Raw genomic sequence first — 59,719 nt, 5'->3', positions numbered from 1 at the left:
GGGAAAAGAGAGAAAAATAGATGGAGCACATAGATTGACTTGCATGTCAGCTGAAAAAGTCAGGGCTCACCTTCCTACAAGCTTGGTCTCTGTGAATTTGTATAACTAGATAGCTGAGAAACACGTAGAGCTTATTCTAAATTAGATCCACAGTCGTGCAAATGACCAATTCTGTGAGTCTCAAAGTGGACACAAAAACTGGGGGATAAACATGGCTAGAAATGCAAGACTGAACATGGGCCTACAAAAGCAGGTGTGATTCCAAAAAACCTGAAGTGCTTTCATTGTTTCACCAGAAAAGGCTGGTGTAATAGATACATTATTGCACCCTAGGAGGGTATTGCCTGAGAATTAATTAACAAACATTTGTACAAAATGTCCACTATACGTTTGCTATATAAGTGGTAAAACAAGCAAGCAATTCAAGTGTAAGGGACTGTTAAGATAATTTCAAATTTGTCAAAAGTTGTTAGAAGCATGGGTCTCTCCAAAAGTAATAACTCCTATTTATTTCCATGGAAACTACAACAGATGAAAAAAACAGAAGTTTTGGATAGAGCTAATTCTCAGGTACAATAAAGTACTTTTCAACATAGTTGAATGCATTTTCACCAGCAATGAACAAGAAGCTGCATTCTGGGCTTGTGAAGTTTCTGCACCAGTGGAAGACTGAGCAGATGGAAGTCAGAAGGTGTCAAATCCACACTGCATGTTTGGCGTGGTTGGACAGTTCAGCCAAAACTGGCAGTGTACTCCATGGTCTTCAAACTGTTATGGGGCCTGGTGTTATCGTGTTACAAGAGGAAAGTTGCCTTCTTCTCTGGCCTGACTTTGAAAGCTCTAACCTTCAGCTTAGTCAGTGTAATGATTTAGTGGTCAAAGTTGATAGTATGTCAGAGTTTCAGGGAGTCCAGATGAATCACCCATTTCCTATCCAAAAAAATATGGTATGTCATTTTACCTGCTGAGGGCTGCATCTTGAACTTTTTCTTCTGTTTCTAATTCACGTCACCACTCCATGGACTGCTGATTTGACTCTAGCTCATAGTTGTGACACCACAGTCTTGTCACCTATAATTATGTGATTCATCTTCAGCTTCATATTGGTTCAATAGGTCCTGAAAAACTTGCATACAGTGTTCTTTCTCTTCCTGTGTGAGCTTTCATGAGACCAACCTGGTGCAGCTTTGAGATATTCTAATGTTGCTACCATCATTTACACCTCACTAAAGCAGATATTCAGCTCTGCACATAGTTGCCTGGTCATAATCTGCTGATTTACATGGATGATCTTCATTTCACAGTGTGACAGCTATGTATGGCTCTCCAGAAGCTTGTCTTTAATATTGGTTGGTATCCATATATGTTCAGCAAATGATGAATGTCAGTTTTTTCCATGTTGAGGAATTCAGTTCCATATCTTGGATTCATACACACTTCCATGTCAGATGTCATTTTGTCAGACTGCTCCCCTACTGCCATTTATCTCACAGCAACAAAATGTAATGGAATACTGGTGGGAAGGGCCGACATCTACTGCTGTACCACCAATATGATGTTGTGATAAAACAAGAGGCATTACATTTGGAACAGCCCTCGTAATTAACATTAGCCATCTAACTGAAACATTTGACTTGACTCTGAGATTACCCCAAGCTAGATTTAAATGTTGACATAATCATCTAAACGGACCAAATTTTACAAAAGTTTGGATATTTAAGTGTGTATTTATGTTACTCTATTTCACACAGAAAATGCAACAGCTCTCAACCCAAAAAAGAGTTAAGTGTAAGTTACAGCTTGTTGCTATGTAATTGTTTTAGAGGTATTAAGCTGAGGAAGAATGTTGTCTTCTGTTTTTATGGGAATGCATACATTTAATACAGAAAAAGTTTTTAAAGATTTCTTGACAGGCTAATAAATCATGAATGCATGCATTGCGCCCAGTCAGGATACTGTTGCACAAAACATGATGAAACAAGGATACAGAAATGTTTTTCGTATGGTCCGTAGCTGGTGGGAAACATCAGCACCAACATAAAAAGAAAAAGAAAAAAAAATGAAGCAGAAAAAAGAAAGTGTTTTTCCCCAATAATCAACCAGAACAAAAGTAGTGGGGGTATCCCCAGACGAGTAATCTCTTCTGTATTTCTGCTGCTGGAAGCAAAGGTACTGCTGTATCAACTAGGGTGTGTAGGTGGAATGCATCAAAGGGAAATGCTGACTGCAGCCTGGTGCATGAAGGGTTGCAGAAGCAATGCCCTAAGCGTTATACAGATTAAGGCAGTGTGCAGCCTATAACCAATTTTGTGCAGGGAGGAATAGGGAAAATAACTGTAATATTTTTTTCCAAATGATTGTTTACGCAGACAGCTTAACCCTCAAAGCACAAAGAGCCTTGGCACTGATCTTGCAGTTGACTGCATAGAACACCCCCTCAGCCCCTCCTCAGGACCCAAGAGGCCGTACCTCTTGTCTCTCCTTGCCAACTGTAAACAGCAGTGAGTCACTTCTGGGTTTCCCTGGTTTATTCAGGTCTTACTCATTTTATTATGCCAAAATTGCATCTGCCATGACTGTCTCTTCTTCGCACATGCACAATCTCTCCACAACTGACATTTGATGCTAGTTCCTGGCTTTGCATCAAACTTATCTATGGAAGAATACTTTTCAACGCTGTTGCTGATTCCTCCAGTGATATTTTTTCATTGAAATATTGCCTGTTTCTCTTGCAGTGTATATCTTTCTGTGAGTACCTTGGGATGCAGCTCAAAAAACTGCTACCTTTACTGCCTCAAATCTTCCAGATCTTCCTCCAAGGTTTTATTTTTATTTTTCCTTCCCGTGGTTCTCAGAAGTTGACTGTTATACCTCTGAGATTTTACCTTTATACAGTGAGTTTAAGGTGATGCTATATCAAAGTAACGCTCTATTCATGCTATATCAATGCATTTCGTGTTGAAGAAAATGATAGCAAGAAGGCAAGGTAGTTACAGGGTCTAATTTTGAACCTATGCACCTTGTACTGTGGTTTTCTGCCACTCTGGTGGTGATCTCACTGCAGCTTTTCCCCATCCTTCTTCTCCATCATGACCCTGGGACCCTGGGACCACTGCTTTTTCCTCATCATCATTGCAGTGAGTTGTGCCACTGTCTCATCCCTTGCCTTTCCCTCACCATACTAATAGAGCATATAACTTCCATTCCTACATAAGCCTTTAGTAATAACATGCCTCACCAGCTGGAAAACTGTGTTTTTCATTTAAGTTTCCTGTGTTCAGCAGTTTCCTCCCTCAAATAACTAAGCTCATTTGCTGATAGTTTCTTCCTGTCCATCAGGAAAGATTATGTTTTGTTTAATTCCTTCTTTCATGGAGAAAGTCACTTTGTTCTCCTCCCTTTCTTTACCAGGAAATACCAATTCCTGTTTAAATTAAAAATAAATAAGCAGGAGATTTCCCTCTTCTTTTGTAATTACTTGTTGGATCTGAAATGTTATCAGTCTAGAGCAAGAACAAACTTACTGTACTTATCTGAAAATTCCATTGACTTCAGGTTTCTTCTTTTTTTTAAATATATATGAAGGTCACTAGTGAGGAAAGGCTTCCAGGATGAGTTTTTAAAGTTTGAGGCTTTACCGTTTAGTAAACAGTGAGTTAATAGACTATAGTGCTAAACAGTAGGAAGAATGTGTATTTTCTTCCTATTTTGAAGTTTTCCTACACTTTCCACCAAAGGGCCATTCCGTGGTGCTGAAGGGCAACACTCCTAAAACTGATGAAAGGAGATGTTATAGAAATAAATAGTGCATCACTGGAACTCAGCAACAAAATAGTGGAGTGTTTGGAAAGACTTGAAGAAGAGAAGAAGTGATATATGAATTCAAAATATGTACTCCATGCTCCAGTGTACAATCTACGTAAATTACACTGCTGTTGTTCAGGTTTCTTCTTCTTCTTCTGAAGCAGCTGGTACTCTGCCAGACGCAAGCCAGTAAATAAGATGATTTATGACAGTTTTGTGTCTTCTGTTAATACAATAATTAGGAGAAAAAAAAATATTTTAAGAGCAGTGCTGAAATTTAATCCCTCAACAATAGTCTTTGGAAATTAAGGTTTGGACAGAACAAGCAAGCAAGAACCAGCCTCCATTTCTCTGAGGGAATTTTTAAAATTTCTAACCTCTAGTATGTTTGGCTTCAGTTTATCTTTCTGTTCCTTCTGTTTAAGATTCTGGAAGAGGGCTTATGAGATCTACTTAGGTACCATAAGCATAACTGTTTGAAAATGAAGTCCCAATCATGTAAGAAAAGTATTGTATCAGTAGTAACGAATGCAATGAATGCAATGTAAATGCTGGCATACCTGGATGCCCTGTCCTTGGAGACATTCAAGGTCAGGCTGGACCAGGCTCTAAGCAACCTGATCTAACTGTAGACGTTCATTGCAGGAGAGTTGGACTAGATGATCTTTAGGGGTCCCTTCCAACTCAAATGATTCTATGATTCTATTACTTCAGAGTACATCTAACCTGATATTGTATTGAATATTGGCTTGATGCCTCTGAAGAACTAATTGCAAGTGCAGTAAAATAAATATAACTCAAGAAATACATGTTTCTAGGTGGAAAAGCAGTGGAATTTGCCTTAGGAAAACCAGTTATTTCTGTGACTATCATCATAACAGTTACCATCTGAGTGATGTTGTTTGGAAATCACTTTATGTTTCACTGCTGTTGCTGACAGATTTTGCTCGGGCTGTTGTGTAATTTTTGTTTTCTTAGAGACTTTCACATAGAGTTATGTTGTGAGATAGTTGTGGCCTGAAGGTTGACTGGTGCTTTGCTTGTGACTTTACCATATATGTGCACACCTAGTTTTGTTCTGGAAATTATTCTGAAAATTTAAATGTAAGGAATACATGGAGATTTGCATCATCAGCTTTCTTTCTACAATAACTTTTTCTTGATGAGACTTCAAGCAACTGTGTTTCCCACATTACATATGAGAACTGTGGTGAAAGAGGCTCTGTCTTAGTAGTTGAGCCTCAATTCCCTGAGTAATCAATTTTCCTGATTTTCCTAAGACTTGTGTTGCTCTTCCTGTAAAGCATCCAGCTGAAGCAGGAAAGGGAAGGGATATCTGTCAAAGTCTTTTGGTGATTGCACAGAGCTCATCACTGGAAAACCCATGATCAAGGCATTCTTGGTAATTTTGTTCGTACTTGTTCACTGGTCTTGTAACTTTGAAAAAACATTTATTCTTTTTGATCCTTTCTCATTATCATTGATTTTTTTTTTTTCCAATTTACTCTCTCCAGTACTGTACAGTACTGCCCAGTGGTTTATCCACTGTTTTGAATTTCAAACCATGTTTTAGAACATGGTGAATAAATAATCAATACATGCAGATTAAATTAAAACACCAAAAAACTGAGAAAGATGAAGGACGAAAAAAGGCCCAAAGCTACTTTATTTCATGATAATCTTCCATGTAGAGCAGTAGAGACGAGAAAACCTTCCTCAAAATATTTATTTAAAAAATGGATGAAAATATTCATGGTAGAAACAGAAAACCGAAAGGATTCCAAAGTTTTAAAAATTCCTGTGTGTAGCATTGATTGAGCACACTCATGCAAACACTGAACTGAGAGTCACGGTAAGTTTTTTTATGGGTCAAATCATTTGCTGCTTTCTCATGAAAACATTAGGATTACTTGGACTTATTTTCTTACATCCAGAAAATATATTTCCAAAAAAGATATGTACAGATCATAGAATCAGAATGGCTTAGGTTGAAAGCAACCTTAAAGATTATCCATTTCCACCTCTCCCACTTTCCATCTCTTTTTTCCCTTTCTTAAAAATTGGAGTGATGTTTCCCTTTTTCCAGTTACCTTCACCTGACACCCATGACTTTTAGAAAATCATGGAGAGTGACTTGTCAACTACATCAGCCAGTTCCTACAGAATCCTTTTAGGATCCTTACAGTCTTCAAATAAATCTTCTTTATTCTTAAATTAATATAGATTGTGCCAGCTGTAATTAATGTAGCATTCCTGTCAACATAGAACAGGAGATTAGAGTAAACGGAAATCTTTCAGAAAGGAATTGCATCTGTTTTTGAATCTTACATTATCTTTCCTGGACGTGTCAGCAAGATCTGTATCCTTACATAGCCTGGCAATTATTTCTTTTTTTTTTCTTTTTTGGTCTAATCCCAGGACACCTTCTATCACCTTTTATCAGTGAAAACACCTTTCACATGATAGCTAACCAGAAAAAAATATGCCATGTAAAAATAAAATCCAAGCGGTGAATAGAGGGAACAGCTGTTAGTCTTTTCAGTTGGGAAGTTTTATTTGGAGGCAGCATTCATTTGTGTTGATGGTTGAGATGGGATATGAAAATGCATTATCATACTGCAAGACATGATGCTATTAGAAAATGTTCATTATTTGTCTGGAAGAAGAACAAAACTTGGAAGGAGTAAAAGCATTAAAATGTTAAAAATGAGCTATACAGATTCTATCTAAAAAATGTTGATAGTAATTGTGTGTGAGAAATCAAATCTCTCTCTGCTAACCTATTTAGTATATAAGCTCTAGTAGAAACATGGTTGGGAACCTCTAGCAATAAAAAGTTAGATTTCACTCAATGGAAAAAAAATACCAGTTGTTCCCCAAGTCTGAATCTTGGGTCGTTATGGTTTTATGAAGTGCTCATGAATTTAAAATAAGCTCTTCACAGAGATTTGAAAATGTATTTTTTCGACAGGTAAGGAAAAAGATGCTCTAGAAACATTAGGAATAATTCCACGTGGAATTAAAACTTCTTTTAGTGGCTACTTGGGCAACATCTTCATCCTTTCTGTGTTTACTTCACAGCACATAAAAACACCACAGATGTTTTAGAGCTCTCAAAATTTTTTTCCAGCTTTAGGAAGATTCTCTTCCAAAAGCCTTTGTAGAAGAAAACTGTAAAGTCTGTGGAAAAACAACCCATGGCTTTGCAAAGATTTCCAGAACCACTGGGTGGCTGCTCTGTAGGCCAAAGCCTGAGGCTGTTAGCTACACGAAGATCTTTTCAGCTCTTTCAGTGGCGTAGGACAAAGAAGACACAAATATAAATGAAACTGTCCTATTGTCTTGTTGCTCACAGCTTTTGTCTTATTTATCCCAATTAGAAAATTGCCAGAAGTCCCTGTATTATTCATTACTTCTTTTTCTTACTGTTTTGCCCATCATATTTGATAGAACAAATTGCTGATTTAAGCCATGAATATTACTGTAACATGCTTGATATTTTTCATTATTTGGATTGCAACTTATTACATCACTATTTATAGACATATACTGCTTTGTATAACTAATTTCATCATATGTGACCATAATACAAACAGAAAAGAACTGAAGGCAACCACATGCTGTATTCAAAACTGACTGCATCTTCTCAGCAGAGGGGATTTGTTTGGGTTCTTTCTGTTTCAAATGCTTGTAATTTCAAGGTTTATTCACAATGGTTCTTCACCCCATCATGCCTACTTCTTATGCAGACAGTGCATAACTCCACGTTCCTAATCCAGAAAACAAAAGCACTGGGGATTTGTAAGTAATGCTGACTCAGTAAGAATGATACCTTCTAACTCAAGAAAGCAATTGCTTTGATATATTCTGAATCACAGCTGCTCACTTTAGTGGTGAAAGTCCATTTTTCACTGCTTTTTACTCCTGTTAAACCTGCTGAAGCAACACAGCATGGTGAAAGTAAGGAGACACATCTGTTCCATTTAGCACATTGTCAACTGAATTGTTTCCTATGGTAAGTTCCCACCAAAAACAATGGGTGTCCTGGAGGCGTCATAGAGGCATAATATGAAGTTTGTGGGATTGCTCCGATGTTGCACCAAGGACCTGAGGCAGTCGGTACAAAATTTATTAATGAGGGTGTCTCAGTAACAGAGTCAGAGACAGAGGCACATGGAAAGTCTATTTCCTCTTAGCAAATGGAGAATGCTTTTTCCAGAGTCATAGAATAGTATGACAGTTGTGCTCAAGAAACATTCAGATGTTGTACTGAGGGACTTGGCTTAGCGGGGAAATATTGGTGTTAGGGTGACAGTTGGACTGGATGATCTTGAAGGTCTTTTCCAACCTATGGAATTCTATGATCCTATGATTCTATGACAACACTGCACAATATCATTTTGCGTGATCACTTCTCTATTTTTATCTATCTTTGGAGGACCATAGTTTCTTCCTTTTTACAAACAAAATATCTCAGTGGTTTGCTCCAATTTTCAAATGATATTATGTTATGAAGCCTACTCTTAAAGGTTTGCATTGTAATACATGCAAGATGTTTTAGCTAGATAAGTAAATCGGTGGTAATAACCATCAATAGCGCATAACAGAATCAGGAATGATGAATATTAGTAGCAAGATTCATACATGATTTTGCTTATGTGCCTAGTAGTTATGCCAGATTGAATCTTCCTTAGAATAAGTAATTACATTTGTAAGGTAAGCAACATTTTAAAGTCTATTGTTTAAATTGGTGTCTGTAGGCTAGGCTAAAAGGCAACTCCGTTAAACTAATTGCTGCTATGACTCAGATGTTTTAAGAGATATGCAATTAGGTTTGGTTTTCTTTCAACCCCCTTTTCAGCTCTGACTTTCTTTGTAAGAGAGTGCAAAGAAGGGGAAAGAATGTTTTTTCTTCTGAGTAGTGCCATCAAGAGAATAAGAGCCTGGTGGTGTCCTCACCCTCATGGGTACCTGAACTCCACTACACTGTTCTCTCACTTCCCTTTCTCAAGGGAAGAGGGGGAGAAAATGCAGAATAAATTGATGGGAAAAACAGCTAGAGGGTTAGCTAAGGTCAGGGAGATTGCTCACTGATTACTGTCATTGGCAAAACAGACTCGTTGTAGGAAGATTAATGTAATATATTGCCTCTTACTAACAGACTAGAGAAGTGAGAACTAATAGAGAAAACTACCTTCTCCCCACTCACCCCTTCCTACCATCTTCCCCTGAGCACTGCAGGGAATGGAGAATAGAGGCTGTAATCAGTCCATAGCACCTTATCTCTGCTGCTTCTCCATTGTCACTCTGCCCCTGGTCTCTGCTGTTATTTTTCATTTTTAAGAATCCTAAATTCTTAAAATAATTTTAAAAATCCACTAGAATTTTGCCTCCCTTGCCCCAAGCTTTTTAAAAATCTTTCTATTCAGCCTGAAGCAGAGCTCAGAACAGTGAAATCACCTCCATAAACTAATTCCTTTTCTCTTGTATTTCTCTCTGGTTTATAATTGTTATTCAACGGTGCAAATTTAACTTGAAATCTGAAACTTTGAGTTTTCAGTTGTCTTCGCAGTACTGTTGAAAGAGATTTGTTGAGTTAGAACTTCGCAGTCCTTTGATGACAAAAGACAATTCACTGACCTGGGCTGGGCACATTCAGCAGTGGCGTCAGTAGCAGCATTTCCTACCCACCAACTCTAAGTTGTCTAAGTAGTCTAAGTTGAGCTAAGAGCAGATAGATTAAAGAAAAGTAGTAATTTCATCACATTACCCAAATCATACTTTATGTGTGGAAGTATAGAAATGTAGACGGAATTTCTGATTTTATTTGAAAACTTGACAAGATGCTTTCAGTGCATGATTCAAAATGCGTTTAGACTTTCTTGAATTCTTCCAACCATCTTCAACTAAATCAAGAAGCCTAAGTTAAGGTCACGGACTTATGCTGTATGCTCTTTGGAAGGTGAGACTCAACTATAAACGATGGATTACACTAGAGCAGAAAGTAGATAATAGCATGTTTTTTAACATGCACTTTTCAATTAAACCACTAAAGGTAGGTTGAATTAGTTAGGCCTTTTATCAAATCTCAGGATAAACAAAACCTTTCCTTGTATAAACAAAGATCTGGAAGTTTATCACTCTGCTTGTCAGGGAGGGGAGTTTCTTAACTCCCACAGTTAGGGCATTCAAACTGGATTCAGGCACCTGGTGCTGGCAGCTGATGTTTACTTGTCATTTATGTATGTATGTTTTTGTGGAAAGATGGAGCATCAGTCTGCATTACGTACCATGTGGCAAAAAAAGGAACTTATAAATAGTAGCTGAGTAAGAATCTTGTAAAATGATACCTCTAGGAAAGAGGAGTTACAGAATGTCTATTTTTTTCTTATGTCTGTGATGTTTTGCTGCTACTATGGATGAAATATGAAATGTACTTTGCTTATTAGACAAACTGATGAAAAAGTCCAGGTTCATTTTGTGCAAATAATTCTCTGTGTCTTTTGTGAGAAATCGTTATCCTTGCATCTTTTCATTTTGCAAGTGATTTAACGTGATACAGCCTTCAAAAGTGAACAGGAGATGGTACTTTTCTGCAAATTAACTTCTTAAAGGATAACTATTTTTTCAGGTACTTCGTTCTCCTAAATAAAATAGTAAAATGGAACAACTGCCAATTGAGTTCCTGATTAAGAGTCAGCTATTTTTCCTCATTTGTGCTGTGTCTGGATATGAAATTTTGACACTAAAGAGACTTGGCACCTATTCTACTACAACAATTACTGTTCTTAATGTTGCTTTATTTTGTTTATATTGCTGAATTACTGCTATGCTTTAGGATTTTTTATTCTCATCTGTTTAGATAGAAAAAGCAGGCATACTCTTTAAGTTATTTGATCTTTCAGCTTAAGTCATGCTGGCTTTAATTGAGAATCATCACTTTAGGTATCTTAACTAATGCAACTCTTAACTGCTTGTCATTAATACAGCCATTATAAGATTTTAGAACTGTTCCTTAAACTTGCATATATGAGAATACACCTGAATACAAAAAATAAACTTTGGGAACTTCGACTTAGTTTGTAACTAGAATATCAGTCATTTACTAAACTATGTACTGAAGAACAGGTGCATACGAATGTTAATAACAGAGGAAGACAAGGAACAAACTTTTCAGCTTGTAGAAGCATAGAAAAATGTTAAATATATTTGGGTTTCCTAGTAGTTATCATCTTTAGTGGAAACTGCGTATCATAAAATCATAGAGAGATTTGATTTAGAAGGGATATTAAAGAGCTCCTAGTTCCAGCCCCCCTGCCACTCTTAGGGTTGCAACCTAATAGATCAGATTGCTCAAAGTCTCATCCAACCTGGCCTATTGTTCTAGAGATAGGACATCCACAGCTTCTCTCGGCAGTCTGTGCCAGTGCCTCACCACTCTCTGAGTAAAGAATTTCTTCCTTACAACACATTCAAATTTACCTTATTTTTGTTTAAATCCATCACCCCCTGACTTATCACCACGCTCCCTGATAAAGAGTCTCTCCACAGCTCTCTGATCACCCTCATGGCCTCCTCTGAACCCACTCCAACAGCTCCATTCCCTACTTGGGCTGAACGCAGCCCTGAAGGTAGAAGGTCATGATGGCAGTGCAGATGGGGAGAATCACCTCCTTTCTCCAGCATATGGTTGGCTTTATGGCCTGGAAGCTTGCACGTTTCTGGTTTATATTCTGTTTTTCATCCAGCAACATCCTCAAGTCCTTCTCTGTGTGGCTCCTCTCCATCCATTTATCCCTCCACCGCTACTGACATTTGGGGTTGTCCCAGGCTGTGTGCAGCACACTGCACTTAGCCTTGATGAATTTCACAAGGCTGAAGCTCACAAGTTATAGGAGTTATGTGTGTGCTAAGCCATCAGTATAATTTCTTCTTCTGTGGAGTTACAGCTACTTTAATATGGGACCTGTTATGATCATGGAGATGAGTTCTGTAGTGTACAGAGGAAACACAGAAGTAAGAAAAGAAGCAGCAGCGAGTTTCTGGAGGATAAGAGAAGATGACACAATCTACCTGCAGGCCTGGCTGCTCTACATCTCTGCCTTTGAGGGTGGTGAATATAGAAGGATGGTTCACTCACACCACCACTTGAGTGGTATATGTACAGCTGGGCTGTTTTTGAAGCAGTTCCTAAATGGCTGTAGTTTTCATCCAAATATTTAAGGAAAATGACTTTCAGTTTCATTTGCAGGCTGTAAGCTGCCATAGGCTTGTAGTCATTGGGAAAGAAACCCCCCACTCTGTGTAGTAGGGTTGGGTGAGATGGCATCTGTCTTGTAAATCAGAACTTTTGAGTTTGCTCAGGTTTTATTTGCAGAGCAAAGCATCCTTGAAATAGAATATAATTTTTCTAAGTGATTTTAGTGTGCTAGATATGAGTCTTAAAGAAAGATAAAGCAGGTTGTATTCCAGATCTGCACTTTTGTCATCACATCTGAAACACTTAGCTCACATGTGTAATTGAAATAGTCATCATTATCAAATATCATCTCCATGGGAAAAATAAGCTGATTGTTTCCCTTCCATGGACACCGAATCCATTAAATGAAATAAAGCAAAGTAAGTGAAGTTATATCTGACTTATGAATGATGTCACCCAGTTGTTCTTGTCCTGTGTAAAATATATTTTTATACAAAAAATGGTGTCATGTATTGTGAAAGTCGTATCTTACTGTTGGGTCCATAGCATGCATTTCAGAAAGTAGATGGAATAGAAGTGCAATTTTCCTCTCCTTCTTGTTGTCAAGTTGGGAATCACATTGTGGTCCCACTCTTGAAATAACTGCATATGTGCCACAAGTTCTCCTTGTTACCACCTACACTGAGGCTGGTGCTGCAGGGTTAAACCTTATCAATGGTTTGCCTCCACTAACTTGAGTAACTGCATCCAAAACATGGGGACAGCTCTTCTGCTTTGATTCTGTTTTTCACTTTGTACTTACCAAGCAAGCAGGGAAAAGAGGTGTGCTCTTTAGCAGTCATTCAGGGAAAGCTACTGTCTTCCTACAGCAATTACGGGTTAGTTCAAATGTTTTAAGTTCCAGTAGTGGGTTGTAGGAATTTTGTTATTAACACTGCAATTCCCAAATATCACAGATTCAACAGTCTAACAGAGCTCCATATGATGTCATCCTCAGTGACTCTGGAGGTGGAATTTAATTGCTGAAAAGTCTCTGCTCTGCCAACAAAGGAGTCAAGGCTGTATACCCACAGCTCTCAAACAGGAAAACTGAGTTCCTGTAATAGTCTTTTTTTTTTTCTTTCTTTCTTTTTTTAATTCAAAAAAGTTAAGCAGTTCCTTTTGGTTGGGTAAAATGCAAAGAAGGTTTTGAATTTTGTGGTATTATAATCACGTTAATAATAGAGAATATCTCAAGGTTTTACATACTGAGGTAAAAGAAATAACCTGACTGCCGCAGTCCATAGTACTCTTCCTTATTTGCAAATATATATATTTTTTCTTTCCTCCTCTTATGGTCTTTTGCGCTCTTTCTTTTTCTCCGGGTCTCTAATCAGATTTCCTTTTAGCTGGGAGTGTAATGCTTTTTGTAAAATGAGGGAAGGTGAATGGCTGAAATTAATGGCTTTCATATACACGGACAGAGACAGGTTGAAGGAATATGAATTTACTTCCAGATATGCGTTGTTTGGCAGCCTGGAGATGACATTAGAGATGGTGGGATGCAATCTTTATAGTATAATATTGCTTAGGGGTACTGCTTAGTGTATTGGGAACTGTGATGTGCAATGCAGCAGATACCACTTCTAGCTTTACTCTAGCAGGAGCTGAGAAAAGGAGTCAGTGTTTAAGCCAGATCCCCAATGTGTATCAATGTTAGAAGTGAAAATTTACTCAGTCATTTTTGTCCATCTGCCTCATTATTTAATGAGAAGATGCAGTCCAAACAAGACTTGCATATCAAGACGGATTTTTACAATGGAATTTTGTGAATGTATTATCTCTCACCTTTAGCATTGTGGTGAGATAAGCCCAGCTATCTGACAATTTGTTTAAGCCTGTTCCTCAGTTTCTTATCCCATTCATGAAAAGGATGAAGATGCTCATGCAATTTTTCTGCAGATTTCATATTTCTCTTTTTTCCCTTCCCAAGTCTCCATTAGTAGTGTCCTGGCTGCACAAGTAATTGTAGGAACTGGCTCCTTTCAACCTTACACACTGGACATTGACTGCACAACTTTTCAGACCTTTTTCTGATTCTCCTTATATTCTCTTGATATTAAATTATATCAGGCCACCAAGGGGCTGTTGGTGGATGAAAATATTGAACTAAAGCCCAGCTCATGAGGCACGTTGTCAACCCTGTCCTGGAGAGAGAAATTGCTCATTTCAAGGCAACTGCATTTGGGAAGAACATTTCATACTTTCTTTCTATGGGATGGCAGAGGCTGTGATTAAATGGTAATAGTACAAAGTCGGGAGTTCGTGAGGAAGGTCATGACCAGGATGTTTGTGTGTGAACTGATGAGAAGTGAAAGACAGGAGGGACAGACTGCCTCTGTGATCTCTCTGCTTCAGAGCCTTCTGGCTTTTAGCCTCACAAATGAAAGAGCCCAGGGGTGAATTCCAAAATCTCTGCCATTCCAATCCCTACCAAATTTTTGTAGAGTGACGTGGCATGGAGCTGCCATCATTAATTTATTGAGTGTCACCAAAGCAGGGAAGCATGAACAGCAGGAGTGCTGAGCTGCTGAGGAAACAGAGTGCAGCTGTGGGAAATAAGGTACTGATGCACTGTGCTGTAAGGTGAAATATCTGCTTTTTCTGGCAAGAGACCGATCATTATCTTTGGCAGCTATGAAATCACTGACCAAATTTTCTGTTGCACTGAACCTTACATAGATGTTTACCAGTAATGAATGGATGTTGAACCTTGCTGTTGGATTCCACTTGGCCCTTGGTCTACCCAGGTATAAATAATTACACCTGAGGTAAGGAACAGAATTAGGACCGACACTTCTTTTTTTAATGCAAGAATAATAACCTGCTCAAGACATGCTATGACTCATTCTCAATGAAATCACTGGTGCTGGCTACCTAGTAATCTGGAGCTAAATTTGATTTTTCACTTGCACTTAGGAAATGTGGCAAAATTGTTAGTGATTAAATGAAATCAAAAGGCATAATGAAAACCTTATCATAAACCTTCGTCGTCTTCTGTTTTGCCTTGTTTTAGGCTTGCTCTTTTCAAGAAGAATAAAGTGACAGGCCAGATTTAGTTAGATAGCTAAATAGTTAAAAATAAGGCTGCATGGTTTCCAGGACAAAAGCATCAATCTCAGCCTTTTACTAGTTTATCTAGTAGGTTTTAGATGTCTTCATGTCAACTAATAGAAAGGTCATCTTCATAAGTTCTGACTTACTCCCCAAGCTATTATCAGGCAGACATCCACTTTAGCATGTCTTTTTCTCTTATGCTTTTGATGGGCTTATTTTCCATTTTATAAATACAGGTTGCAATTGCTGATAGTGCCACATTTAGTAAAACATAATCATCCTCAGTCTTTCATTCTACAAAGCATGGGGAGAGCTTTTGCTGAATGCACTTCAGCCTGAAGTTCAGGGATACCATGGATTTGGTTTTTGAGTGTTTTACTGAAAGGTGCCTTGATCGTATCAAACTTTATCATTCTTTGTGAGCAGAGATTTCTGAGTGAGTGCTAATGGCATTTTTATCATGTGTCAATCCATGTTGTCAAATGCTCCTAAGAAACTTACCATGACTAAACTATTGTTGAAGACTAATTTTAACCTTTAGTATTTAGATTGCGAATGATGTAATATTACTCTTTCATGCATTGCTGCATACTATGTGACAAATGTATATCTCTTGCCACCTGTTTCTGTTGTATTAGCATCACCCACATTTAAACATCTATCAATCATCAATCTCTCTCTTTTTTTTAGCATTCCCATTTTAGCAGAACATTTGCAGAAGAACTTACTGCAAGAGAGAGCAATTCTACTTGATTCTGTTTCCATCGGATACAACTATGTTATTTACACTGTAGCTCAGACAGACTGTCGTGTGTTGACTGATATTCAAGTTATTTAGATGATCTGGAAATCTGGTGCATTCATATCTCACTCATATTTTACAATCTACTGTCTTGGTGATGTCACAGTTTGGCGTTTTGATGGTTGCTTTTTATTTTTTTGCTGAGTTCTTGTAAATACTGAGAGTGAAAAAAAAAAATCACTTTGCATTCTCTCTTGCAGTGATCCTCTAATTCTGCCCTCTATTGACATATTCCTGCTTATTGTCTCCCATTATATCTCTTGATCAGGAAACTGGTGTTCCTCTTGTGCAGTCTCATTGTGATGTCTTCATAATGTAAGTATTTGTACTCCAATTAGTCTCTTCTCCATGCATTCTCATCTGCCACTTTTCACAGGTCATCACTTTGTTCCAAGCCATTCGTATCTGCAGTCTTTCAGTGGGAAGGAGAGGGGCATGACAGTGTATGTTTTTGTCTTCTTTTCTATTTCTGTGGTCATAGCTTTTGTGACTGGTTGATTATTTATGTACTGTGTTCATCACTGATTTTTGAGATTGTAACAACTTGAAAAAAATAGATAGCTTATACCTTGTGTTTTCTTGAACAGGATGCAAGTAGAAAGTACAACATCGTTGCACAATTTGGTGATCTTTACTCCAGAAGATTTGAGGTGCCAGTGTGTCTATTCACTTAGGTCTTTGTTCATTTGGAGACAGAGAAGACTGATAGTACAGTTTTGCCTCTTCACTTAGGTAGTGCCATTAGGCTGCTTACTACTGAATATGTCTCAGAGGTTTTATATGGGCAGCTTTGAAGCCTGTGGACTTAAAATCTGGTTACTGGAAGTTGCAGCTGAATTTTTGGTTCAGTAGGTATCTCTTTCATCTAAAGCATACTCAGTTTGAAAGTCATCATACAATTACCTCTTTCATACTCTTTTTTTCCTTAATTACTTCTCTGTAGTAATGGGAGCTATTGGGATTGCAATACCTTGTTCTGAAAGTATTTGCATTAGTGAATTTTGGTCTAAATAACACTCATAATGAGACAAATATTCATAAGGCTATTAAATCAATGAGTTCAGCTTCTTAGACATCTTAATTTTATATTTAATGTGTAGGAAATGATAGAGATGAAAAGTCCGTGCTCATTTTGTATGCACTTACTGACACTGCAAGCCATTTCTGATTGTTGCTGTTATTCACACAGAAATAAGTATGCTTACACAGAAGTACAGGAAATAGGGAGTAGGAAGACCATTAGAAGAGATGTTCGGAATGCAATTTTGCTCTCAGTTACATCCTTGGGAGCTCATCAAAATTACTGAATTACCACTGGTTTGGTAATGAAATTTTGGAAAATGAAAGCAAAGCTTGAGCCACTGTCATGCCTTTGAATTTATTCTCATCTTTCTTGAGTAAGGAGAGAAGACAGCAAACTGAGCACCTTGCATGTGGGACAGCTACTGGCATCTTGTCCTCTTCCTCACAGTAAATCTGCCTCGATGTTCTTCTGAAGTGACTTCACTGTAGACATGCCCAAGATTTCTTTACAGAAGTCCCACAGGATTCAGTAAGATCTTGTTGTTACCTGTGCCTCTCATGCCATACAGAAGGCTTTCACCCTCTCAGCTCTGTCTTTCACAAAGTACTTGGATCGATTTGCTTGCAGCTCCTTTTGCTTCTGAATTCAGGAAGAGAGAGCACGTTCCCTATGGTGCCTGCAAACATATGCCTCTGTGATAAATTGCAAATGTTAGGGGAAATTATGAGGAACTAGAGCAAATCTGAAGAGATGCCCTCCTGCAGTCAGGAGAGGGACAAAGAGATGCTATTCCTCCTTACAGTTATCTGGTAAGAATAAATGGAGGCACTACTTAATGAAATCAAATTAGTGAAATGATGAAGCAGTAATAATGATAGTCTGGCATCACTTTGCAGTTTTACTTATTACAGTGCAATATCTCTGTTTGATAACTGATCACAGTGATGCAGAATCATGAAAAAATGCTGCGATGCAATAAAAGGACATTTGACGTAATTAGATGAACTAGGTTTATTTCTGAGCATAAAACTGCACATGTAACTCTCTCAATACATTCAAAACCTATTGACATCGGCTACAGTATGTTTATTTCAGGAATTTACCAATAGAACTCAGTGGAGCAATGTAAATTAGTAATGTCACTGGAAGATTCTTTCCTGTATAGACTTTAATTTCAACATGACTTCTCTTTATCTTTGAGAGCAAATATATCTACACAGTATTTTGACAGTATAAAATTCACAGCATCCACAGTAGCAATAGCACAGAAGCAATAGTGGCTTGCACTCCAGATATAGTTGAAAACATATTTATCATGACCATTAGGGTGAAAAAATGTACAAGTTAGAACACTTGTGCCCTTTTCCCTTGAATCTGTCTGTGTACTTTGATGCCATTTCATAAAATGTTTTAGAAAATGTAAAGCTGTTTATATGAGATCAGAAGAGTATTACAGTGGAAATCTGTAACAGGAATAAAATTCAGGCACTGAACAGCAAAATATAAAAAGTAACCAGGAAGATGAATGTTCTTTTCAGTCTATACAGTGTATTCAATAAATGCTTACTGGTTTGGCCTCAAGTTTCTCGACCTGCCTAAAAGACTGTGCTAAGTATCTGCTTACACTAGCACAAGCAAGTCAAGCACAAGTCAAGGAACACACCAACACATTGGCTTGTAGCTCCAAGTCCCCATGAAGTATACCTTCACATTCTTCATCTAAACCAGATATCTCTATTGCTAGTTTGTTGATTGCTTTGGGAGTCATAGGTACACAGAATGGTAGGGCTTGGAAGAGACCTCTGGGGATCATCCAACCAACCAGTCATCCATCCAACCAGACCAACCCCCTGATAAAGTAGGTTTTCTACAGCAGGTTGCACAGGAAAGTGTCCAAGTGGGTCTTGAATATCTGCAGAGGAATCAAAGTAGAGCATGAATAATTGCAGCAAAGCTTGACCCTGAATGATGAGTGCATTCAAAACTTGGGGGATAAAAGAAAGGAGAAAAGGAAATACAGGTTTCAAAGATAAAGAAATCAATACGATAGCTTTCACTTGCCCAGAGTCACAGAGCAAGCAACGGCTTAAACCAAGAATAGAAATGTGGGGTTCATGACTCCAATGTTGAGTTTAAATTATGCTTAAATAACATGAGCTCATGGGAGTCGTTAATCACTTGCTTTTCTTTCTCCTGCTTTAGGGTTCTAGAATATTTTGAAAATAAAATAAAAATGATACTCAGCAGGATTATGAATTAAGTGGCAATTGCATGGCAATTAAAGAACTGCAAATAAGATTTTGCATTGCAGCACTGCTTAATGAACTGCAAAACCCTGGGAAAATACAGACGGATTGGTGAAAGAATCTGGTCTTAATTTTGGACATAGTAGTAAGGAAAGCATATATGAAATGGCTTTTTCTAAGCCATGCTGGTGACAACTATTGCTGAAGAAGTAATTTTGGTGAGTGATGATTTTGTTATGATGTCAGGGTTTGGTTCAATTTTGAAAACTCAGTGTGACCGCAGCTCAGATGATCTGCTGAGGCTGCCATATACTTTTGTCTCATGCAGGCATTTTCTTTATGCTCTTTTTCCTCTTTGAGTCTCCTTTGTGTAAGGATGGTTGATTTTCTGTCTCAGGAAATGGATACAGTCACTGGCGAGGCTCCTTTTCATTATAACTTATGTGAAAATGAGTTTACACTGGGTGTAATCACTGATGAATATGCATGTAATCTAGTATCTTTAAGGAATTGTTATCCTATTTATTTGTGCCTTAGAGCTTGTGATCCTCTTTCCTGTTGATAATGCTTCTTAGCATATTCCTTGTTATGGAGAAATGGAGATACTCTGGGTTCATGCTGACTTTGGTCATATGGGATACTGCACAGAAATTGGATGCGTTTTCATCTCTTTTGAGAGCTGAGGCCAATAAGATGTCTGATGTTCCTGGGAAACTGATATGATCAAATATTTCATGGTGTTGGGGAAGAAAATAGGCAGCATATCATGAGTTTTTATCTCTGTTAGAAGGACAGACTCATTCAGATTTCAAGGGAATGTCACCTTCAGCAGGCACTTCCCTCGTCACTCAACGCACACCCCAAAAGCAGGAGTCCGGCTGTTCTCCAATTCAAGAATTAACCTTTTGTGCAGGGGGAATTAAGCAATGAGTGCTGAAAGAACTTGCATCAAATCATATCTCACTCAGGCTGGTTGTGCTAAATACACTAAAGAGTCTCTGTGCCCCTTGTGTCTGATTGCTCTCTAAGTGGTAATGAAGCTAATTGCAGTCTCTGGCTGTATCCTCCGGAAATTTCTCCATCCTCGGGTGCAAACACTGGCACTAAGACATGCAAGCCAGAGCAGGGGTTTAAATTCTCATCTTATAGACCTGAACATGATGGCAAAATATCTTATACTTCTATACAACTTTACACATAATGAGGCAAAATGTGTAGTAACATTTCTGGAGTTAAAACAGACACAAACACATTCCTCAAAGGACTTTAAGTGTATCTTGGTTGTTATCCTTGTTCGTCTTGTTCTTAGTATTTTCTCTGTGTCTTTTTTTCCTATCATCATCTTCTTAGAGTGCTCAGAATAATGACTCTGATATGGACAAATGCAAATAGATTGAAACACTTTCTTTGTTTTTCCCTGATACTACTGTAAGCTCAGGTACAGAAACACAGTTCAGACCATCACAGAATCACAGAATCACAGAATGGCCAGGGTTGGAAAGGTCCTCAAGGGTCATGAAGCTCCAACCCCTCTGCCACATGCAGGGCCACAAAACCTCCACATTCAATACTAGACCAGGCTGCCCAGGGCCCCATCCAATCTGGCCTTGAACACCTCCAGGGACAGGGCATCCACAGCCTCTCTGGGCAGCTGTTCCAGCACCTCACCACTCTCTCTGTAAAGAACTACCTCCTGACATCCAACCTAAATCTTCCCTCCCTCAACTTCAAACCATTTCCCCTTGATCAGCAGTTATCAACCTTTTCAAAGAGTTGATTCCCCTCCTGTTTGTAGGCTCCCTTTATGTACTGAAAGGCTGCAATGAGGTCATCCCGCAGCTTTCTTTTCTCCAGGCTGAACAAGCCCAACTCCCTCAGCCTGTCTTCATCGGGGAAGTGCTCCAGTCCCTGATCATCTTTATGGCCCTCCTCTGGACCCTTTCCAACAGCTCCACATCCTTCTTGCACTGGGGGCTCCAGAGCTGAACTCCAGATGGGGCCTGACAAGAGCAGAGTAGACGGGGACAACCACCTCCCTGCCCCAGCTGGCCACCCTCTTCTGATGGAGCCCAGGATACCATTTGCTTTTCAAGCCTCAAGAGCACACTGCTGGCTCATGTTAAACTTTTCATCCATCAAGACCCCCAGGTCCATCTCTGCAGGATTGCTCTCAAGGGCCGCTCCTTCCAGTCTGTATGGATGCCTGGGATTCCTCCGGCCCAACTGGAAAACTCTGCACTTTGCCTTGTTGAACCTCATCAGGTTCACCCATGCCCACCTTTCAAGCCTGTTGAGGTCCCTCTGAATGGCATCTCTTCCTTCCGCCATATCAACTGCACCACTCAGCTTGGTGTCGTCATCAAACTTGCTGAGGGTGCACTCAATTCTGTCATCCAAAATGGTTATTCTTAGCTGACCTCTACAATGCAATATCTTGAGAAGGAAAAATTGGGATGTTACCCAGGTTGTATTCTCGTGGTACTGTTGTTTGCATGTAGGCACTCTTTGTGCATCATAGCAGCTGTTTTGTTTGTTGTGTGATGTACCACTGGTGGGCAAAGGTGACTTTTGGGAAAAAAACAACAACACAGTTATCCTTCAGTTTGTCTTTCTAGTGGCAGCTGTGCACAAAATTTATTACGGGAGTATTTCTTAAAGCCAATAAAACAAGGCAGTGGAAAGTTCCTTTCTGTGACTGTCAATCACTTTCAAATCAGTCAGTGTTTTGTGTAGGCACTTAATCAATGACCATTTGGAGATGAGTTAGTCCAATGTGTTTATTCCGCAGGCTTTGTTCAACTTCCAGACAGAGGGTATTCCTTTAGGGCTCAGGAGCACTGGGGAGGTGACATGGGGCATTGTGCCAGCACTGCAGGGAGTCTGTCAGGAAGGGGTATGTACATCCAGCTCCAGCCTTACTTCAGTAAATTCGATTTCTTTGGTAAACAGACAAAAAAGGCTTTTTCTGCTTATGCTTGTTGTTTTGGACTTTGATTAAAACTGGAGTTTTTACTGTGCCATAAATACACTCTGCATAATGATTTTTATTATTTTTTTTAGACCTCTAAAAGGAATTACAGCAATTTCTTTTTGGGGGAAAAAAAAAGAAAACGCTTTATCGAATCAGTAAAAATGGGAATTATCAATCATGCTTTTAAGCCTCAGTGTTTTTGAGGTCTATGGAAAAGTTATTGCCCTCATGTTAACACTTACATATACTCATTGGTCATCTTTTTTTTCAAGGATTATTTTTACTTCATAGTTATCTGTTTAAGTGATCTAGCACGGTTGATGATTGAGATGCATACTTTATAAGAGTGAACTAATTTTCTTTCCTCACATTTACAAACTGACCTGTCTTAGTCTCCTGAGATTTTTTTTTTTTGTGTGTGTGTGTGTTATTAGTAGCTTCATTGATTTTGCTAGTTTTCTTTTGTTAGTGATGAAATGTTGTAAGAATTAACATTTGATTTAACTCTAAATATGTCTTTAAGGCATGGAAATGAGGAGAAGTCCAGTCAGCTGCATGAACTTCTGTTCATGGAGTGAGACCATACTGAATCTTCCATCTCTGTACTTCTGCTTGAGAGATAATCAGATAAATCATTACAACTCCCCACTTTGCAGTAAGATATGAAAAATGGGGAAGCAATGATTTCATCTCTAATAGTTTTATCCTAGTATAGGATGAAACTGGATTCCCCAAAGTAAGGTATAAAACTGTAGAAGACCAAGCAGTATTTTCCATTCCTAGCTCTTTGCTCAACTTCTTTTATTCATCCATTAAGCTCTCGACAAGATGTCTGAGTAAGTCTGTCCCAGAGTAATTTAGTAGCTACAAATGCACCTCAGTTTCCAAATGTACTAGGAGAGCAGTAGTTTTAAATGTAAGAACATGCTCCTCAGGAGTAAAGGATTGGAATTGAAGTTCATTGAAAGATACTCTGGCTGTCTTTATGTGCTCTGCAATGCTCATCACCTTATTATTCAAGAGTACTAAGAACTGAAACTTGGGTGCTGACCAGATAGGAAGAGCTCCTATCGGTTCCATTACAAAATCATTTTACTTGATGTAAAATCTATAGAATTGGAGCTGCCAAATATTGATCTCAGTTACTCTTCTATTTGCAAGAGTTTCGTTTTTTTCACCTATTACAGTTAAACTTTTTTAAGCAGATGTAATATTTGAAACAAAATTTGAACTGAATGCTAAGTGAGGTTGTTTTTTCTGTTTTTTGTTTTTTTTTTTTTCCTCTGCAGTAATTGGACAAGGAAATGAATAATTAGGTGAACTGATCACAGATCCAGGAGTTTCTTGAGCCTCTGTTGTCAAACATTTGCCTTGGGAAATCATTTAATTTTGCTGTTTACAGTGGAAAGCTGTACTTGCTAATTTCTCAGGAGTATAACATAACCAATGTTAGCAAACGAATGGGAAGATATATCCTACTTTGTTTACTTATGCATCCTATGATCACAGAATCACAGAATCACAAGAGTTGGAAGAGACCTCCAGAAATCATCAAGTCCAACCCCCCTACCAAAGCAGATTCCCTACACCAGGTTGCACAAGTAGGTGTCCAGGCGGGTCTTGAATATCTCCACAGAAGGAGACTCTACAGCCTTCCTGGGCAGCCTGCTCCAGTGTTTCATCAACCTCACCATAAAGTTCTTTTGCACATTTGTGCAGAACTTCCTATGCTCCAGTTTCTGTCCGTTCCCCCTTGTCCTGTCTCCACACACTGCTGAAAACAGTCTGGCCTCGCCACTCTGCCCCCCACACCTTATGTATTTATAGACCTGGATCAGGTCCCCTCTCAGTCTTCTTTGCTCAAGGCTAAACAGACCCAGTTCACTTAGCCTTTCTTCATAGGGGAGATGCTCCAGGCCCTTCACCATCTTTGTGGCCCTCCGCTGGACTCTTTCCAAGAGATCCCTGTCTTTTTGTACTGGGGAGCCCAGAACTGGACACAGTACTCCAGATGAGGCCTTACCAGGGCAGAGTGGAGGGGGAGGATCACCTCCCTCGACCTACTGGACACACTCTTTTTAATGCCAGAATGCCATTGGCCTTTTTGGCCACGAGGGCACACTGCTGGCTCATGGCCAACCTGTCGTCCACCAGAACACCCAGGACCCTCTCTGCAGAGCTCCTCTCCAGCAGCTCATCCCCCAACCTGTACTGCTGTATGCAATTATTCCTCCCTAGATGCAAGACTCTACACTTGCTTTTGTTAAATCTCATCTGGTTTCTTACTGCCCAGCTCTCCAGCCTGTCCAGATCTTGCTGAATGGCAGCACAGATTTCAGGCGTGTCAGCCAATCCTCCCAACTTCGTATCATCAGCAAACTTGCTGAGGGTGGCCACTATCCCCTCATCAAGGTCATTGATGAAGATGTTGAACAAGACTGGACCCAACACAGACCCCTGGGGGACACCACTGGTTACAGGTCTCCAACCAGACTCTGCACCACCAACGACGACCCTCTATGCTCTGCCAGTCAGCCAGTTCTCAACCCACCTCACTGTCCACTCATCTATTCCACACTTCTTCAGCTTTGTTATAAGGATGTCGTGGGAGACAATATCAAACGCCTTGCTGAAATCAAGGTAGACTACATCCACTGCTCTCCCCCTATCCACCCAGCCAGTGACAGCATCATAGAAGGCCACCAGGTGAACCCATGCTGACTACTCCTGATAACTTCCTTTTCTCCCAGTTGTCTGGAGATGGCATCAAGCACAAGCTGTTCCATCAACTTTCCAGGGACAGAGGTGAGGCTGACAGGCCTATAATTACCTGGATCTTCCTTGCTCTTTTTGAAGACTGACGTTGGCTATCCTCTAGTCTTCAGGCACCTCTCCCATTTATTACATCCTCTTGTAGATTCAGGGTTTCATAGCCATCCTTGAGGTTCTTTATTTCTTGCCAAAATCTTCCTTACACAGACAATGTTGTGGGTTTTTTTTGTTTTGTTTTGTTTTGTTTTCAGATTTGGAAATATACTCCACATTTCTTCTTCTTGATGTTATGTACTGACTGAATTCTTCCTTCTTGATAGCTAAGCAAGTAGCTCTTAGGTATTTTTTTTTTGACTTGGGATTTAGTTTTGCTTGCAACAGGAGAATCCTGTTCACATCCCTGAAAACACCTGAGGTCCCTGGTCTCCACTGCTAATACTTATCTGTTAGTCATTCCTGTTCTGTCCTCCCTTACTCTGTTCTTTTCCCTTGTTTCTATGAAACAGAGAGCAAGTTCTTTCCTGTTTCAATGGCCCAGTAACCCTGTGTGCATACAGATCTTCCTTTATATTCTTATATTCTGTCATTGTCATCTCCTGAACAAAAGCTTCAATCAGTGTGGTAGTAGTGATATTAGCATAAGACCTGCTTAACTTTCTATGAATAGCTTTGGCATAGTCACTGACAAACAATGTGACCAACGTTCTTCAGTACACTTGTGAACTCATGTGAAGTAACATCTAATCCAACATCTGGGGTTTCTTTTGACTATGTATATGTCAGTGTCTAATTTTTTTGCAAAATTCAGATTTATTCCTCTTTTCCTTTGCCTAATAAAGTATGATCAATTCTTTTATTAGTGGGTTTCCTTCATTTTGCCATACAAAGTTTCTATGAACCTACTCTATGTTAGCTGTCATGAAACAAGGCAAAATTTATAGTCATAGTTTACCTGACACTTCTCTTTGAGTACTGTTCTCACTTGTGGCTTTTTAAATTTCCATGCTAGAGTTCTCCACTGTGTTGCCATGGACCCTCAGTCACTCCAGACAATGAGGTTGTGTTCTGCCATTGCTAGGCTGCAGCTACATGCCAACTAGGGAGTCATGGGTACCTTCTTACCTGCGTTATTCTTTTCCTTCTTTTCATGTTACTGGGAGAAGTACTGAATCTGGTAGCTGAGAGGGATGAGATAAGGTCTTTTAGGGTTTCTGATGCCTCTCTTATTGGAAATGCCAACTGTTCTTTAGAGTAATTTTTTTTTTTCTCAAGCACTGCTTGAAATTTTTCTTCATATCTTTCTTCCTTCAGCACAAACAGGTAACTGGCCTTACAAACTACTTTTCCTGGCCTTGAAGACCATTTACAAAGCAGAGTTTAAACAAAGCAGGCATTGTAGGGTAAATTAAGCCTGGATAGCAAATTATGCAAATTCCTATACCTCTGCTTGTGAACTAGGGAGAATAATTTGAGTGCAGACTTCTTTCTGATATATTCAGCTATTTTACCATGCATCAATTTCAAAGAGACGTTCTGGTATTCTGCCTGGCTGATTTACAGATAAAATTCTTGTCTCTTCTTCGAAACAGAAACTGTGATACCTAGTGGCTAAGATTGCCCTCGGTGTTATTAAAAATCTTCAGGATAGATTACTCTCACAGTAATATCAGTAACATTTGGCCACAATTTTTCAACTTCACTGGACTCTCAGAATAATAAAAGAATGAAAAAATAAACGTGCACATTATTAAACGTGGTTCATTTGTTATAATATGCTTTTAAAGAAAGTCTATTAACAGATTTTTCTCTCTATGTGACATATGAATACACTCGTTAATTATTATCCTAAATGGACAATGAAATCTGTGCAGCCACTCGTGAAAATCCTAGAAAGATGAATTATTTGAAACAGACATTTGCCTATCTTTTGTCAGCAGTGGCTCAACAGATGCACAGATGGTCTACACAGGAGTGATAAATCTGATCCTTCCTAGAAGCACTAGAGTCACTGAGCACCCATGAAGCTCAGTGGAAGAAACTTCCAAACAGAAAATACAGTGCACTGGGTGCTTCTGTTTATGCATGGTAGTCTGTGACATATCCAGTGGATTATCAGTTCTCTCTATCAGGATTTTTACATGCAAATAGCAATTTGGTTTCCCAGCACACTTTACCCTAGCTGGGCATTTGCTCTTACCATCTTTTCATTTATAGCAGTATAATTGGTAAGCATGTGTGTTTGCAGCTACACTGTGGCCATTGTGAAAGAGAGAAAGGAAATGAATACTTAGCGCAGATTAGAAGGTTAGAAAAAAATCTCAATAACTTATTTCCTGAAAGTATTCTGTGAATATTCTCTCTTTCATATGCGTTTCAGTAGCAGCTGAAATAGGAAAAGGATCCAGAGTTCACAAGGATACCCAAGGGGCCAAGATGGATGTCTCAGATGATGGTCGTCCATGCCCTGGAACAAGACTAGATGCAGGGGGAAAATGTGTTTCAGCAAGTGTCTTTTAACATAGCTCTTCAAATGGTGACTCATTTTTGTTTCACACACCAAAAAATTGTCCTTTTAAAGTTGCTTCTTCTTCCCTGATACCATTTTTTAAGAACAAGGGGACTATCAGGAAGAGGCTTTTATATTCAATCTGTTTTCGCCAGCTCTGGTCTTTGAGTCAGGCTAGCTACTAAAAAGCAAAATTTCAGCAGCTTTAATACTATGAAACCTCTTAGATTTTCTCCCTAAATGAAGGAAGAATGAAGAAAACTCCACAATACTGTTTCAAATCTGGCAATAATACAAAGTTTTCCTTAAAATGTCTATGCAATTTATTGGGTTGTTTACTCACTATCATCTATTCTGCTGGCAGAACAACATGAAAACCTGCACTGTTAAAAGCCTCCATTGAGCACCTCTGGAAACACAGTTCTTACTGTTCCCTTAACACTTTGCTTCACATGAACAGCTCAGCAATGATGGTTTCTCATGCTTGGCATCCTGATCTTGCTGCCAATGTAGAACTCATTGGCCCACATGGATGCTGGTGGGCTTGGGATGGCACAGGGCTGCAGCTGGATAACTTAGCACCTCAGTTTGTGCTGGAGGTTTGGAAGTCATCGCTTTCAAAGAAGTAACCTTCTGTGAGGAAACTGGGTCTGGAGCACTGCGGGGTTTCTGGTCCAGCCTCTGCATCTGTTGCCTGATTACCCTGGGTAGGAAGGAGAGAAACAGAAAACGGATTAGCATATTTTAGGAGAATCAATCCTTTTATGGATTGTCTATAAGAGATGCTTTTCAGCACATAATTTGCCTGAATTAGAATTAAGATTTAAATTTAGATTTAAATCCTTTTTTTTTAAGACACTTTTAAGCCTGAGTAGGCTTAAACGCAGACATTTTGTAAAGCCCCGTCTGAGTACTGTGTCCAGACCTGGGTAAAGGTCTTAGTACAGAAAAGATAGAGGGCTGTTGGAGTGAAGCCAGAGGAACACAAAGATGATCAGAGGGCTGAAACACCTTCCCCTTGAAGAAAAGCTGAGGGAGCTGACTTGTGCAGTTTGTAGAAGAGAAGGATCTGGGGAGACGTCACTGCAGCCTTCCAGTACTTGGAGGGAGATTGTAAGCAGAAAGAGAAGCCACTTTTTACATTGTCTAATAGCAATAGAATATGAGGCTGGATTGTTGACCCTTAAAAGTCCTCAGTCTGTGCCAAGGCCCATCTGTCTCACTGTTCTGTAAGGAGAAGCAAAACCTCTATGTGAAGGGGAAGAAATAAGTTTAAAGCCTCTCTCCCTTATTAAGTTCCGTGCCAAGAGAAGGACAAAATCTCAGGCAGTTCGCACACAGCCCCAGTTGCTTCTTTCCAAGTTGTGATGAGAATCAGGCAGAAAGACTGTCCTGAGCTATTAACTCCCCCCCCCACCAACAGGCTGCAACACCAATACCACCTGCATAGCCCTGAGTATTTCAATGAGCTGTGTCAGAGCTGCAGGGATTGGTAGGAGAAACCTTAAAGAGGGAGTTTATATCCTTTTTTCTCCTCTCCATGGCTGTTGCTGGACCTGATGTCAGATGAGGATTTCTAGAGGATGCACCGGTGCTTAGCTGGACACAGCATTTTACATTGCACCTTGTCTGTGAGTAAAAAATTTAGGTAGCTGCTGAATATACTCACTGCTGGTTAAACCTCACCAAACATTAAGCTTATTCATATTTAATATTTACATGCAAATTATAGTCAGCCAATTAGTTTTCTCTGCATCTTCAGCACTGTTTCCCAAGAGAATGATTCTTAAGTACCTTAATTTGTCTTCCTGACGAAGGTGAAAGTGTTAAAAGGAGCGTTAATTTGTTTTTTATTTGTCCTTTAAGGTTTTATTTTTAGGAATCACTTGAAAGATGATCAAATTAAATGTGCTTACTTTCCTTGTGTTTGCTGCAAAAGGCAACTAAAGTATTGGTACTGAAGCAAAGAGAAAGGTTGCTAGTGTAGGTAGGTGGTCTCATTCTATTGGAATACTTACAACACCCCCACAAACCAGTTTGCTCATTCTGTACCTTTGAATTAGCTACATTCTGTGTCAATACATTGGATTAATGTATGCAATCATCTGCTACCCATATTGATACAAAAGTCAGCTACTTACCAGTGACTAATGCAATTTTTTGCTTATACTCAAAAGTCTGGCTTTTGATTTCTAAGATTATGATGGTCATTTTCTCCCTCATTAGCTTTGGAGCAGAGAAAAAGCAGGAGAGCATTGGACAAAGCGCGTAGCAAAATGAACCTGTTATTAGAGCATTATAGCTAGAACTATTGATTCCAACCTTGAAATCAGATAGATGATTCATAAAAGCAACAACCCAGGGACCGTGTCTGTTTTAAAATATTTCTTACCTCTAGTACAAAAAGGTGTTTGATACAAACCACATTTAGATATCTAAGTTTGCTTCTGGTTTCTCAAATATCTGACACAGTGGAAAAATGAGTAACATTCTGTTTTCCAGCACTTGATTGCCATTAACACCACAAAGCAGGTCATGCTCTCCATGTAGTGTAATGTGGTTAATTCACTGCTGAGTGCTGCTGAAAGCAGGAAAAAACTACTTTGTTCCAGCCAAATGTGTTGAGCTTACAGCACATATATTCATTACCAAATTCAAACAGTACTTTCATGACTTTACATTAAAACATTGCACTGGCACCTTTTGAATCAGCCTCATTATCATTAAGGTACCTCTGCTCTTGGCTTTGTTTTGTTGCCACCTGATCTTCACTTGGCCTGTTAAGCATCTATCAGCATTTCAAAGCTACAGTACCACTTCTTTATAAGGACAGTAAATGCATTGGTTAAGCGGGTGTCACTTTTATCTCTTGTTTTTTGAGCAAGTGTTTCAAATATACAATGCAAGTTCTACAGGTGAAGTGCAGAGATTTCTCTACAGACTGTCTCTATACATTAAAAGGTACAAAAGGTAAAATATCTCCTTGTAAATCATAGAATCATAGAATCACTAAGGTTGGAGAAGGTCACCAAGGTTATCTAATCCTATCGTCAACCCACCCCCACCATTCCCACTAACCATGTCCCTCAGTGCCACCTTTCCTCATTTCTGGAACTCCACCAGGGATGGCAACTCCACTACTTCACTGGGACTGGGCAGAGGTGATGGAGATAAGTTATGGACAGATGACCTCTCCCAAATAAAGGCAGAGCAACATCTACATACTGATAATCTCTATGGTTCAGGAGGAAAGACCCATCACTAATATCCCATGTTTAATAGAAGTAAGTAAATTAATGTCAAGACAGGATGAAAATAATTCATTTTTACATACTAAGCCATTTCCCAGCATTTTTTGATATTTCAAGTCATTCTAAGGCTGGTAGCTTATTTTCTATTATCACCTATAATTTCTCCCTTGTCTTTAAGGCATGCTGTTACTTTTTAGTGTTACAATTGGACTTGCTCGAAATGTTGTCAGTCCCGGTTTGCATTCAGCCTGACATCTCAAATGCAATGAGGTTAGTGGTTTCATTGTAGCCCCAAGTGCACAGTAGTATGCTGAATAAACTGGCACATATAATTCTGCTAAATTTGGACTGTAAGGGGGCCCTAGCACTGAGTTACTATGGAAACAGAATTCTTCTTTTCTTTAGAAAGAAATTCCCTCCAGGTTCAGTAGTGTGAAAAATTTCCCAATATTAGAGCTTTGTGATGTTTCCCTCCATTATCCTTTTGTGTCCACATCTTCTTAATAAGAGTTTAAAGGTGATTTTTGACTTGTCCACTCAATTTAATCACTGAGTTTTCATAGCATTTTATCAAGAGGAAAAAGCAGTGTTCTTCCCCAAAGCTGTTTGGATACTTGTATGCATTACTGCTGATGATTTATAGACTGTACACTGTCACAGTTCTGAGCACAACACATCTGAGACAGCATTTGCTCTTCAGTAAATTATGAAGACATTGGAGACGTTGCTCTATCTAGCAGGCCATCTCATAAAGATAAAGGCTGAAATCCTGGCTCTACTGATGACATTTGCCATTTCACCCACCTCAGAATGAAGGATTTTATGACATGATACAGATTAAAGATGGGAAACCTGAGTGCTTGGATAGAGTGACAGTAAATACAGAGAATCATCTTATGCATATTGGATAAAGACCTGAAGAGGACAGTACTTTCTTGTGAGATTATATTTACAAGAAATACTTTATAAGAAGAAAGTTAAGGGGCACAGCGGGAAAACTGCATAGCAAGAGAAATAAGTTAAGCATGAGTGGAAAGTTTCCATAGTACAGAGGTGGAGGAAGCAAACAGACTGTGTGTGGAAGAAACTGAAAGAATATAAAGCATCAGGAAGCAGTTAAGAGGACTTGAGAAGGGAGGGGGATTAGCAAACTCTTAAAGGAGAAGCTGTGAAACTTGATATAATATATGGAATAGCAGTATAAGGAAGTGTGTGCAAAGCACATCACCAATGGTTATACTGAGCAATTGGGGTACATTTCGTGCCTGCTAATAAAAATCTTTTTTAAGTGATAGGAAAAAAAAAGAGATTTTCTGTTTTCAGAAAGGTCAATTTAATTTGGTTGAACTGTCCAGTTCTTTGTAAAATATTACTTTGTTAGGTGTAACTTGAACTCTATGTTCAAGTGTAAAGTTGTTAATATTTTTCCTGGTCCGTCAAGCTTATCTCTCCTGTAAAGTTTCCTTTAAGCAGTGAAAAAATGCTATCTTCACATAAGCCAACTAGTCTTCAACAAAAATTCATTATTGTTGTCTTGAAAAGCCAGGCTTGTAAGGTCATGAAAAGGAAAATGAAATAATTATAGATTTGTATATCATGAACAATTTCTCTTCATTCTGGTGAAGAAAAAGAATACTTAGCATCTTCTTACAATTATTCTGTAAGTCATAGTTCGTGCAGGGCAACAGTGTAGCCTTGGAAGAGGATTAGCTTTTCCATTTTTTAATGTACAAAGTATAGAAAATCTTCCATTTCCGTATACTGTGGGACAGTAGGGCCTACGGCCAGGTTCTGTGTGCAGCTGAGGATATTTGCAGTGGCCAAAGCTGTCTGGAGGACAGTTGTCCTTGCAGATTGCCTGAGCAACAGAAAGCTGGTAGTAATCCTACCTCCATCCTCAGAAATTGCCTGATGAGTAGGGATCTTGTTGCAGTATGTCTGTTACAAAGTGTGAGACAAGTACTGTATTTAGAGAAAAGTCCTCTTTTTTTTTTTCCTCTAAGTACATTGTAGTGAGGACCACTAAGATCTCCCGCCTCCTTATTTCTTATCCAAAGCTGAATTCCTGCCACTTCTGCCATGGCAAAATATTGGACAAACTGGAGAATGGAAACTGGATCTTCACACGTAGTGTTTCAGTTATTTAACCAAACACTATGCCCAGTTGAAGCTTCACTCCTTCTCTTTCTGAGAACTCATTTTTGAACTGCCTGAGGATTGGTTTTGATAATTTAAGTTTGATTATTGCACCTTTTCCAGGCAAAGAAATTTTGGGTGAAAGTTGTCTCTCCCACCTTGCCTCAGAACTTGTTGCACAGTCAAATCTACCAAGTAGAGACATTTGGAGAAATTCTCAAATGTTCAATACGCGTGTAGGTGTTGATTTCTCATTTACAGATCATAGTGAGAGACACCTTCTTGTTGTTTGTGCTGTTGGTTAGATAACAGCAACAAGGTCTAGGACTTCACAGTCTTTCTGATCCAACTTTGAAAATAGCTTCAAACACTATTTAGAGGGAATAAATCTACCCATGACGTGTAGACAATTACTGTTCCCTGGCAGTAACTCTATCACTCCTCTTCTCTTACTGATCAAAGCCAGAGAACTCTGCATTAGAAGGGCTGTAAGTAACCCTGGAAAAAAAAAATAAAAAATGATAGATTTAAGAAATCTAATTATTGTAAAAAATGAACATGGTACAACTTAAATGATACAGTACAGATTACAGATACTTTCTTGTCTATGGTAGCTCTCCTGTATTGTGGAAAAAGAGCAGAAATCCATTACAGGTTTCCATGTTGCCAGTTTAAAAAACAACTGCAAGGGTGTACAAACTTTAATAAACTGATTGTACCTCTTTTGAGTTTGGCTCTCTGAGCTCCGTAACTGAATATTCTGGATTGAAATTTTATTAACTGATAAAGCACTGCAACCATAGATTAGCCTGTTATTTGCTTGCTTGTTTTTTCGTTCTTTGTTGTTGCTCATTTTTTTAAGCAATGACACTTCAATGGTTCTTTGAAATACCATGTATGCTAAATCAACTTTTGGAACTGATTTCAAGGATATTAGCTTCCAAAGAATCTCTAATTTAATTTTGTTTTGAAATAGGATTAATGTCACCAGAAGGTACCAAGTAGAAGCTTTATAGCATGGTTCTTTTGGGCATCATGAAGCTTATTAAAACTCTTAGAAGTTGCACACTTATACATTTCCATGTGTATTTCCATTTCGTTATTTACAAAACTTCCTGTAATACATTAGTAGTAATAATCCAACTATTTTTTTCCCATGACCTTTTCAATACATATTTGACACTCTTCTCTCAATGGAAAAATCATAGACTAGTCCTGCAGAATTTTGTGGGACAGAAAATCTTACCAAACTGTGTAGATAGACCAGCATCAAGAGCAGTACATTAATAAGGAATCCTGACAGAAAGAATCGACTCAAAACTAGGCTAAAATCTTCATTCAGAATCCATGTCTATTTTCAACTGAATATTCTCTACCAGGTGCCAGCAGAGCACTGTAACTTTAGCAGTATACATTTCTGTGTAAGGTCAGGTGTTGAGTTGGATGTACAAAAGTAACTGTCACTGCAAAAAGAATGTGAGTCACATGTGAGAGTGTAGAGATCAAAGAATTATGAAATCATTAGGGTTGGAAAAGACACTAAGATCATCTAGTCCAACCCCAACTCATCCCCATGCCTACTAACCACATCCCTCAGAGCCATATCCCACAGTTATTCAACACCTCCAGGGACGTTTACTCCACCGCCTCTTTGAACAGCCTGTGCCAATATATCACCATTCTTTCTGAGAAGTTTTCCAGATATCCAACCTGAAGATGCTGAACACTAGTCAGGTTCCCTGAAGGTCTCTAAGAACCTTTGTGTCTTTTTGCTGCCAGATTATGAATAACTTGCTCATAGTCTGAGGTCTGTGGCAAAGGAGAAAAAACCCGAAGCCTAAGAATTATTTGGATTAATTCCTTAATCCTGTCCTATTCCTTCATCGCATAATCATTCTTCTTGTTTTCACTGAGTATGATTTACATGCATTTTCTGTTTATTTGGCAGCAGTTCTTGGTACTTTGTAAAGACACAGATTTGGACTGAACATATTGAGTGTAACATGCTTCAAAACCCCCAGCATAGTGAAGTGACTGGTAATGTGTCACAGTATTAACCTCATTCCTCCCTGCATTGTGCCAACTGTGAAAGTATGTTGGGAAGCACTGGAAGAGGTTGGACTTCCCCAGAAAGTGGCCATGAGGAAGTGTCAAGAGTCCACAGAGAGGTTCAAACCCTTGTCATAAACTCTCATCTCTCTGATTCCTTATTCTTTTTCTCTTTAATTCAGTTCCACACTGAATATCTGTGGGCTTCTCAAAGGAAAACGCAGATGGAGACTATTCTTGTATTTCTCAGTTCTTATTTTTCCCTTGTTCTTCTCCTGTGATGCTCAAACCAAATTGTCATTCAGTGTTTGCTGCTCATATTACCATAGCACCCAGGGAGCCTGACACATGAATCAGAGGAGCACAGTACAAGCACAGATCAGAAAGCTATCTCAGCTCCAAAGACTTTACCAATTTAGGTGAAAAACCTGGGATACCAAAGGGAGACAAATGGTTAGATAGGGAAAGAAAGAAAACAAGGAGCTGAAGTTGGCTATGTGGCTAGTCAAGCATATCAGCAGCCAGTCCTGGAATTTTGTTTTGTTTTATAGAGTGAGGAAAGCAATTTGTTTTAGGGAAGAGCAAAAAGAGAAAAATGAGTTAGTTTGCAGGTGCTGAGGAAATTTTATCCCAACATTAGATGCAGCATGAGAAAAGGCACAAAAGGGTTATCTGAATATTTAGCATTTACTACTGAGAAGGAGAATCTCCCTCTCATCACTGAATTGAAGTTAATTACCAAGGACAGCTTAGAAGGAGTGTTGGCAGTGAAGAAAAGCCTCTATTAGACACAGCAGGGAAGTGAAAACCCACGCTGGGATACTAAGAGAGGGGTGATATGGCCAAATTGATGAGCTGGAAAAATAATCCTATGACAGCATCTACAATAGATCTGAATAGGCCCAGTTAGGATCCATCATGACCAAAGGGAAAATAGTTTTTAAAGAGGTTGTGAGCTTGAAAAAATGATTATCAGCATAGCCTTCAACTATTAGACCTCAGATTGAGAAGATAGGACAGTGATGGAAAAGAGATTTAAGAGAAACAGCAATTTTCCCAGAATAATCAGTAGCATATTCAAGAGCAGGATTCAGAGCTGCTGAATTCCATCACAGAGCTCTGCTCACTGGATCACACATGGCTCTGGAAACAGCTTATTTTTGTAGCTCTGTGAACTTAGTGTGAACTTTGCATGTTTTTACAATACCATAATTTGCAAAGCTTCAGACTGAGAGCAGATGAGTCACATTATTTAGGCAGAGAAGGATGTGCTACAGAGCCACTTCTGCAGCACAGAAAATCTCCTTTCCCTGAGGACGAAATCCTCTCCTCCCACAAAGCAGCTAGCACATCTCAGTACCCCACATCAGCTGGCAAATACATTGCTTATTTTGGCACTTAATTTCTGCTTAAAGATAATACAAAGCGTTAAGGCTGTCAATATTTTTGAGTGACAAAGACATAACTGAAGCTGTTACTCTCTTTTTCCTTTTGAAGTGACAAACATAATTTGTGTTATATGTTGAGTATGACTTACTGTGCTGCAACAAGAAACCTTTCCAGTTTGCTTTAGCCATATGTCTTTGCAGACACAGGCTTCATCTCTAGATGTGTGTGTGCAGAACCAGGCAACAGGAGGCTCTAATCCTCTAGTAAGACTTCTACACTCATTATTTTCAGTGATATTTTGAAAAGTGATAGGAGAAGATGACATTTAGCAAACCCTACAAACTGCGGTGGGGTGACCTCATTGCAGCATTTCAATACCTAAAGGGAGCCTACAAACAGGAGGGGAATCAATCTTTGAAAGGATTGATAACTGCAGGACAAGGGGAAACGCTTTTAAATTGAGGGAGGGGAAATTTAAGTTGGATATCAGGGCGAAGTTCTTTACAGAGACAGTGGTGAGGTGCTGGAACAGGCTGCCCAGAGAGGTTGTGGATGCCCCGTCCCTGGAGGTGTTCAAGGCCTGATTGGATGGGGCCCTGGGCAGCCTGGTCTGGTATTAAATGTGGAGGTTGGTGGCCCTGCATGTGGCAGGGGTGTTGGAGACTCATGACCCTTGAGGTCCTTTCCAACCCTGGCCATTCTGTGATTCTGTGATTCTGTGAACTGCAATACAGCATGATGATTGAAGTTAGTGCATTCCTTTCGTCTGCTCCTGTTACTTCTCTACAACACTATCCTCTTAAAGAGAATCAGTAATTTTCCAAGGAATTCAAATATGGAAAGTAAGTTTGTCATTATGTGCTAAGGCAGGAGATAGACTCAGAGCAGAGCTGGTGGTTCTGCTTGTGAGCAATTGCACATCCCTCTTTGGATCTGTTCATCTTTTACCTTCATTGTCTTCAAGTTCTATTGACAGACAGCTATCAACCCACTCCCCCATGCCCACTAGCCATGTACCTCCGTTCCATATCTCCACATTTCTTCAACACCTCCAGGGACAGTGACTCAACCATCACCCTGGACAGTCTGTTCCAATGAGTTACCATTTCTTCTGAGAAGAATTTTTCCTAATATGCAACTTGAATCCCCCCTGGTGCAACATAAGACCATTACCTCTTATACTATCACTGTTACTGGGAGAAGAGGCCAACCCCTACCTCACCACAGCCTCCTTTCAGAATGCAAGGTCTGCCCCTGAGCCTTCTCTTCTCCCAACTGAACAATCCCTGTTCCCTCAGCTGCTCCCCATAAGACTTGTGCTCCTGACCCCTCACAGCTTCATTGCCCTTCTCTGGACACACTCCAAGGCCTCGATGTCTTTCTTGTAGTGAGGGGCTCTAACCAAAGGGCTAAGCTTAAACTTGTGCACTAGCCAGTTTGTACCACTTGGCCTCAGGATCACTGTCTGTCTTTCTTTATTTTATCAACATAGACTAAAAACAATTTCCATAGCGTTATTCAGATAACTATACCAAATTTCATTCTGCTGTCAGCTTGGTTTCTTGCCCCCAGTCCTCCAGACATAAGGTTCATTCTACTTTTACAGTTAGAAATCTAATTTCCAGTCTGATTGACTCACGGTCAAATTTTACTTTGTTTCTTTTCTCAACTTTTACTTTCTTTGCAGCTACTCAGTTTTAAACTCAATTGTTTGAAAAGATATGAAAACCATGGTACTTCATCTTTTCAATGAGGCCTTGCTAGTGATATTGGTATTGCTCTGCTTTCTAGAATTGCCTTGTTCTGTATTTTGTAGGACTGTGTTTACCTTCTCACAAGACATCATGTCAGAGGCTCACACTCAGTCTGTAATAGAATGATATTCCATTTCCCTTCCTCTCTCATTTTAATCCATCATCCTGTGATTTACAGAAGCTATTCTTTTTATTAGTCCCCGAAGTCTTGTTTTCCTCTCAAAGAGTCTTTTTTCTTCTTCTTCTTTTTTTTTTTTTTTACCCTCAGACCATATTTGGCTCACTTTTGATCTTTTTATAGTAAGAATTAAAGTGGAAGCTTGATTCATATTTTAAGGCATATGTGATGTTAGTGTTGGAAGCAGTATATAGATCAAGTGGCATTGCTGAAACAGCAATCTAATCTGTGGAGCAAGAGAAAAGCCCTGGGAGTATCACTGATCTGTTTAAATAAAAAAAAAGGAAAAAAAAAAAGTTGAAAGAATAAGCATAGGAAAAAAACAACAACAAAAACCAGCAATAACCAGTTAATTTACTTGCTGGTTTATACTTTTCTGAGCTATTATTAATAGAGGAATGTGTTGCCAAAACACTGGAATAAACTAATTTAAATAATTTTTAGATATCTGCTATGAATTGACAAGAACAATGAGTTTTCAGGAGCCATGCATGCATTGACTATTGGCATAGTCCTCTGATGGCTGAAGTGAGTTTTCAGAACATGCCACAGCTTTTCTGGGCATCCTGGGCCAGGTCCTCAGCACTCTCTGGGTGATTTCCTCTTAGCATCTAATCTAAATTTCTCCTCTTTTAGTTTAAAACTGTTCCCCTTGCCCTATCTACCCATTTAAAAAGTTGATTTCTCTCATGCTTATAAGCTCCCTTCAAGAACTGGATGGCCACAAAGAAGTCTCCTCAGAGCCTTCTCCGTACTGGACAAGCCCAGCTCTCTCAGCCTTTATTTGTAGGAGAGGTGCTTCAGCCCTCTGTGCATCTTCGTGGACCTCCTCTGGGCCATCTCCAACAGCTCCACATCCTTCTTGTGCTGGGTCCCAGGACTGGACACAGTATTCCAAATGGGAAGAGAGAGGTAGCAGTGTCCTTAGTTTAAAACTCTTATCTTCACCTGTGAGAGCTCTTGTAGTATCTGATTATTTTGTCCCATTCTTGGTAAATACAAACATTGTAGGATGCAGAAAAAGACTGTCAGGCCAATGCATAGTGTGCTGGTGTAGTACAAGAGTACTGAGATTAGCAGGTACTTGTGCTTTGACCTTGGCCAAGTTAATTTTCTTCTTGCTACTTGTCCCTGAAACACCAGTAGCTCCCAGCTTCAGCCAGCATCATTAGTATCACTGTATTCACACACTGTGATGGTAAGATTGAAATAGTTGTTACATAGGTTTGATCCTTGTAGCAGCTTAGATTTACTCTCGCTGCTGCAAAGCCAATTAATGTCTGCCAGATTTTGCATTGCTTTCTTCCTCACTGACCATTTGATAGCTAAAAGATCCAGTCATAGACCATTTATTGCTGAGTTATAGCAAGTTGCTAGGTTTAAGCTCGAGGAATTCAACACAAATTTATATTTCCTGGGTTAGTCTTAAAAACTGACTGTCATTGGAAAACAATTTTTTTTTTTTTCCTGTGGCTTTGAACTGTGAAAGTTAAGGATGAAAATCACTGAGAGATGAGATGAGAAAATTAGGATCATCCAAAGTCAGACTCTGTTTCAGATTACAGCTGTGATTTAAAATGCAGACTACAGCTACTGGAATAAGTGCAGTACAAGACACCACTAAATGCTAATTTACTGTTGGAACTAAAATGTAAAAGTTATTTGTTGGAGACTTGCTGTTAATAATTTTTTCACTGTGAGTCAAAAGCTGATAAGTGGAGGAGAAGTCAGAGGATAGATGCCAGATCGCCTGTAAACTAGTATTTTTTACAGTTCACTGACTATTTCAAATTATTTTGGGTTCTCAGCACACTTCTCATATCCAGTTGTTTCCTTAAACGAGAGAAAGCATTTAGCCAAGGATATTCAGTGAATTCTCTGCATGATAAGATCAGGACACATCAATATTTGAATTTTGAACACGCTAGTGTATGTTATAATTTGGTTTCATAAGATGGATCTTATCTATTAAAATAAACACATTAATGAAATGTGGCAAGAAGGATATGAATATATGAATATAAAGCCATGATAGACATTTTTCTATTGCAAGCTGTTTATTTCTGGAGATCAAGTCTTCAAGGAGATTAAACAATGCTGAAGAGATGATTAAGCTGAAAAACTAATAGGCACAGGCTTAAGGAGATGCTGAAACGATAGAGGAATATTAGCATTGCTGCAAGCAAGCACATGAATCTCGATTGTCCTTGGTCCTTGTATGGGTATGCAATGTTCAGCAACATCATGGGGACCATCCTCTGCTGTTGGAGACTGTCTTGCTGCAACTCCACACTACTGAAAGCATAGGTCTGTGATGTGAACCCTCAGTCTTGTCCCCAGGAAATATCAGCTAGGGAGGACCATGCCAAAAGGTTCTGTTCCTGCTGTGTAACAAACCAAATCTTTGTATAAAAGGAGACCCGTTCACGAGGTGTGGCACCAATAACATTTTGCTCTTCGTATGCCTTTCTGCCTTGGGAGTGCAATATTTTTATTCATTATTTATGAAGATGTACAACAATGTGACCTCATGCCTATCAGTCAGTGCACCAGGAGCACTTGGCAGTGCTTATTCCCCAGAATATCCAAGGATTTCTTTCCTGATTCAACCAGTGCCAGGATGAGAGACAGCATTTGTTACATTTTATTTCAGAAATTCATTGTAAAATGAAGGAATCAGCCTGAAAATTTTCATTGTTAGATACAAAGCTGTACCCTTTGCTTTTATTGAAAGCTGGAAAGGCTAGGAGAAAAGAACACACACAAAAAAATCACCACTACAAAATTCTGAAAAAGCAAGTGTTTTCTGTAACGTGCTTTGTCCACTGGGAATTCTTGGGAATATTATCCATTCTGCTGTATGTAGTTTGAATCCTTCTGATCGCAAGTAATCAGAATCATACATTTACCCCCAGAATCAAAACATGAGAGTTTTGAACCATTTGACTTTTAGATTATTATATTTGCATGCTAGTTAAGAGTTGGTAGAATGCTTTCATGTCACATTTTCAAGATTTTCCCTTTAATCAGAAGCTTTAGAAAAGTTTTCCTTTGTTGGGTGAAAGCTGAAATGTCTCCAAAAATCAGGCACTACCAGGAGCCAGAGTTTTAACAAGAGCTTATTTGTTACTGAAGCCATGTAATATTACAGGTGTCAGATACTGTGATGCAGCATTAGACTCTTAAAGAGCTTGAGGGCATCAGTGGAAAGCTGAGAGTCAGTCCTCAGTCTATGTTAGCAAGTAATTCAAAGCACTACAAACAGACTGAGATCAAAGATCGAAGAGACTGGTTCAGAAATCCCTAAACGCATGCAGTAATTGTCTCGGGGATTTTATTTGGACTACCAAATAAACTGAGCATCTCCATGTGGTTTAAAGTCATTCAATAAGCTGCCCACTCGTTTGAATTCTTACATCCCTCTGAACACTAAGAGGCACTTCTGTGCTGTGCGGGTGATAGAGCATTGACATAGGTTGCTCAGAGAGGTTGTAGGATCTCCTCTTTGGAGATCTCCAAAGCTACCTTGGACATGGTGCAGGGCACACTGCTGTTGGTGCTGGAGCACAGGTTGGACCAGATGCACCCAGAGGTCCTTTCCAACCCCAACTGTTCTGTGATCTGTGATTGCAGCATATGATGTTGTTTCCTTCCAAAGTGATCTAATCCACAGGCATGAAAACAGCACTGCAAGCCAGATCAATGTAAGGTGAGAGTGGTTAGAAGATTTGCTTCACAAGCAAACTACTTTGCCAAAGAAAAATTATTGCCAATATAGAGGCAGCCAGCATGCTCATGCTTTCCTTCTGCAGCTGGATGAAGATAGGATGTAGCCTTTATTGGTGCAGAAGAGGGATCACAGTGTACAGACTGAGATCACATGGCTGGATAATGGAAGGACTGAATGAGAAGGAGGGAAGGGAACTCAGTAGTGACACATGTTAAAAAGGTCTAGAAGGTATGGGGACAATTATTTTTCCTTTTGAAGGAAAAGATTTAAATCTGCGTGCTCAATAAGTCAGTCAAAAAACCTTTTCTGTGTGAGCACAGTAACTCAGGGGACAGTTGTCTTTCCCTGGAAGTTGCTCACTGAGGGCATGTGACAGATATAGGACTTATATGTAATAATTTATGAGTGCCATATGTTGGCCTGATTATTCTCATTATCATTTTCACAGTAAAAAATATGTCAGGTTACTCAACAAAAAGCTGGTCAGATACAAATGGGAGCAGAATGGGTTGAGATGGTTCACACTGACCCTACTGGAACAATTAATATTGCTTGGGGTTTGTTTGTCCATAGGAAGTCTTCAAATTAAGATGTTCGTAACTAAGATGCTCAAACTAGGATGTTCCTGCTGGCACAGGCTGCCAAGAGAAGTTGTGAGTGCCTCATTCCTGGAGGTGCTCAAGGCCAGGTTGAATGGGGTCCTGGGCAGCCTGATATGGTGGGTGGCAACCAGCTCATGGCAGGGGGATTGGAACTGTATAATCTCTAAGGTCCCCTCCAACCTAAGCTGTTCTATGACTCTGTTATTCTACGACTGATCTGCTACTGATGTGCTATAACCACTAAGCAGTGAATTATATGTTTGGGATCACTGTCAGTAGTGTATAGATAAAACATAGCCATGAAATGATGACTAATAAAATGTTAATATAAACCTAGAAATTCCAGAGTTCTGTAACTATTCCTAAGAAGTCCTAAACGAACACTTAGATGGAGGATACGATGCCAATGGGACAAATTGTGGTACCATCAAACCTGGTTTAACTGCTGCCCTGACCCCTCGCAAAACATTTACCCATTGTTATGGGTTTAAATGTTTCTTTAAAATGACTTAAAGATAACTCCTAATTTGTTTCAAAGGACTTTATAATTTCCTGGTTACTCCTTTATCCAGATGGAAGTTGTCTTCCTTATTCAGGCAATCACCCTCTGGATTTGGGTACATCTTAAATACAGACGGTGAGCACCCACACACATCATAGTGGGTGACACATGGTGATCTCAGAGAAAGGCAGGAAACTCAGTAAGAGAGATGTTTGTGTCAAATCACTGAAAAAACTTTTTTTTTTTTTTCTCTTTTAAAGCTTATTCATCCAGCTAAAAATGTATTTCTGCATACATAAAAACGATTATTATAAATTGAGTATTTTGTTGTCACTACATTCTATTAAATATTTACATATGTGTCTGTATATTTGTATACACAAAGAAGTCTGGCAGCTATTCATTCTCTTGCCTTTATACTTCTGAAGTGGAAAAGATAGCGAGCAAAGAACAGTTGGGTGAGGAACATGAAATGAGCTGATGTACAGCTGATACATCAAGCTGAAGTTTAAAAGATCAGAGATGAACATACTCAGAGATAGCAGGAAAGAAGAATTAAGATAATCCTAAACCCATACCATAACTATCTAGGGTAAAGCTGGAGATGAAAAGCTATTGTCTTGTGGTTTGGTGTACACACATATGTGAAGACAATAATCTATTTTGTCCACAAAAGGGAGAGAAAGAGCAAAGGCACATCCTGAGAAGAAAATAGTAAATAAGGAAACAAGTAAGTAAATAAATTGAAAGTCATCCATAGAGCCAACAACACAGCCACCTCTCTCTTGAGCCTCAGTCTTGAATCATGCCTGAAGATCTATAGGTTTTTAGAGAGATTGATCTGGGAGGGTTAGTGACATGGGGAACTGTAGGCATGGAGCACAGAATGGCACAAAATACAAAATTTATAGTAGGGGATGCTATTTTTTCCCAGGAGAAAATTCTGCTGTGTGACAGTGTGAGTGCTCATTACAGCAGTACTTTGTTATAAAGTTTGCTGATTATTGCAACAAATTTGAAGATCTCTTGAAACGTGGCTTGTGGCTAAGAGGAAGTTTTGAAGTTTCTGGAACAAAAAGGAAGGAAATTATTTTTAGTTTAGGACTGTGACTCAGGAATGGGTCAGCAAAACCAAAATTCTAGCCATCACTGTTGTTAGATGTGGGATTTAACTGAAAATTTTACTTTCTGTTCTGGTCTTTTCCTCTTTCTCATATATTTTGAAACCTTAGTGAAAGCAATGTCTAATACCAATGTAAATAATACAGCAGGGGAGGTAGCATCCAAATATCAAGATTTGCAAATCTTTGTAAAATGTTCTTTACTTTGTATAAGGCTTTCTCTTCCTCCTCTAAATTTTATTTAAATCAAGCCCATAAGACTTGAATGGAAAAATATATGTAGATGGAGACTCTTCTTTAAGAGTGGTATGAAAATATAAATACCATCCTGCTGAGACTGTTGCTGTATTTTGTTTTGTGATTTGATATTTTGCAGCAGAGGCCAACGTGCAGAAAGTGAGAAGTCTTGCCCTATTTGATGACCTATCTCTCGCATCCTAGGTGCAGTATCAGTATCAGTGTCAGCTGGTCTCTGTCTTTTATATGGAGAAGATAACGAAAAAAATTGTTTTAGGCACCATTAGGCATGAGCTGTCTCCAACAAAATCTTTGTGTGTGTGTTTGTGTGTGTGTGTGTGTGTGTGCTGTTCATTGCTGAGGACACGCAATAGATAAATTAATTAAAAAGGCCGTATTTTAATTAAAAAAAAATAAAATGAAAGAGAGATTATTTCTATAAGATGAAATGTTACACATCACTAAGTCTAGAGACACTATATGATAAATAAAATGGGAATTCCAGTCATACCATTACAATATGACTGAATTTAGAATTTTAATGAAACGCTTTGCTTTTAGGCCACTGCAATAGAACAGTAGTATATTAAGCTGATAATAACTCAGAGGCAAAGTTTTCATTACCTGAGTTTAACTCCTAGTTATTTTAAAATGTCTGTTGTTATTCTGTGGGCGATCTCTTACTATTGCCAGGATGCAATAAAAGTCATCCTTGCAGCATGTTTATGTCTCAAATCCTTTCTAATTTAAAGCTAACTTCAGGTGCTTTGCATTTGTATCTTTAGTATTTGGCAAATGTGAATAGAATCATGGAATCGTTGAGGTTGGAAAAGGCCACTTAGAGCATCTAGTCCAATCACTGAGCTTGTTGATCTCAATGGTTGAATGCTCAGCTTATCTGAAGTCAATTAAACATCCAGATTCTCCTTTAGTTATTAATTTGAGAACTATTCCATTGCATCATTCTGCTATAATTGGATAAAGCTTTTTGTTTAAAACATGGACTTGGTTATAGGTAACACAATTAGTAATTCATCATGACTACTAAAGGAATCACTTATAAATCTATGGTTAAGAATTGCATGAAAGATTCTTGAAATCTTTGCTTTGGTGCTATTAAATTAGCACTCTGTTGTTTTAATACTAACCAAATGTGTCATAATAGTAGAGAGACACATTGCATTGCTCACAGCTGGGCTGGGTGCATGTCCTACAACACAAGTGTCTCCAGTTCTTCCTTAGAGGGATAGTCAGGAAGACAAGACTAGTAAAATTAGAGTTGGTGCTTTCTTTGGCCATTGCAGATATGGGAAGTGTTTATTTTACACTTCACCAATGTTACCATTATCTGCAGAATTTATAATAGTTTTTCTCTTTAAAACAAAAAAGAAATGAAGCTGAAGGCAATCATCTTGTATCAGCCCTCTGTCTAGCTTCAGATGGCATTATTTGGGTTTTCATCCACTGAGCAGCTCCATTTCCCTTTTCCCAACAGAAAAGGTTGTTTTGCCCTGTTTCAAAGACTCACCTTAATTTGACTACTTTTGAATCTGCATTCAGCAGTCACAGCCTGACTGGTTTAGCACTCAGAATGGTGCTTGGCAACTTTTGCACATTACCTCTCTGTGTCTAACATCCATGCTAAGCTGACAATTAGGATGGCATAGGCCATCTATGAAATTTTAAGTGCTACTTGGCAGCAAGATTACCAAAATTTGGCTCATGGTTCTTATCTTTGACACACAGAATAACAGAGTGATTACAGAAAATCGGTGTTATATTTAGAGAAGGAAGGAGGGCTTATTTCTGTGTCTGAAGACTCAAAACCATAACAGCAGGTTGTATCCCAGTGGAAGAATGGTCTCAGAACAGATGGACTGTAGCAGTGCTCTGATCTGTGTTGGATAGTAAGTGGAACAGATTTCAAAGATGCGAAGACAAGATTGACTAAAAAGATGTTTGAGCCATGATGATAAAAATGATAGTGACATTCACAGGGAAAAATATCTATTGCTTACAGATTTTGTACTTTGCATTTACAGAGAAACTCTAACAGTTCGTTCTGCCTATCTTCCATTCTTCTTATAGAAAACTTCTTTAAGAGAAAAAATATGTATAATTAACATTATTTACAGTTGTACAGATAAAAATATTTATGGGAATATGAGAGAATCCAAGCTTCAGAGTAATCTGAAGATGCTTTAGTAGTATATCACTCTCATCTGAGTCACAAAAATTTCTGTCCAGGGGATCATTGTGAATGACAAGAAAATTGTGTGCATGATAAAAACTACCAAAAAATTTGATGCTATGTGATGAACTAGAATCAAGTCTGTCCATGTCAGACAGACATTCTAAGAGACATGATTTTTTTCCTAGAGTTTATACTTATGGTTAAAGTAGTGCTCTTTTTTAGTTAGTGGAAACAATATTCTCAATCTTGCAAAATCTGAAAGCTATATGGAAGTATGAAAGACTGTGGGATGAATATTATATTATTTCTTGTGCACTTCTAGTATTCCTCACTTGGAGTACTACATCCAGATGTAGAGTCCTCAGTACAGAAGAGAAGTGTTTCTCTGCTGGAGTGTTTATAGAGGAGAGCCACAGAAGTGATCCCAGGGATGGAACACCTTCGCTAACTAAACTAAAAGATGGGATATTTAAATTTAATATAAGGAAAAAGTCTTTTACAAAAAGGGTAGTGAAGCAGTGGAACAGGTTGACCAGAGAGGTGGTGGATGCTCCATCCTTGGAGACACTCAAGGTCAGTCTGGATGGGACTCTGAGCACCTGATAGTGCTGTAGGTGTCCCTCTTCACTGCAGGGAGGTTGGACAAGATGGCCTTTAAAAGTCCCTTCCAACTCAATCGATTCTGTGATTCTATGATTCTAATCCTTTTTGGTTCTTTTCTTCTGCATGGAAAGGTTATTTGGAAGTTCCATAAGAACAACAGATTTTGGAGTTAATATCAGAACACATCATAGTATATTGTAACGTACATCTGTCTACTAGATTTCCCACCTGAATATTTGACAGATCAATGCAAATTTGCACAGGGTGAACGCATTTATCAGATGAATTCCTATTGACTTTAAAATGGAACATTAGAGAGTGATCTTAAAAAGTCAAATATCTTCACTTTATAGATGGAAAGTGATTTTTAGCTACACTCCTGTACTGAATGTTGCGAATGTCACAGTTTGCAAATATTATCTCATTTTCTAAAACTATGAATAAATTTTTAGTATGCCATCTAAAATTTGATATGTCATTTGATTTTCCATTTAATTGTTTCTCGTTCACTCATTTCTATTAATCTTCCAATTTAAGAAGAAGTAAAGAAACCACTTTATTTATACACTAGGTAAAGTAATGCTACTGATTCACAAATATTTTAGTGAATGTTTGATTAGAGTATGGCATGCTAATTTTTGTCAGATCCTATGCTTTGATTGTCATGACTATACAACAGTTGTGTACTTCTTACACAGCTTACTTCTTCAACTATATCTGCCTGACTCAAAGGGAATTATATACTTGAAGCATAGTGTTAGATATTGATTTCAGTTGTGTCATCAGTGATGAGAGACAATATAAAAGGACATGTAATAATAGGTGAAGGAACACAGAGCAGGATATCTTAGTTTCTCAAACATTTGACTTCTGTCTTCCTACAAACCTTCGGGGCTCATACATCTTCACGTCACCTCAAAAATCTAGGGGACAAATGCTTGTTTTCACTTTTCTCTTTTGGAAGACAGTGGCAGCTGTCAACATTTGAAAGTAGGTTGTGGCTACAATAAATATTTACAGAAAGAAATTTCAGTCTAAAATGAGTAACTCAACCTGGAGGAATTATGCTTCTGCTGACTCTTCATTCTAATGGAGTCTGGGATGTCTTCCCTGGCCCCTTCACGCTCATAGCCTGTCATTCAAGGGACTTTTCCTCCCACCCATTTCTCATCCAGTTTACTTTAAAGGATGTCTGCCAGACATGAACCAAGTGGAAGCTGCAACAAATCTCACCCAAATAAAGCAAAATCTTTTGAAATAGTACCTCAGAGGAACAATCCATTCAATTAATCTCAGCTTCAGGCTGCGTCACTCAGCAAATAGATGAAAATATCCCATGGCCACAAAAGCCTTAGGGAAATGCTTTTCTAAGGAAAGTTAAGAGCTTCCTTCAGTAACCGTGCCAGCCTTCTCTCCAGGTGATAGCTTTGAAGGACCAAATGATGGAGGGTTTGACCTCCAGCTTTTCCTTGTATAGTTCTCCGCACCAGTATCCAGAAGTGTCATCTGACTTCTATACTTTGTCTTGTCACTCTCCTGTGAAGCTAATGAGATCATTAAATTATAGCTGTTTGTTTCACCATTAAGCCTTTTACTGCCCAGCTAATGAAATTACCTGGAAATCAAGCCTGAGTGTCCCGTGAATTCCTAAGTGCTGAAGCCTCCCTAATTGTTGGTGCCTCTGGCATCCCCTGACAAGTTCTATAATTATGTTATGCATTTTTAATTGAAAAAAATCTGCACTCTCTGGAAATATAAAATTTTTAAAGAGTAGTAATCTAAAACAAACTTAAATAAGATAGAGGTACTTTACTGCCTGTGTTCTTTATATTTAATGAAAGAGAACACATTTCCTTAATTTATTTGAAGCCAAAGCAATTGTCTGTCTCCTTCACTGGAGTGTTACAGAATTTAGGTCAAGTACACCAAGCAGTAAACAGGACTTTGCAAATAATCACATGGAATACCTCATGAGAAATAGCTTTCATATAAATCAACGAAGCTATTCTTTGGCTTCCACCTCAGTACTGTAGATGCCAAGGATCACAGTATTCCAGGTGCTGTGTGGAGGTTTAAGAAAAAGATCCTCAGTCCAAAAAATTTGAAGGTAACATTGAGGCCAAAAAGAGAGGGGAGATCCAAGAGGTGTAATGTAGAATGTTTTCCAAAGAAAATAATGTTCCTTCATTGCTGTCTGGAAGCAGCTAGAATCTGACTAGCTCAGGCTATATATTCCTCTCTGTTTAAACTTATACCCACACAGTAAGTTTTGGTGACCCATTTCTATTGGTGATAGACCCAACACAGCATGCTGCCAGGCAGGAGTCATGGGTCATCATCCCTCCCTTTGTTGGGCGTCAGTGTTCACCAAGAGGCAGAATGCCACAGCTGCAAGCAGCTGCAGAGCTCTTGGACCAGAGCTGGCTTGGATCAGGCACATCACAGGGAGGTTGAATCTGTCTGCCCTCGTCCATGTAAACATGTTCTCTGATAGAATAAAAATGCAAACTGGCCATCTCTCATGTCTGATTGCTGTAAGTGCCACTAAAAGCATCACAGCAGAACAAGCAAAATTGAACTCTATCTCCTCTTGGCTTGAGAAGCTGAAATCTTTTTCATGTGCTCCAGGAATGCCAGGAAGGTTGAGACAGAGAGGGAAAGAAGCTGCAAGATATGATTTCTGCTCTTGCTGCCTGTCAGTCAAGTTAAGCAACAGCCATGGATGGCCCAAATACCCTACATCTTCCTCTTTACATCAGCAGTGTTTGCCAGCCTGGCCTTCTAGAGCTTTGGCCAAAATAAGTACTGGAGTCATTGGAGTCAGTTGTTTGCTGTATCTTGGCACTCTGTTGTCCTATGCAGCTGCTTCACTGGCCTGTATCTGGAGCTGGTCCCAGGCAGCCTATTATGAATAAGAACAGAGTGGTTTTGGTGTTTTTTTGTTTGTTTGTTTGTTTGTTTGTTTGTTTTTCAATTGTGTTTATTTTCAATGTTTTATTCTAAAAAAAATAGCCAACATTAACATTAGCCAACATCAGAGGCTGGACTTGATGACCCTTAGAGTCCCTTCCAACCCCTACAATTCTGTGATTAACTCGTGTATTTCAACAGTTTTGTCTAAAACCTTTCAACAGCGTGCTGTGAAACCCAGCACATCTCGTGTGCTTACAAAACCAGGTTCATCATCACTTGTTGCTCAGTCATTTAATTAATTTCTCAATTAATAAAGTACTCTGCAGGTGTATCAAAGATATACTGACAGGTGAATCACTCAGGCAGCTACACGTCTTTGAGACAACACAGACTGCAGACAGCAAACCAGAGTCTGTGTGGACAGGGAGTACTTGGTTATATGATCTAAATATGGACAGAATTAAAAGGACAATGAAGGAAAACCCAAAGTCTGCTCAACACTGGGAAATCCTCCAGAACCTTTCTCTTTGCAAGAAAGTCTCCTTTAGAAGAGTGGAGTGACACTGATCCTCTGTTTTAGCCAACAGCAGAAAGTAGGAAAATAATAAAATGCAAAATACCAAATGTAAGAGCATGCCTGAAGCAGAATAGTTATCACTGAAATGGAGATGTGTCAGCCATAAAATCCATCACGAGCATTAAAACCACAATCAGTGTTATGTGACAGGAGCTCTGATATGAGTTGATGGATAGCAATGTAAAACATAAGATAGGTAATTATGGTCAAGGCAAGCAGTGGTAATCTCTAATGCTGCTGCAGATACTACTGCCAGGGTTAAAAAGCTAAACTATGTTTTCAAACAGGACAAATCATATCCATTGTTCCCCTTGCTACTTTCCACTCTGTTTACCTCTCTATTGCTTCTAATCTGTGTTTGGATTCATGAGAGATCTTTCTTCCGAACTCTATTAAACAGGCATGAGAAGACCTTCCTTTGTCATCTGTAAAATAAAGTGGCCTGCAAAAGAGTCTGCCAGGTCATCTCTGTGAACAAACATCCCATATACCTTCTAAGACAACAGAGCTTGTTTCAAAGTCACGCATGCTGTTCCATTTCCTAAGCTGTGGAGCGTGGACTCCCTCTAGCCTCACTCTTGTTCTTTGCAGCATTAATGCATTCCGTTTCTCTGAATTTTCATATCTTGTATGGTTTGCTTTCCAGCCTGCATCAGGCTGACCCCTTTGCTAGCTTTAGGCAGCATCCTGTGAGAAGTGGGTTTCCAGGTCAACACACAGCTCTTGCTGGCAATCAAAGGAAGAAGACTTTAGAGAGAAAATACAGTATTATTCTTTTTTTCAGTTACTCCCTCAAGGCCTGGATCTGGCCAACTTGTGCGCACTCACCATGGCACATTAACAGGATGGGCAGCCCCGCGTCTCAACCTTTGTGAATGCTGAAGGCATTACTCACAGTTGAGCATCTCCAAACAGCTGAGCCTTTTGGTAAGAAGAGATGTACCATGCTAGCTCAATTCTAAGCTCAATTAACTTGTAAAAATACAAGAACAGCTCCCATGACTGCCTGGGGGGCAGAGGCTCGTGGCTTGGACAAGGTACAGAGCTGAGGCAGAGAGTGGACTGGACTCTAATCTCCCTCCCCCTTAGTAGGAATAGGTTAGCAGAAGCAGATTGTGGGATTCTGTGGGAAAAGGCACAGCCCTTCAGGGAGGAATTGTGTCCAAGGACATGTAATGACATGTTTACCTACCAAAACTTCCCAAGAACTTTTTCTCTCGGAGAGTGGTCAGACACTGGAATGGCCTGCCCAGGGAGGTGGTGGAGTCACCATCCCTGGCAGTGTTCAAGAGGCATCTGGATGAAGAGCTATGAGATATGGGTTAGAGGCTTGTGGTAGCAATGGTGATGGGAGGACGGTTGGACTAGATGATCTTCAGATTGTTTCCAACCTTGTGATTCTATGATTCTATGATTTCAAGCATCCCTTGATAACCCCAGTGAGCTTGTGTGAACTAAATTGCCATCTCTGTTTACACAGTGTTGGTGCCTGAGATGAGCAAAATACGCACAATTCATAGAATCATAGAATAATTTGAGTTGGAAGGAATCTTTAGAGGTCATCTAATTCAACGCCCCTGCAATGAACAGCGACACTCACAGCTTCATCAGGTGCTCAGAGACCCGTCCAGCCTGACCTTGAATGTCTCCAGGGATGGGGCATCCACCACCTCTCTGGGCAACCTATGCCAGTGTTTCACTACCCTTTTTCTTATTTCCAATCTAAATCTCCCCTGTTTTAGTTTGAAATCATTTGCCTTTTGGAAATGGTTTCCCCATACAGAATCAATTCCAAGTGCTGTAGTCACACAACTGTGCAAACAAGAGAGACCCTGGGACACTGACAGTATACTTGGCTTAGCCTGGGAGAGTGTCATATATTGACATCAGTATTCAGTTTTGACATAGCAGATGTCTCCAGACAGAAATTAAAAAGCAGTTTTGGAAAGGTGGGCCTAACACTCAGTGCCCATGTGCTTCAGACTGAGCTATGAAGTGTCCAGTTTTAGTCCTTTCAAGTGCCCGGGTTTGCAGGAAGTCTCATTCCTTGGAACAAATAGATGAGCAGGAGAGATGCTTCTGGTGGTCAACACCTTTAACTAGGTCACTTACATACTGATGTACATTTGAATTGACATATTTTATTTTAGGAACCCAAGCCTGAACATTTTGTCCAAAATGTTCAAACCCAGAAGCTGTTTTTTCAAGCAAATGTGCAGCCATTTATCTTTGAAACTGTTGTATGTGCAAATTTAAAAATATGGTCCTTGCATGTTGCTTATGCAACATTCTATGCCCATGTTGCCATGGTTAGTATGCTTTGATGGGGATTGTGGTAACGAGTCACATATGGTACTCTTGCAGAGCTGTGCACAAGAATTGCATATTGAATTACAAACCTTTAACTAGTGGATGTACTGAATATCACAGAATCATAGTATTATGAAATCACCAAGGTTGGAAAAGATTTCTAAGATCATATAGTCCGGCCATCCACCTATCTATCACCACTATTTCCCCACTAAACCATGTCCCTTAGTATAACATCTAAATGTTTCTTGAACACCTCCAGGGACGATGACTCCACCACCTCCCTGGGCAGCCCATTACAGTGCCTGACCACTATTCAGGAGAATAAATTTTTCCTTATACTCAACTTGAACCTCCTCTGACACAACATAAAGCCATTTCCTCTCATGTTATCACTAGCTACGTGGGGAAGCCAGCCCCCACCTCACCACAATCTCCTTTCAGGGGGCTGTAGGGAGAGATAAGGTCTCTCCCGAGCCTCCTCTTCTCCAGACCATATGCAACTGCTTAGACTCAGTTGTGCCTGTTACGGGGTAAATTCCCAATTAGTTCTTTTAAAATTGCCTTGTGCTCCTAGCACCGATAAAAGAGAGAGCAAAGCTAAATGACCAGTGCTCAGTGCAAAAGAAAACAGAGGTCTTGTGATGGAGTGGAGATATTGTAGCGTAGCACATATATTTTACAAGGTGATACACAAGAAAGGCACTGTAGGCATCTTTTATTTTTGGAGTTGTATAAAAGTTAATGTTGCGGTAAAGAAACGATGTGGCTCAGAAAGCATGGCCTACTGGCATATACATGCTATTCCTATGGGTGTTATTTATGTTTCTTGTGCTTTCTTTGTTCTGTACAAACTTCTAATGAGTATGAACTGAATTAAGTTCTGATTTTACTGAAGAATGGGTGCTTAAACATTGCTTCACTTGAATATTCTTTACAAAAAGTAGTGCATGTACATCACTTTTTAAAAATATATATTTTTAACTGTGAAATAAATAAAAAAGTTAATAATAGAAATGTAATTCAGTTGTGAAAAATACCTCTCAAGAAGGATCTAATGCATCAAGGTACTTCTAAGTTATGGAGGGGAAAATGTATTAATGGAAATGTAAATTTCATTTCTTTCCTGATACTTGCAGAAGGGCAAGTATTGAACGGCATCATACATAATTTAAACTATGGCTTTAGTTACAAAAGACCCCATGGCAGCAATGGTTGAGAAACTGTGCTCTGTGTGAAACTAAGCACAATTAAAATCCCATTAACTTTAGAAAATGCTACCAATAGTAATTCTGCGTAGTTATTTCAGACACAATTTAAATGTGTCTTAAAACTTCATTGTGGAAATTTGATCCATACTGTGGGTATGAGAAATGTGACTCATTCCCATGTGAGAAAAGTGACAGAAACACAGTCCCCACTGGAGACTCTTTTATTTAATAAAAGTATCATTAGCTCAGTGAGAACCAAATGCACTAGAAAACGTACAATGCTTTAAAGTGCTGAATGTCATTTGCATGTTTCCTGTAGCTCTGATTACAGAATCATAGAGTCAATCATAGAATCACATGATGGCTTGGGTTGGAAGAAGTCTCAAAGGTCATCTATGAATATTGTTTCCATGCATCCCATAGATCTGATGATGATTCTACAACACACAACTTGAGCAAGTTAAGATGTGATTTTGTTTAACTGAAGTTCAGGTGTCTAAATTGAGATATTTCATAGTGACTATGTGTTTGCACAGAATTCACTACATGATAATTGGAAAAATGAGAGGAGAGAATCCTACTCAAACTGTAAGAGAGCAAAAATGAGAAATTCTTGCCATGCTGAAAATAGAAAGGAATTTCAAGAAATGAAGTCACAGAATATGTGGCTAAATAGTTGTAGCCTTTGCCCGGGATGAGAAGCTGCAAGGTGTGAAGGTTTTTCAAGAGTAGTTGAGGTTCCCTTACCTCCCTGGTTGGAATTGTGGCTAATGGATACATCAGCTGTTATAACAGCCTAAGGCAGAAACTCCTGCAGCACACTTTCTCCGAGTGCCCATAAACACATCAGTTTTGATAAAAGAGGCACGCCTAGGAAAGTCTTCAATCTATTGCCAAAAGTTTTATGTAGAACAGCCTTCCCTGGTATCCATTGTGCATGCTCATAAATCACATGTACTATAACAGCAATCATAAAAAAGTTATGGCAAGAGCAAGTTAGGAAATACATGGATGTCCAGAGTTCAGAGAGAATCAGCAAGAAAATTCTGACCAGAGATACATTTTATTTCTCTTCTTTTAGTGCATTTAATGTATAATACTTTTTAATGTTTGCTCAACATGTGAGTTTTAAAAATGGTAAATAGTGACTATGACTTTGCAAAATTTTATATGATGATGTCATATTTGTTAAGCTATGTAAAAAGCATTGACTTGTGTTTTAAATTTATGGCATACCTGATGTGGAAGTAAAAACTAGAAACTAGAAATACTGTCTCTGAGAATACAGAATTGAAACATAGAAGTAGAATTCCAGCTTGGAAAAAAAAAGACCGTACAGAGTTTTGCCAGACCTCACTGATAGCTTATAACTTTGGCTAGGAAGTCCCTTTGCAGTCTTCTGCAGTCATTCTACTGATGATCCCAAAAGAAGTTTGATGTGCGAGAACAGTGCCTCTAATCAACATGAAATCTGAGCTTAGATTTTTATTTCAGCATTGAAGAATTTTTAAGTTGATTTAGATTATATTGGTGAAGACATTAAATTTATGCAGCAGTGCCCACAAGCAGGCTATTTGTTTAGATGGCAGTGATATAAAAAATATAGCAAATGGACTTAAATCTGTAAGGGGATACATTCTTTTACTCCCATGGGGGTACTAAGAAATGTGATCTCCCCAGAGCCTTCTCTTCTCCAATCTAAACAAGCCCAGTTCCCTCAGCCTTTCCTCACAGGAGAGGTGCTCCAGTCCCCTGACCATCTCTATGCCCTTCCTCCACCCCACCAGCTCCACATCCTTCCTGTGCTATGGGCCCCAGGCTTGGATGCAATACTCCAGATGGGTGAAATCCAAATGCTTTACATGTGAGGCAAAGGATAAAGACAATGCACTTGCTGAGGAAAAATACTTACTAGCCTAGGCGGAGTGCAGCATTAATCTGTGTATAACGCTGCTTTGTAAAGATGCTGTGTATGTGTGCAGCAGCCAGAGATACGAATTGGGAGTGGGGGTGTGCAGCAGAGGGAATCAGCCTGCCATGGAGATGCTGCTGGTGCCAAGAGGTGCACAACAAGAGCTGTTCTAGAAGAGTGAGTGGGAGGAGGAGGTAGGGTACAGCAGGCTATATCAGACCGCAGCTGAAACGCTTGGTAATTAACAAACAGGCTGGAGAAAACTAAGAGGAATCTGTTTTTCCTTTCATCTGCTTTTGATACTTTTTTTCAGATTAAACTGGCAGTGTGTTTCAGCAAAGGCTTCTTAAGGGGTTGTCTGCAAAGAGCTGGAAGAACCCACAGTTGCCCTTTGCTTCTGGTGGTTACATAGGCTAAAAGATGCAAAAAAAAGCTAGTTTGAACTGTCATCATTGTGCACAGAATACAGTGATCTGATTTATTTCATTATCACAAGCTTATTAAATTACTTGTTAAAAATTAAGCCTGAGTTTCACAGATTTTCCTCTGTTGGGTGTATTTTTATTTCATTTTTCAATGCTGACTATGATTTTATGTCTAGTTTCTCCAGGCTTCTTTTTATTACATCTTAGAGTATGAATATTTATAGCAGCTTATGAAGTCTAATTTTATTTATATGACTTAAATGCCACTTCCAGGTATAATTAACAAAGGGATTTAGCTGGTCTGAACTCCATGCCCAGCCAGTTTTACTTCACTAACCTTTTGCAAAACTCTGGCACTTTGCCACTTATCTTTGTGTTACATATGAAATGAAATGACTTATTTAGGTTATATGCTGCAGTACTCATTTTGCACAGTAGGTTCACATGCATCTTAATGAAACCCAAGTGTTAGAGTCACCCTTATCCTAACTCTGAGATAAGAGGGCTAAATGCAAACAAGGTTGTGTCCCACCTATAGTCCAGAGAAAAAAATAATTCTGATTCATTAGAGAAATACTAAAACTAAAATTGTAATACTTCAGGTTGGATATTAGGAAAAAATTCTTCTTAGAAACAGTGGTGAGGCATTGGAACAGGCTGTCCAGAGAGGTGGAGTCACCATCCCTGAAGGTGTTCAAGAAACGTTGAGTTGTAGCACTAAGGGACATGGTTAGTGGGCATGGTGAGGATGATCTGATGGTTGGACTATTGATAGTGGTCTTTTCCAATCTCAATAATTCTCTGATTCTATGATTTTAAGCAATTAGAATGCAGATAGCCCAAGGACAAGATCCTGCTGAGGTCACTGCCAGTGCAGTGAAAGGGCTGCAAACAGCAAAGGAATGGATAAGGGACGTTTGGAAGGTAGAAAATGAGAAAAGAAGGGAGAAATAAATGGGAGAGTCACTGAAAAACACTGAGCAGAGTGATAAATGTAGCGAGGAGCAAAACTGTTGCCTCCTCATAAAAACTTTATATCAGTGTTCTGGACTACAATAAACTGGAATTTACAACTCCCTTGTAAATGACGTGTGCTCCCACTGGGAGATGCACAGAAAGCCCAAGACAGTTTATTCCAGGAGCATAAATGAGCTTTATCAATAGACAGCAGCAGGAGAGCCTGTGCCATAAGCAGAAAAATTGCGCTTTGTGTACGGTATCCCACCCTGTGTGCATTGTGGTGTCCATTCCCCAGGGGACAATATCTGTCATGGATTTAGGTGTCTAAAATTGGTTTCGTATGTTCAAAGGTATTATTTAATGTTTCTGATTATATATATTTTTTTCTTTTTGTATTGCTTTCGCTTGCCTTCACTGGTTTTCCTTGTGCTTGTTCAAGCTGGCAGTGATGGGAAAGGACTTGGGTATTCTGGTAGACAATAGGGTGACTGTAAGCCAGGAGTGTACTCTTGTGGCCAAGAAGGCCAATGGTGTCCTTGGGTACATTAAAAAGAGTGTGGCCATATCTGGAGTACTGGTCCAGATCTGGGCTCCTCAGTTCAACAAAGGCAGGAAACTTCTGGAAAGGCTGCAGTAGAGGGCCATAAAGATGGTGGGGGGGCCTGGATCATCTCCTTTAGGAGTAAAGGCTGAGAGACCTGTTTAGCCTGGGGAAGAGGAGATTGAGAGGGGATCTTATCAGTGCTTATAGGAATCTAAAGGGAAAATCCTGGCCTGGGGCCAGGATCTTTTCAGTGGTGTCTAGTGACTGAACAAGGGGTAATGATCACAAAATGGAACACGGGAAGTTCCATAGTAACATGAGAAAAAGCCCTTTACTGTGAGGGTGGCAGAGCACTGGAACAGGCTGTCAGAGCAGCTGTGGAGTCTCCTTCTGTGCAGATATTCAAAACCTGCCTGGATGCTTTCCAGTGCAACCTGCCATAAGGAATCTGCTTTAGCAGGGGGATGGGCTTGGTAATCCCCAGAGGTCCCTTCCAACCCCTGTGATTCTGTGATTCCATGAAAACTCTCTGAAGCTAATGGGACCTCTCACCACTCATGTCTCTTCTGTGAAGCCATAAACTCCGTCCTCGAGTTCAGTGTCCTCTCTCAGAGCCTTTTTAATGCCAGCCCTAATGAAAACACTGAAAATTAACCTCTGGAGGTTGAATTTGGTGCCAGACTTTGGAGCTTAGCATTAGGGAGATGAACTTATTGCCACTGAAGGTGTTAAGTCCAGAGTTCTTTCAGATGACACATAGTGTTTTGTCTAGATGGAAAAGGTGAGAAGAAAAAAACACATTAGAAGTGAAGAATGAAGGCAGTAGACAGGGCTAGCTGGCACTTTGGAGAAGTAAGAATTCAAGTCTTTGTATCAATCATTTTAGCAAAATTGCTGAGTTCCCATTAGTGCAGAATGAGGTCTAAGTACTTTGTAAATCTGCAGTGCATTTATCTTTTTGTACCAAAATCACCTGTATATTGTTAAAAGTCTGATCATTTCAAATGTAGAAGGGACTGGTCTCAGCACCTGCAAGTGATCTCAGAAGAAACCAGTCTCTTGCTGCTGACCCTTCTCCAAGGAACAAATAACTGACTGTGGTGCCTGTCACACTGTCACTGGAAGAACAACATGGAATAGCAAATTCTTTGTAAACAGCTGCCATTTGTTTCTCCTAGCTTTTTATTCTTTAGTTGTTAAAATACTTCCTTTTAATATTCATTCATAGAAGTATGCAGTGCACTTACATGGCATTCTTCTTTATTTTTCCCTTTCATCTTCTTTTCATTCATTTTAGAAATGCCAGCAAAGGAAACACTTAGATCAATATATATTCTGTACCTGAATAACGTATTTCTAATAACAAACACAATGATTATTGTCACTATTGACATAAAATCCTGAGTCTTATTTGGTACACTTATTTGATACACTTATCAGTGCCTTAATTCAATGTGTGGACTACATATAACTCCTTTTTTGTTTGTTTGTTCCATTTTAGATCACAGATTTTCATGTAGAACAGTGTAAATAATTAGCTTTCTAATTTTGCTGGCCAGTGAAAGCAAGACAAATTATGATTTAAGGGGAAAAAAGTTTGTGTGTGAATTAAAACATATCAAACCACTCTGGCGCTGTTTTGCATTTTAGTTTTGCAGCTGAAGTTTTCAGAACAAAAAACTTTTTCCAGTCTTTTAAAA

At 39.2% G+C, this 59,719-nt stretch overlaps 1 long non-coding RNA gene across 1 annotated transcript; it reads right to left on the bottom strand.

The window, feature by feature from the left end:
* Positions 1–17,266: 17,266 nt before the first annotated feature.
* On the bottom strand, positions 17,267–26,662 carry LOC109365711. The gene is made up of 2 exons (XR_002111437.2): positions 25,868–26,662; positions 17,267–17,602 (listed from the first exon to the last, which is right to left on the bottom strand). It is a non-coding gene; the product is annotated as an uncharacterized LOC109365711 (long non-coding RNA).
* Between the last annotated feature and the right edge of the window lie 33,057 nt (positions 26,663–59,719).

Source organism: Meleagris gallopavo, chromosome 1 (genome assembly GCF_000146605.3).
Source record: "Meleagris gallopavo isolate NT-WF06-2002-E0010 breed Aviagen turkey brand Nicholas breeding stock chromosome 1, Turkey_5.1, whole genome shotgun sequence".
NCBI lineage: Eukaryota > Metazoa > Chordata > Aves > Galliformes > Phasianidae > Meleagris > Meleagris gallopavo.
Note: the sequence above shows the minus strand (reverse complement) of the source record. Positions and strands in the feature narration are given on the sequence as shown.